Raw genomic sequence first — 72,089 nt, forward strand, 5'->3', positions numbered from 1 at the left:
TCTGTTCCCCCTCCACAACTGCCCCCTGCTCCTGATTACTGGGCACACACTGTGAACACCCAGCCAACAAATCTGCGACATTTAATAGTTTCTCTTTTCATTGTACAGTTTTGTGATGGAGTTTTATGTTAAGTAAAGAATGCTTTCAATAAGCCTGCATGGGGTACATGTCTATTTTAAATAATAATAAAAAAAAGTAATTGGATTTCCACCTCTAGTCCTCCACAATAGCTGCGAAATCCTCTGCTGACGTGAGATCCACAGTAGTCACAGCCCCGCCCCTCTTGTTTCCAACAAATGAGTTTGCCTATTGGTGCACTTTTGTTTCCACGACTCCTAAAAACACTGTAATTCTTCTTGCACTAAACATCAGTTCTGGTGATGCCAGAGGAAGAGTAGATGTTCGTTGCTACCTCCTCTCAACCCTTCTTTACCCCAGAGACCTTGAATTTCCATAAATGACCACATAAACAGACATAAGCAGGTCAATTTCCTCTGCTAAGAAGTGTCTGACATGTCCAGGAAGCTGTGCCATTGAAATAGCAATCTGCCAAAGTCAGAGCTCATCTGGCTCGAGCTGTGCACAGCATACTTTCCCTGTCGTTACGATAGCAAAAACATACTGACACGTCCTAAATCAAGCTGCAAAATCCGCGATTAATGGCAAACGGCTTAAAATTACCTAAAATAGGGCTCATTGGGGTTACATTTCTTTAGAAACGTTACATTTTCTGTGGCATAGGGTTCGCATAGGGTCAGCTATGTGCATGGTGCTTGTAGGCTACAGTGTAGATTTGACGCAGAAGCCTAAATCAGCTTTCGGCCATTTCTCAACATGCGTTCATGAGTGTTATTGTGTCTTTATACTGTAATCTTGCTTGACGTTGACTTCAACTGGCAAAAATTGAGCATTGGTTGGTGAATTGCTCATGTGAATGAATGAAAATACCCAGCATTCATTGAGAATTCATCACTGAACTGATAGCAGAAGATGCTATTCAGACCCACATTTTTTTTAATTCTCATATTTTAAATAAACAGTGTACCAGGATTTGATTTTAAAACACCAGGGTATATAAAAATATAAAAGTGTAGTAAATATACTTCTAAAACAGTATAACACTACATAATACAGCCTGCGTACTTACTGAGTAAATACTGTGTACTTAGAGAGTAAGAACAGTAAAAATCAGATGAGGTGTGGGTTTATTAACCATTAATATAAAACCTTGTGGTTTCTGTGTATTAATAAATATTTTTTCTTAGTCTTGACATTAAAAACTATACGTTTTCTTTCTACTCTACTCCACCCTGACTGTTTTTAGCTGCTCCACCCTTGACAGTTTTAAAAGCATAAATCAAATTCTCATCTTCTTTTTCAAACTCATAAAATTATTAGGATAATAATGATTTCCTGGAGTGTGGCTGTAATGAAGCCTTCATAACTACCATGAACAAAGAGCAAAATTATTATATATATATATATATATATATATATATATATATATATATATATTTTTTTTTTTTTTTTTTTTTTAAATGAAAATTGCCCCACAAATCTCCTGTGCTTTATTTGTACCTACATTTAAGTACGAGTAGGACCCCATAATTATTTTGTATACAGAGAACAGTTACAACATAAGTGTTGGAAAAGTACAAGGTAAGTTTTAGAAAGTTTCCTACCAGAGACTGTAAAAAAAGATGGACGCCGCATCGCTGTTGACATTCATTCAATGAAAATGAAGCCAAAATCTTCCGCCATGTTGCCGATCCTGATACCTGAGTCTGCGCAGTAGAGACCAGAGGAGGGAGAAAGACTGTGGAGAGACAGCCTACTCATTTAAATAACCCCGCCCCTGAGAGCTGCCTCGAAGTCACAGGCTGCAGAGCGGCGGAGCTGAAGGTCTGTTATTGGTCCCGCCCATAACCAGCCCTTTTACAATAACCACACCTTTTTTGAATAGAGCTTTTAAAAAACGAATTCTGTGGGAATATAAAAATGTAACAATATAAGCAGAGGTTACACTAACTGCTGCATTTAAATAATGGAGGTAGAATTACAGTATATTAGAAAGAAAACGTGACTGAAAGTTGTCTGTTCTGCCATTGAAACCTATGGTGATGGGTGGAGTTACACAGCTTTCTGAAACCGAACAGCAGGGTGAGTCCAACCTGTGGTGCTTTCACTTTTGAGAGACTATGCTCTGTCCAGCTATACACAGTCTATGTTACCTACTGTAGTTGTTACACTTTTGTTCCTGGTTGTACTTTATTTATACCTACAGTTACAGTACCTGTAGGACCCGGTAAGTATTAAGAATGTACTGGTTCATGCAGAGAAGTTACATTGTAAGTAAAGGGAACTTACCCTCTAAAACACGGGCTGTATTTTAAAGCATTACCAAAACAATTATCTTGTTACACTATGTTTAAAATGTCCTAAATGGACCATTAGTTGCTTAGAAGTTACTCTAGGTTTCTTTGTCACCTTGCAGACTATTACAGGCCTTGATCTTGGCATGGTCTTTGTTGATGGATCAGTTCTGGGGAGGATATTAATGGTCTTGAGTTTCCTCCATTTGTACACAATCAGTCTGACTGTGGATTGATGGAGTGTGAACAGGTTAGAGATGGTTTTGCAACCTTTTCCAGCCTGCTGAGCATCAGCAGCTCTTCCTCTGAGCTTCTCAGAAATCTATTTTGTTCGTATCATGAAACACTTCCATAAAAGTGTGTGTGTGTTGTAAAGCTATGAAAGCTTTGATAGATCCCTGTGACCACTCACACTTGATTTTCAGCTCATTCATTGAAAACGCTTATTATATGACTCTTATTTGACCTTTAGTGAAACTATAGAAATGTCTTTTCTTTAGTGACGTTGTGTTTTGTAGCATTTCGAAGTGTTTTTTAAAAGCAATAAACCACATTGAGATGTTGTCTTGGTGATATTTCTATACTTCATGAAGTAACAACACCCCTGATCCCTATAAAACATCACCATGACACACGGCCCTCTGTCCATTACGGCATTAAAACTGCCCTAAAAACGACAGGTTCAGCTGAATGCCCTGCTGAAATAACATTAGCTGCTTATCTGTTCCATCAGCTCCATGATGCCATACAGGTGCGCCTGCTGTTCCTGCTGATTACACCTGTTCATTAAGCTGAGTAGTAGCCGGCGGTCATCTGCGTGGACATCCAGGGGGGGAAAAAGATAAAGAATAAAGGCACAGAGTCACAAACTGGACCTGTGCTTTGCATAAAAGCCTGAACAGGGGACTCCAGGTGAGAGCTGTGATTAATATGAATAGTTTCCGTTAAATCTACTTCAGTCAGGCCTTGTTTACAGAAGGAAACAGTTTGAAAACAGCACTTTTAATTTGAGATAGTTTGGCCAAAAGAAAGTTTTTGTGCCTCAACATCCAGCAAAATTCATGCAGTCCCTCAGAGCAAGTCTTTAAGTTCTAATCCACGGCCATAGTGACATGCACTCCTCTTTTTGTTTTGTTTTTTAATCCCTTATTTCACCCTTTCCACACTTTCAATCTTTCTGCACATGCCCAAGCCATAGAGGTTCTGTGTTGTGACAGCCACCAAACTTCATGTTGCATTTTGTTTCGTGCGGAAATGCAATTATTCTAGCTGTGCAGCTGTAATTTGAGGTAAAATGCTACGTAATGATGCTTAAACATAGAGTTGATGTGATTCAAGGGTTGAACATGAGTGAGAACCCATTCTGTTAAATTCTGAACACATTATAACCTGTAAACTCTAATGCTTCTGCAGCAGAGCTCTCCAGGCAGTTGGAACAAAATCCTGATGGGGGTTTTATTTATCCGGACCAGAATTTGCCACCTCTCTGACCTTGTGTTTGTGTGTTGGAGAGTTTTCAGTCATACTGGATCCTATTCACCTTCAGGAGAACAACAATACAAATGCCGCACCGGCTGCCCAGACAATTAGGAGAGTGTGAAACCAGGCCTGCCTGGAAAAACACCCAGCTAACGTCCCTGAGAGCCGAGAAAAACAACGCTGTCTGCAAGTTCCTGTCACAGGTTACAACAGCTGAATTTAAAGTGCACTTTTCAATGAATTTTAAATGAATGTGAATACAGTTACCTTGGGCATTGAGTAGTGAGTTGAGTAGTGGGTAGCTTTTATCCTAAAGAAATGCTATGATTAAATATTTACACTGCTCTGGACACTACACACAGTGTCCTGCAATAATCAATTCCATGCTGCTGGAACATTACTGCAGATTTGGCGGTAGGAATAGGAGCATCCCACACATTTTAAAACAGGGGAAGCTCTTGAGACAGCAGCAGTATGTGGAAAAGCATTGTCCTGTTAAAAATAGCCAGTACCAAAGTGTACGTTTAGAAACATTTAGAGGCACCAGTTACATAATATTGGGTTGTCAAAGGGTGATTTCACACCTGAAAGTCCAGATCATGGTCCGAACCAAGGTTCATGTGTTAGCTACATTGTATATATTTGGTTCGCTTATTTTAGTTTTTTCACACTGCAGGGAGCGCACCAAAGAGCTTTGTGTGATACTCCTACATCCTTTCATCATCAATTACGTATCGATGCGTTTTCCTTAACTTGACGATAATTGGTTTTAGAAGGACATGCGTCTGACGTTGGCGTGTTGACAATTCAGCGGGTGGTTCATTTGGCGGGAAGCCTTTCCAGGATCAGGATAAAATGAATGAACAGATTCATTTCGTCTCCATAGTAGAGCTGCTGCTATTGTGTTTTTTATACCAGCAGCAGCAACTTCAGGCACAGTACTCTAGGTTAGTTCAAATTAGCCAGATGAATGTGCTCGTCCTGAAGCAACTGTATCCACGGCTCATTTCTCCTGCTTTTCCGGTTATTTTTCTTCTTCTTCTGCCGTTGTTGAGGAACGCCTGCTCAGCTTCCTGTAATTGGTCCGAAAGTTCGAACCATCCAGAAAAGCGCTTTCACACTGCAGGCGAACCGTACCATGGTTAAAAAAATCCGGACCAAGACCACCTCTCTTGGTCGGACCAACATTTGGTCCTTTGGTCCGAACCATGGTTTGCGGCCCCTTTCACACCTGCTACTTTGGTTTGGACCAAACTGAAAAGTCCGAAAGTCCGGACCAAACAAGGCAGGTGTGAAAGCACCCTAAGTGTATATAGCGCACCTCCAATATGACAAATGCTGTGCTGAGGAAGGTTAAGTTAAAGGTGATGGATTGGCCAAGCACATCTCCAGACCTAAACCCTATTGAGCATCTGTGGGGCATCCTCAAATAGAAGGTAAAGGAGGACAAGATCTCTAACATCCACCAGCTCTGTGATCTCCATGATGTTGTCATGGAGGAGTGGAAGAGCATTCCGGTGGCAGCCTGTGAAATTTTAGTGAACTCCATGCCCATGATAGTTAAGGCAGTGCTGGAAAATAATGGTGGCAAAACTAAATATTGACACTTTTGCCACAATTTGGCCAGTGTACTCTTTTGTACTTTTGTTGCCACTGGTTTAGATGTTAATGGCTTTGTTGATTTATTATGAGAGCACAGCAAATTCACACTATACACTGACAACTGTACATACACAAACAACATCACTTTTGTGAGATTCTGTTTCTTGCATCCAGAAACTGAGAGAAAGCAAACCAATTATACTTCTGCATATATGATCTAGTGTTTATTACAGCAGTATTAGTAATTGTTAGTAAAATTGTAAGTAGTATTATTGTTCATTAATAACTACTGTCTGAGTCTATTCTGAAGATCCATACACTTGACAGTGTGATACTGCGCCATCTAGTGATGAAGATATCAGTAGGTTGAAAAATCTATCTCAGTGCAGACATGAACAATAAAACCAAAAATCTAAACTAAAACTATAATCAATATTGATTACAGTAGGCCTAAAATGAATCTGAAAAATGTTCACACACACTCTAAATAATAAAATGTGTGTCAGATCCTGAGAGCTTCATTGTATAGGCTTAAAATTACTGAATTAACTCTAAGCTCACATATTTTGTTAGCTCAAAATAGATTTTCTCTGTCGATAAACAGAAACACAAAGATCTGGAGATTAAACTTCCATGACTTTTCCAAAACTTTTTAAATAATTTTTATTTTTCCAAAATGTATCCAGGCCTGGACATTGCTGATTTCCCAACAGCACATACTTATATTTAACACACTTTTTGTAAGGGCTGGTGCCCGACCGAGGCATCCTCCGGGGCATCGGAGGGCGCGCCAGGCCAGCCCCGAGGGTTGATTGGCTAATTACCAACACCTGCTTTGAACACCTTATAAGCAGCGCCAATCAGCCACTCGGCGCTGGATCTTTGAAGCTCGTGAGAGCGAATCTATGCCGGTTTTCCGAGCGAGCCCCGGCTCTCTATCTCTTCCCTTTGTTGTCTCCCTTCAAGTTTGGTGGAGCTGTGTAGAGCAGTGAGCTCCACGGCCGCCATCTATCTGTCTCTAGTTTGGTGGAGCAGAGCTGTGTGCTCTGTTCTGCCGGCCCTCTCGAGTCTGTGTGTGTCTGTGTGTGTTTCTCACCGCGAGGCACGCGGCTTGTTTACCTTCCCTCTCCCGCGCTGTTCCTCCCCTCTCTGGTGGAGCAGCGTTTAATTCCATAAGCACCTCAGTTTAGTTTTGTTTTCGTTGGAAGCCCCTTTTGTTTAGTTAATCCTTCACCTCGTCTCATAAGAGGTAGCCGCTTCCAGGCAAGCCTTAGTTTACGTTTTCTCCCCCTCTCTTTCACTCACGTTCGGCGAGGTTTGTTTTCACTCTCGTTTTTGCTCTCCGCCCGTTTTCGTTGCTCCACCCCTTTCGGCGGAGGCCCTTTAAAGAGTGATTAAAGCAGCCGCATCCCAATCCGCTCGCTGGTTCAGCGGTTAGAGCATTGGGCCGCGACAGCCTGAGTTCGATCCCCGCGTGGAGCGGGGTTTAATAATAATAATAATAATTATATATATATATATATATATATATATATATATATATATATATAATATTATTATATAATATTATTATATATCCTATTAATATATATATTAACGATTATATATTAATTCTTCTACTTCTTCTTCTTCTTATTATTATTACTATCCTTTTTTTCTTGGGTTTACCTGCTTCGAGATCTACTGCTCTGCACTTGGATTCTACAACCTTCTGGGCTGGAGAGCTATCGCTCCCCACCCATTACAGAAAGATCCAGCCAAAACATGGATCCAGCAGAGCAGTTAGGTCTCGAGCAGGTGAAGGCCGCCCTGGGGAACCAGGGGGCAGCTATTGGGAGGCATGAACAGACCCTGTGGCAGATTCTAGACCAGCTGCAGGGGCTGGCTAATATGTTGGCACATAATCCGCCACATCCCACACAGCCAGCCCCCTGGAGTCCCCAGGGAGAGTATGTTGTGGGTGAGCCACACAAAGCGCACCGGGTCGAGCCCCCGCTACCGGCCCCTATGCGCTACAGTGGTGAACCAGGAGGCTGTAGGGGATTTCTCCTACAGTGCTCACTCGCTTTCGAGCTACTGCCTTCCCGCTTTCAGTCGGAGCGTGCCAAGGTGGCATACATTGTCTCCCTCCTCTCTGGAAGGGCGTTAGCATGGGCTACCCCAGTGTGGGAGCACCAGCCAGGAGTTTGCTCCACTGCTGCGCTGTTTGCGACCGCCCTTTCGCGGACATTTGATCTTCTGGTCCGAGGAGAGGAGGCAGGGACCCGCCTCCTTAACCTGCGTCAGGGTAGGAGGTCGGTGTCTGAGTATGTCATCGAGTTTCGTACGCTCTCGGCTGAAAGCGGGTGGAACTCCAGCACTCTGGCCAGTGCATACCATCACGGGATGAGCTTGCTCATCGCGACTCTCCAACATCGCTGGACGACCTCATTGAGCTCACCCAGAGGCTGAACAACCGCCTTAGTGAGAGGCGTAAGGAGTGGGCTATAGAGACGGTCCCTCTGGCTTCTCATGGTCATTCCTCGGGTGATGGACAAGCCGGGAGGAACAAGAAACCACCTGACCATGGGGGCCAACCTATGCAATTGGGACACACCCGCCTGCCAAGGCAGGAGCGAGATGCCCGTATGCGGGAGGGGAGGTGTCTCTATTGTGGGGTATCGGGTCACCAGCGCGCCGCCTGCCCTGAGTTAGCAGCTAAAGGCTGATGTTCATTAGGGGAGGTGAGACCCCTAATGAACCAACCAGGGTCCCCTCGAACGCAGGGGGTGTTCCTCAACGCCACACTTGTGTGGGGGGCTTCTGAGGTTCGCCTTCCTGCCTTCCTGGACTCAGGGGCAGCAGGGAACTTCTTGGATGCTGCCCTGGCCAAAAAGCTTGCCCTGCCGCTGGTCCCCCTACCCGAGCCCCTGCCTGTTGCGGCAATAGACGGACGGTCACTGGAGCCAGGGGTGGTGTCCTTCCAAACACGCCCCCTCACGCTGCGAGTCGGGTCCCATTCTGAACAGATTGCGCTGTACATCATAAGCGCCCCCGACTTGCAGCTGATTTTGAGTTTCCCCTGGCTTCAGCGACACAACCCCCATGTGGACTGGCTGACCCGTTCGGTGTTGGCATGGGGGCCGGCCTGTCGGTCCTCCTGCCTCCAGCCTCCCAGAGCTCCCAGAGGTAAGGTCCCTGGCTCCGGAGGGCCTGATCTGTCTCAGGTGCCTACGGAATACCTGGACCTCCGGGTGGTGTTCAACAAGAAGAAGGCCCAGATACTGCCCCCCCACCGCTCCTGCGATATCGCCATCGACCTTCTCCCTGGAGCTAGCCCCCCCAGGGGAAGGTTGTTCTCCCTTTCGGGCCCAGAACGCAGAGCGATGGAGGAGTATATCCAGGAGGCCCTAGCTCTGGGGTTTATCCGCCCCTCTACCTCCCCAGCCGGCGCAGGCTTCTTCTTTGTGGGGAAGAAAAACGGTGGGTTGAGGCCCTGTATTGACTACAGAGGCCTCAACAAAATCACCATAAAGAATCGGTACCCCTTACCCCTCATGTCATCTGCCTTTGAGGCACTGCAGCAGGCCACCGTCTTTACGAAGCTGGACCTGCGCAGTGCCTACAACCTGGTCAGGGTCAGGGCAGGTGACGAGTGGAAGACGGCGTTCATCACCCCGTCCAGGCACTATGAGTACCTGGTCATGCCGTTCGGGTTGATGAACGCCCCCGCCGTCTTCCAGGGGTACATTAACGAGGTGCTTCGGGAGGCCTTGGACCGGTACGTGTTCGTTTACCTAGACGACATTCTCATCTACAGCCGGTCCGTAGACGAACATGTCACCCATGTCCGACGGGTTCTCCAGCTCCTCCTGGAGAACCACCTCTTCGTCAAACTTGAGAAGTCCCAGTTCCATGCGCAGACCATGTCCTTCCTGGGTTTTGTTGTGTCTCACAACACACTGCGCATGGACCCCACCAAGATCAAGGCAGTGGAGAACTGGCCCCAGCCCACCTCGGTGCGCCTGGTCCAGCGTTTCCTGGGCTTTGCTAATTTCTTCCGTCGATTCGTGAAGAATTTTAGCTCCGTGGCCGCCCCGCTAACCGCCCTGACGAGGAAGGCGTCAGGACGGTTTAGCTGGTCCACAGAGGCCCAGGAGGCATTTGATGCCATCAAACACCTGTTGACCAGAGCCCCAGTTCTCCAACTGCCTAATCCAGGACTTCCGTTTGTCGTTGAGGTGGATGCCTCCGAAGTAGGCGTAGGGGCAGTCCTGTCCCAGCGATCGGGGCCTGGGGGCAGACTGCACCCTTGCGCCTACTACTCCCACCGTCTTTCCTCTGCGGAGCAGCGGTATGATGTGGGAGACCGGGAGCTCGCCCTGGAAGAGTGGAGGCATTGGCTTGAGGGGGCGGAACACCCCTTTCTGGTCTGGACAGACCACAAGAACCTGGAATACATTCAGCAGGCCAGGCGTCTGAACCCACGCCAGGCCAGATGGGGTTGTTCTTCACCCGGTTTGACTTTACCTTGTCGTACCAAGAACGTCAAACCGGACGCCCTCTCTCGCCAGTGGGAGCCCCTCCCTCTCCATGTGGAGCCGTCCACCATTGTTCCCCAGGCCAGGATCTTGGCGCCCCTCAGGTGGGGTCTGATGGACGCTGTTAGACGTGCCCAGGAGGCCAATCCCTCCGGGTCGGGATTACGTGCCCTCCTCCCTCAGAAGGCGGGTGCTCGCCTGGGGCCACGCTTCCCCTCAGACAGCGCACCCGGGGATTACATGCACGTTGGAGTTCCTGCAGCGCCGTTTCTGGTGGCCCCGCATGGAGCAGGACGTGCGCTCCTACGTGGCCGCTTGTGCGGTGTGTGCACGATGTAAGGACCCCAGAACCAAGCCCACGGGTCTGTTGCACCCTCTGGCTGTTCCCTTGCATCCCTGGTCACACCTGTCCCTTGACTTTATCACAGGGCTGCCCCCATCTCGGGGCAAAACTGTGATACTGGTCATTGTGGACAGGTTCTCCAAAGCTGGACGCTTCGTGGCATTACCCAAGTTGCCGTCCGCGCAGGGAACAGCAGAGGTGCTGCTTGACCAGGTGGTCCGGATTCACGGGCCACCATCAGACATAGTCTCAGACCGTGGAGCTCACTTCACCAGCCGGTTCTGGGGTGCTTTCTGTCGCCTGTGGGGGGCTGAGGTCAGCCTCTCTTTGGGGTTTCATCCCCAATCCAACGGCCAGACAGAGAGGGTCAACCAGGATCTGGAAAGGACCCTCCGCTGTCTGGCATCCTCCGCCCCGTCTACCTGGTCTGACCAGCTGAAGTGGGCAGAGTATGCCCACAACACACTCTGGCACTCATCTTTGGGCATGTCACCCTTTGAGTGCCAGTTTGGGTATGCTCCGCCTGCTTTCCCCGGACAGGAGACAGTTACGGGGGTGTCCTCGGCCGACCAGATTGTAAGACGTTGCCAAAGAGCCTGGAGGAAGGCGCGGGCTGCCCTCTTGTCTGCCAGGGCAACCCAGAAACGCCATGCAGACAGGAAGCGGCGGCCCGCCCCCTCATATCGGGTTAGCCAACGGGTCTGGCTGTCGGCCAAGGACCTCCAGTTGCGGGGATCCCCGCGTAAACTGGTACGTGGGGCCATTTAAAATCCTTCGCCGAATCAATCCGGTGTCATACCGGCTCGCCCTGCCACCTGCCCTTAGAAGGGTCCACCCGACCTTTCTCGTGTCCCGCCTTAAGCCCTACCTCTGTTCGTTGGGTCCGGCTGCTCCCCCGGGTCCCCGTACCATTGGTGGTGCACCGGCCTACACCGTCCGCCGGCTCCTGGACTCCCGAAGGGTACGCGGGGGTCTCCAGTATCTGGTGGACTGGGAGGGGTACGGGCCGGAGGAGCGGTCCTGGGTACCGGCTCGCCACATCTTGGACCCGGAACTGGTCAGGGCTTTTCGGCGGGATCGTGCGGCGGGTTTAGGGCCGTCAGGTGCCGCCCCTCGGGGGGGGGGGGTCCTGTAAGGGCTGGTGCCCGACCGAGGCATCCTCCAGGGCATCGGAGGGCACGCCAGGCCAGCCCCTGCTTTGAACACCTGCTTTGAACATCTTATAAGCAGCGCCAATCAGCCACTCGGCGCTGGATCTTTGAAGCTCGTGAGAGCGAATCTATGCCGGTTTTCCGAGCGAGCCCCGGCTCTCTATCTCTTCCCTTTGTTGTCTCCCTTCGAGTTTGGTGGAGCTGTGTAGAGCAGTGAGCTCCACGGCCGCCATCTATCTGTCTCTAGTTTGGTGGAGCAGAGCGGTGTGCTCTGTTCTGCCGGCCCTCTCGAGTCTGTGTGTGTCTGTGTGTGTGTGTGTGTGTGTGTGTGTGTGTGTGTTTCTCACCACGAGGCACGCGGCTTGTTTACCTTCCCTCTCCCGCGCTGTTCCTCCCCTCTCTGGTGGAGCAGCGTTTAAATCCATAAGCACCTCAGTTTAGTTTTGTTTTCGTTCGAAGCCCCTTTTGTTTAGTTAATCCTTCACCTCGTCTCATAAGAGGTAGCCGCTTCCAGGCAAGCCTTAGTTTACGTTTTCTCCCCCTCTCTTTCACTCACGCTCGGCGCTAGGTTTGTTTTCACTCTCGTTTTCGCTCTCCGCCCGTTTTCGTTGCTCCGCCCCTTTCGGGGGAGGCCCTTTAAAGAGTGATTAAAGCGGCCGCGTCCCAATCCGCTCGCTGGTTCAGCGGTTAGAGCATTGGGCCGCGACCGCGACAGCCTGAGTTCGATCCCCGCGTGGAGCGGGGTTTAATAATAATAATAATTATATATATATACACTGCTCAAAAAAATAAAGGGAACACTCAAATAACACATCCTAGATCTGAATGAATGAAATATTCTCATTGAATACTTTGTTCTGTACAAAGTTGAATGTGCTGACAACAAAATCACACAAAAATCATCAATGGAAATGAAATTTATTAACCAATGGAGGCCTGGATTTGGAGCCACACACAAAATTAAAGTGAAAAAACACACTACAGGCAGATCCAACTTTAATGTAATGTCCTTAAAACAAGTCAAAATGAGGCTCAGTATTGTGTGTGGCCTCCACGTGCCTGTATGACCTCCCTACAACGCCTGGGCATGCTCCTGATGAGGTGGCGGATGGTCTCCTGAGGGATCTCCTCCTAGACCTGGACTAAAGCATCCGCCAACTCCTGGACAGTCTGTGGTGCAACGTGACGTTGGTGGATGGAGCGAGACATGATGTCCCAGATGTGCTCAATCAGATTCAGGTCTGGGGAACGGGCGGGCCAGTCCATAGCTTCAATGCCTTCATCTTGCAGGAACTGCTGACACACTCCAGCCACATGAGGTCTAGCATTGTCCTGCATTAGGAGGAACCCAGGGCCAACCGCACCAGCATATGGTCTCACAAGGGGTCTGAGGATCTCATCTCGGTACCTAATGGCAGTCAGGCTACCTCTGGTGAGCACATGGAGGGCTGTGCGGCCCTCCAAAGAAATGCCACCCCACACCATTACTGACCCACTGCCAAACCGGTCATGCTGAAGGATGTTGCAGGCAGCAGACCGCTCTCCACGGCGTCTCCAGACTCTGTCACGTCTGTCATGTGCTCAGTGTGAACCTGCTTTCATCTGTGAAGAGCACAAGGCGCCAGTGGCGAATTTGCCAATCCTGGTGTTCTCTGGCAAATGCCAAGCGTCCTGCACGGTGTTGGGCTGTGAGCACAACCCCCATCTGTGGACGTCGGGCCCTCATACCATCCTCATGGAGTCGGTTTCTAACCGTTTGTGCAGACACATGCACGTTTGTGGCCTGCTGGAGGTCATTTTGCAGGGCTCTGGCAGTGCTCCTCCTGTTCCTTCTTGCACAAAGGCGGAGGTAGCGGTCCTGCTGCTGGGTTGTTGCCCTCCTATGGCCTCCTCCAAGTCTCCTGGTGTACTGGCCTGTCTCCTGGACACTACGCTGACAGACACAGCAAACCTTCTTGCCACAGCTCGCATTGATGTGCCATTCTGGATGAGCTGCACTACCTGAGCCACTTGTGTGGGTTGTAGAGTCCGTCTCATGCTACCACGAGTGTGAAAGCACCACCCACATTCCAAACTGACCAAAACATCAGCCAGACAGCATAGGTTCTGAGAAGTGGTCTGTGGTCCCCACCTGCAGAACCACTCCTTTATTGAGTGTGTCTTGCTAATTGCCAATAATTTCCACCTGTTGTCTATTCTATTTGCACAACAGCAGGTGAAATTGATTGTCAATCAGTGTTGCTTCCTAAGTGGACAGTTTAATTTCACAGAAGTTTGATTTACTTGGAGTTTTATTGTGTTATTTGAGTGTTCCCTTTATTTTTTTGAGCAGTGTATATATATATATATATATATAATATTATTATATATCCTATTAATATATATATTAACGATTATATATTAATTCTTCTTCTTATTATTATTATTATTATTATCCTTTTTTTCTTGGGTGTACCTGCTTCGAGATCTACTGCTCTGCACTTGGATTCTACAACCTTCTGGGCTGGAGAGCTATCGCTCCCCACCCATTACACTTTTATGTTCAAATTCATTTTACCAATATGATCTTTAATTTCAAATATGAATTTTAGAATTTCTTAGTAGGTTATTTGTCAGTTTGTTCAAAATTCAGTTTTATCAGGTTGTGTAAAAGTCACCCTCAATGCATGTGAAATTTCACTTATTCATACAAAGGCAGCAAAAGACCTCAACAAATAGGGTTTGTTTAACCTGTAAACTGAAAGTTTTATTTTTGCCTTAAAGTCACTGATTCATTGAACTTTGATCAGAGATTGATTTGGGTTAAATTAAATAAAACCTTAATTCAGGCCTTCACTTGATGATATATGTAAATGTGTACACTATTAAAGTTTAATACGTTTATTGGGGAAAACTGTGCAATAGAAAGGTTACGGTTGGGCATGAAAGCAAACAGGATACATGGAACCTGTTGGAGCCAAAAGATCACAAATTCATCTTCAGCGGCCGGAGCCTGAGAGAGCACAATTGGTCATGCTCTCTCTGGATGGGTAGATGGCACTCTCTCTTTCTCTTCATCAATTCCACTGGTGGCACAAGCATCTGTTAGCTAATGTAGTTTGTCATGTTTCTCATGGCATTTTCACACCTGTAGTTTGTTTCCCTGGTCCAAACCAGTTGATGGTTCATTTATGTGGAGCATTTTCTACCTTGGTTTGGTTTGTTTTCACACAGGGGTAAACCTAATCACACCAAATTGCGAACCAATAAACGATGCAAGTGTGTTGACTCTTTTGATTGGTCAGAGCTGTCTGGCACAAGAGCAAGAAATTAAATATACAGTATATCTAAAAGGTTCTGTGTTCTAGACCAGGGCATACAATATGCAGTTCAGAGTTGGTTGGTCAAAAGCAGTGAACGCTGCACATACGTTGTTCAGTGTGAAACGGCTTAGTATGGAGCAGCAGCAAAGACAGCATTGCTTCATAGCTATGGTAATTATCTAGGGAATAAATCAGATTGAACTGCACCTGAACAGCCGTTTAGCTTGAGTTTTTACACCTGCTAAAACAAACCACAGTCTGTTTTTAAAACCAACTCAAATACTGCTGGTGTGAAAACACCTTAAAAGTGCACTGTTGGCTACCTAGTGATGCTACATTGATGGCAGGTTGGGTTTACTTTTTGGGAAAAGAAAAAGTAGCTGTTTCCTTGTTCTTTACTCTAGAAAGTGGTGGATGGGTCGCCTAAAAAAGAGATAAATCTGGGAAAAATCATATTGAATTATTTTATACCACACAGCAGGGAGGTAAAGTAAAAAAGTAATCCACTGAATGATTTATTACTATGAACTAGAGAGACAGATGGTGTTCTACACTGGATTTATTATTTCCATTTGAACTGATTCTTATTTATTAAATGGGTGTTTTGTGTCTGCCTTCGCCCTGACACAGCGACACACTCGAATTAGCCTTGGTGAGGTAAACCTGCCAGAGTTAAAGCACATCAATTATTTCCACAGCTGAGAGTCAAACACCGGGAGCTTTTATTGCACGCTTTTGTGATTGCAGTGCAATTTCCCGCCGTGCGACTCCTCACTTTGACTGATTTGTTTTCATTTGTTTCTGAGTGTTGCGCTATAAAATAATTACTCCAGCATACGGCAGGGAGGAGAGAACGCCGCGCTTTTCTCTCCGACAGACAGCGACGAGAAGCGTAGAGTGTGTTCGTGTGTGTACGCGACTGATTAGAGGCCCAATCAGACAGGAATTTAGCGATAAATGACTCAAATCAGCAGCAAATTGGAGCTTCTTCAATCTTTTATATCAATAAAGAGGAGGAAAAACATCTAAATTTGCTCGCGTGGAAATGATTTGAAAATTAGTCATTCTAAAGATGTCACGAGTTTGACTAATCTCACTGATAAATAAATACACACACACACACACACACACACACACACACACACACACACACACACACACACACACAATTCCACAGGAAGTCACTGTTTGTAGCTTTGACTCCAGTCTGTCTGTTCAAAAGCATCTCCAATGTTTCCACTCCACTAATAGTACTGTAGTGTAGAGGCTGTATGTGTGTGTGTGTGTGTGTGTGTTTTGTGTGTGTGTGTGTGTGTAAGCTGTTTGACCATAGCTAGTTACACAGGGTCCTTGAATGTAGTTACAAAATTCTGAAACTAAAAGTAAATATAAGTAAAAATGAAGAAATGAGTACATGAATAAATCAATTCCTCTCTTTATACCCTTCCTGTTTTAAAACATTACATTTTATCATGAATGTTTCAATAAAACATGATGAGCAGCTAAGCTAGCTAGCACAACAGTTAGCTAGCTAGCATAGCATTTAGGTAGAATAGCAGTTAGCTAACTAGTAGATAAGCTTTTCCAAAAAGCTTGGCTATAAAAAATAGTCCAAAGCTAAAAACCATACACCAGTTTTTTTATTTAAGTCTAAAAAAAATAAACACTGACTATACATGCTAACATGGCTTACTACATAGTTTTAAGCCTTGTTAGCTAGTAAGCTATTTAGCTAGTTAGCTAGCTTTTTCCCCCATACAAATGCTAAAGAAGATGCAAGCTAGCTAGTTAGATAATGCTAGTTGGTAGCTAGCTAGCTAACATTTTTAGCCACAGCCAAGCTTTTTGCCTCAGTAATGTAAAGGTAATTTAGGTAATCCATCAAAATAATAATATTTAACCCTATATTACTGGTAACAGCAGACAAAAAACATTTTTGCACTACCTTATGAAATACATTTTCTTTTTACCTCAGAGCTGCAGACTGTAACTATCTGTGGAGTCTGCCGGAGTTTGTGCATTCTCTGTTACTTGATCTGCCACTCAGTTATAACTCCATGTATATTTAATGTATATTTACTGTCAGCACTTAAAAAAGGAAACTTTCATCAATATTTTCAATATTATCATTGATATTAAGCAGCATACAGCTCTGGAAAAAAACTAAGACACCACTTCAGTTTCTGAATCAGTTTCTCTGATGTTGCTATTTATAGGTATATGTTTGAGTAATTTTTTTTTGTTTGTTTTATTAAATAAACTACAGACAACATTTCTCCCAAATTCCTAATAAAAATATAGTAATTTAGAGTATTTATTCACAGAAAATGAGAAATGGCTGAAATAATAAAAAAGATGCAGAGCTTTTAGACCTCAAATATAATAATGCAAAGAAAACAAGTTTATATTCATAAAGTTTTAGGAATTTAGATATCAATATTTGGTGGAATAACCCTGGTTTTTAATTACAGTTTTCATGCATCTTTTCAGCATGTCCCCCTCCACCAGTCTTACACACTGCTTTTGTATAACTTTATGCCACTCCTGGTGCATAAATTCAAGCAGTTCAGCTTGGTTTGATGGCTTGTGATCATTCATTTACCCCAGGTTTTCAATTTGGTAAAATAAAAGAAACTCATCATTTTTAAGTGGTCTCTTATTTTTTTTCCAGAGCTGTAATACTGATATCACAATAATACCATTAACCAAAATGATGATTCTGATCAATAATCTATAAAGTATCAACATCACCTTGCTATCACACACACACACACACACACACACACACACACTGAAAAATTTACTGAATAATCCAAATTTCCCATTGTCCCACCACAAATGTAGTCAACTAGCTCGAAGAATTGAATGTGTCCTTAGTTTCACCACTAGATGTGTTTCCATTATATACAGTGAGGAAAATAATGATATCTTCACTGCCAATTATCCCACCGTCTAAGAATGGAGAGGTCTGTAATTTTTAGAGAAAGAAATACAAATTGTATGATATTTAAATAATTAATTTGCATTTTACTGCATGAAATAAGTATTTGACCACCTTCCAACCAGCAAGAATTAACCATACAGTGGTGGGAAATAGGTATTTGGTACACTTCTACTGTGAGAGACAGAATCTAAAAAATTGTATGATTTTTAAATCATTAATTTGCATTTTATTGCATGAAATGAGTATTTGATCACCTACCAACAAGCAATAATTCTGCCTCACAGCCAGAATTTGTCCCAGAGTTTTTCTTTAAGAAGCTCCTATTCTACTATTCTCCAATTAATCCATCACACTCCATCCTCTCCACCATGACCAAGACCAAAGAGCTGTTTCAGAACACCAGGGACAAAATTGTAGACCTGCTCAAGGCTGGGAGGGACTAACAGATTGGCAAACAGATTGGTGAGAAGCAACAACTGTTGGTGTAATTATTAGAAAATGGAAAATTATTAGAAGAAACACATGATGACCGTCAATCTTCCTTTGTCTGGGGCTCCATGGAAGATCTCGCCTGGTGAGATAAAGAAGGACTACACAGAAGGACCTGGTCAATGACCTGAAGAGAGCTGGTACCACAAAGAGTGTCAAGGATTACAATTACTAACACATTATGTCACCATGGACTAAAATGCTGCAGGGCGCAATGAGACCAAAATAGAGCCCTTTGGGAATCAATTCCACTCGCCATGTTTGGAGGTAGAAGAAGGATGAATACAACCTCAAGAACATTGTCCCAACCATCAAACATAGGGGTGGAAACATCATACTTTTCTTGCTTTTCTTGATAGGATGACTGCACTGTATTGAAGGGAGTATGGATGCATCACAAAATTTTGACCAACAACCTTTCCTTGGTAAAAGCAATGAAGATGGGTTGAGGCTGGGTCTTCCAACATGACAATGACCCAAAACACACAGCCAGGGCAACTAAGGTGCAATTCAAGGTTCTGGCCTAGCCAGAAATTTTAGAATAGAAAATCTTTGGAGGGAGATGAAACTTAGTGCTGTCCGGCGGCAACGCTAAAATCTGGAGGATCTGGAGTAGATCTGCAGTGTTTCTCACAGTTGAAGTATACCTATGACAAAATAACCAACTTCTCTATCTTTGTAGATGGGAAATCTTGCTAAATCGGCAGTGTATCAAATACTTATTTTCCCTATTGTACATATTGCAGTGGTGGAGCACAGTTATGACAGTACTACATTACATTAAACCATATTGAGACACCATAAAGTCATAGTTGATTACATGCGAGTGACATTTACACAGGCAAATGCGGACAGACGTTTGGTAAACAAAATTTTTTATGGCTAAGCCATCTTAGCTAATGTTACTATCCGAGTCCTGTACAGTTTGTATCTTTCAGCTAAAAAGCATGCAGTTTTTGACCAGCAGCAGAGTCTTTTAGCATTGAGGCTTCAATCCTGCCAAGCCCTGTTTTTAAGCATCATGGTTAACCTGCTCCAACCTGGCCGAGCCCAGGTGCTGTGTCTTTACCATCACAGCACCAAGCCCAGCTGTTAGCATAATGGCTAACCTAGTTTGTGAATAGGTGGTCACATAAATAACACATTTAGTAGAACGCTTATAATCAGACTTGTTCTTGCAGTGTTTGTGAGCAGGTGTTTTCTTAGAATAAAGTAAAACGCTGGTTATTCTTGTTTATTAAGGAGAGGATGTATATTTACTCTTAATGTGAGGGTAAATCTAGAAGTGTGTATTGTAAATATGACTGTGTATATCGGTCAGACCTGCTTCATTATGCTTCTTCTTCACTCTCTTCTTCTGCTGCTGGATCCTCTAATTAGGTTAGCTCAGATAACCTCAAAACATCTGACTCACAGTGGCTAGCAAGAACAGCACTAATATCGATTGGTAACATCCACCATGAGAGGATCTGCAAACCCCTGAGCCGGGGTGCTGAGAGGAGGTCAGCGTCGGGGAAGCAGAAGACGAGGGGAGATGAGGAGTAGGAGAAGATGAAGAGTAGGGATAGAAGAAGATATGTGGAAGAAAGATGATGAGCAGGAGAAGATGAGGATTAGGAGTTGTACATGAGGTGTAGGAGAAGATAAGGAGTATGAGTAGGAGAGGATGAGGAGTAAGAGAGGTCAAGAATGAGGAGTAATAAAAGATAATGTGTAGGAGAGGTAAGAAGAAGTAGGAAAATATGAGGAGTAGGAGAGGTTAAAGTGTAAAAGTAAAAAAAGGTAGGGAGTAGAAGAAAATGAGGAGTAGCCAAAGATGTAGATGATAAAGGTATGAGTAATGAGGAGTAATGGTGGTGCTACTAATGATAATGGTAAATGATGATTAAGATGACTGTAATGGCAGTGATGATGTTCATCAGGATGATGTTAATGGTAATGTAGATGGTAATATTTAGGTGATAATGAGAATAATGATGCTGATATTAATGATAATGATAATTAGGATGATAAGGATGATAAGGATGATGATGATAATGGTGATGATATTTTATAATCAAGATTATGATGATGATCTAGATTGTTATGAAGTTGATGATGGTTGTAATGCTTCTGTTTTGACAAGTGCTATAAATATTATTTTTATTACTGGTGTTACAAGGATAATGATGAAAGTGATGCTAACAAGTATGATAATGGTGATGGTAATGGTGATAATTAGAATGATAATTATGGTGTTGAATAATGACTAAAGATAATGACGATCAAAATAAAGATGGTGATGATTATGGTTGTGTTGAGGTCCCTCTCTATTTTTCTCTCTCTCTGTCTCTTTCTCTCTCACATGTACACACACACACACACTCTCTGCCTCTCCCACCTCTATGTATGTGTGTATGTGAGTGCGCGTATATGCTGGGAGTAGAAGATGAGGAGTAAAAGAGATAAAGAGAGAAGGAAGAGAAAGAAAAGATAACGAGTAGGAGAGGTAAAGAGGAGTAGGAGAGGTAAAAGTTAAGGAGTAAGAGAAGGTATGAAGTAGGAGAATATAAAGAGTAGGGCAGGTATAAGATGAGGAAAAGGAGAAGATAAGGAGTATAACTAGGAGAAGATAAGGAGTATGGTTAGGAGAAGACAAGGAGTAGGAGAGGTAGAAGATGAGGTGTAGGAGAAGATAATGAATATAAGAAGGGGAGGATACGGTGTATGGGTAGGAGTAATGAGGAGTAATGGTGGTGATGCTAATGATAATGGTAAATGATGATTGTAATGGCATTGATAATGTTCATCAGGATGATGTTAATGGTAATGTGGATGAAATACTCAGGGTGATAATGAGAAGATTAATGCTGCTGATATTAATTATAATCAAGATGATGATGATGTAGGTAGTTTTGTAGAAGATGATGGTTGGTGATGATTCTGTTTTGAAAAGTAATAAATACATAAATAAATAAATAGTTATTGTAAGTATTATTATTATAACTGGTATTACGAGGATAATATGAAAATTATGCTAACGAGTATGATGATGGTGATGGTGATAATCAGAATGATGATAATGCTGTTGAATAATGATGAGTAATGGTAATGATGATCAAAATAAAGGTGATGGTAATTACGGTGATGATTATGGTGTTGTTAAGGTCCCTCTCTCTCTTTCTCTCTCTTTCTCACACACACACACACACACACACTGCCTCTCCCACCTCTTTGTGTGTGTGTGTATGTACGTGTGTGTGCAAGCATGCTGGGAATATGATTAGGAGAAGATGAGGAGTAGGAGAAGATAAGTATGATAAGGAGAAGATGGAGACAGATAGAAAATGAGGTGAAAGACAAGATAATCAATATAAGAAGGATGTTCATCAGGATGATGTTAATGGTAATGTGGATGGTAATACTCAGGGTGATAATGAGAATAATAATGATGCTGATATTAATGATAATGATATTTAAGGTGATGAGGATGATTCAGAGGACGATAATAGTGATGATAATTATAATCAAGATGATGATGATGATCTAGGTAGTTTTGAAGCAGATGATGGTTGGTGATGTTTCTGTTGTGGAAAGTGATATATTAATAAATAAATAAATAAATAAATAAATAAATAAATAAATAAATAAATAAATAAATAGTCGTTTCAAGTATAATTACTGATATTTCAAGGATAATTATAAAAGTGATGCCGAAAAGTATGATAATGGCGATGGTAATGGTGATAATTAGATGGTTAATTATGGTGTTGAAAAAGGACTAAAGATAATGATGATCAAAATAAAGATGATTGTGATTATGGTGATGATTATGGTGGTGTCGAGGTCCCTCTCTCTGTTTCTCTCTCTCTCTCACACACACACACACACACACACTACCTCTCCCACATTTATCTGTGTGTGTATGTGTGTGTGCACATGCTGGGAGTATGAGTAGGAGAAGATGAGGAGTAAAAGAGATAAAAAGAGAGAATGAAGAGAAGGAAAAGATGGTGAGTATAGGAGATGTAAAGAGGATTAGAAGAGGTAAAATTGAGAAGTAAGAGAAGGTAAGGAGTAGGAGAAGATAAAGAGTAGGACAGGTATAGGATGAGGAGTAGCAGAAGATAGGGAGTATAATTGGGAGAAGATGAAGAGTAGGAAAGGTATAAGATGAGGAGTATGATTAGAAGAAGAAGGAGAGAGGTAGAAAATGAGGTGTAGGAGAAGATAATCAATATGGGAAGAGGAGGATACGGTGTATGAGTAGGAATCATGAGAAGGAATGGGGGTGAGGCTAACGATATTATTATCATTACTGGTGTTTTAAGGATAATGATGAAAGTGAGTATGATAACTAAACAAGTATGATAATGGTGATGGTAATGGTGATGATCAGAATGATGATTATGGTGTTGAATAATGACTAAAGATAATGATGATCAAAATAAAGGTGATAGTGATTGTGATTATTATGATGGCGTTGGGGTCCCTCTCTCTCTTTGGTGGTGGTGATGCTAATGATAATGTTAAATGATGATTGTAATGGCAGTGATAATGTATATCGGGATGATGTTAATGGTAATGTGGATGATATGAATGATAAGGTGATAAGGATGACACACACACACACACACACACACCCACACATACACACACACACACACCCTCTCTTTCCCTCCCTCTCCCACCTCTGTGTTTGTGTGTGTGTGTATGTGCGCGCGCGCGTGTGCTGAGACTATAACTAGAGCGCGCGAGCCGATCGCGCGCGCAAACGGAGCCCTTCCATCGCCGCGGACGCACGAGGTCCACCTTTTTCTCCTTTTACCGCTCTTCTTCTTTCAGCATACATATACATATATACGTATACACTGATATATATATATATGCGTGTGCGCGCGACACCGGCGGCATGCTGATGGAAGAGACACGCGCAGAAGGAGCTCGTGCGTTTGGCCGCGCTGGCACGAGCAGATGAACGCGCTGAGCGGTGTTTTTCAGCGCGCGCTCTCGGTCAGCTGAAAGGGGGGCTGGGACCGCGCGAGGGGCTGAACCATGAACTCCTCGGACGGAAACGGCACCTCCGGTACTCAGCTCGCGCTGGAGATTGGAGCTGAGAACGTGATCACGCTGCTGGTGTTCGCGCTGATCTTCGCTCTGGGGGTGCTGGGCAATGCTGTGGTCATCACGGTGCTGGCCCGCAGCCGGCCCGGCAGGGCGCGCAGCACCACCAACATCTTCATCCTGAACCTGAGCGTGGCCGACCTGTCCTACCTGCTCTTCTGCGTGCCCTTTCAGGCCACCGTCTACGTGCTGCCCACCTGGGTGCTGGGCGCCTTCGCCTGCAAGTTCGTCCACTACTTCTTCACCGTCTCCATGCTGGTCAGCATCTTCACGCTGTCGGCCATGTCCGTGGACCGATATGTGGCCATCGTGCGTGCCCGCAGCTCCTCGTCTGTCCGCGTGGCACGCAATGCCCTGCTGGCTGTGGTGGCGATCTGGTTGCTGTCCCTCGCCATGGCGGCACCTGTCGCTTATCACCAGCGCATCATCGAGCGGGAGGACAATGCCACGTATTGCTGGGAGCTGTGGCCACAGGCGCACCACAGGAAGATCTACGTGGTGTGCACCTTCGTGTTCGGATATGTGCTGCCGCTGCTGCTCATTTCCTTCTGCTACGCCAGGGTGAGTGCAGCACCTGTGCTCACCTTTATGGACCTGTACATACCTATAGATACACTGATGCACACACCTGAACACACCTGTATGCACCTGTATGGACCTATAGATACACCTCTTGCAATACACATACACAGACTGTATGTAGGCTACTGACGCATTCACCTGAACACAACTACATGCACCTGCACACACCTGTATGCACCTGCACACACAACTCTGTATGTTATGCACACCTGGATGCATCTGCACACACCTGTACTGATCTGTAGACACACCTCTCGCAACAGACAAAAATAGACTATATGTAGGCTACTGATGCACACCTGGATGCACCTGTATGGACCTATAGATACAGATTGTATGTAGATTTCTGGCACACCTGAACAGACCTGAATGCACCTGCACACACCTGTACTGATCTGTAGACACACCTCTAACAATTAACATAAACTGTATGTAGGCTACTGATGCACACCTGGATGCACCTGCACACACCTGTACTGATCTATAGACAAGTGAATATGCAACACCTGTGTGTACCTGCACATATACAGTTGCAAGAAAAAGTATGTGAACCCTTTGAGATTACATGGTTTTCCTCATAAATTGGTCATTAAATGTGTTCTAATCTTCATATAAGTCACAACAATAGACAAAAACACAGTCTGCTTAAACTATGGTTTTATTGAACCCAACATGTTAACATTCACAGTTAGGGGGAAAAAGTATGTAAACCTTTGGGTTTAATAACTGGTTGACCCTCCTTTGGCAGCAATTTTCTTATATTCTTGGGATATTTCTTGAGGTCATGATACCACAGCATCTTTTGCTAGTATTGACCCACACACTTCACTGGGCAGAGAAGTAGAAAAGAGGGGGAGCGAACTCAGAGTATTTGGGATGGAGTTCGGGGCAGCTTCGCTGTAAAGCGTGAAGCCAAAGCCCCCCCTCACATGAAGAGAAACTTGAGAAGAGAATAAAATTAAAGAAGGAGGAAGACGGGGAGGAGGTGGGTGCGAGGTTTGTTCAATGAGCAGGTAGAGAGGAAGTGAAGGTTTAAATAGGGAAGGAAGTGGGAGGAGTGAGGGCGTGGTTCACTCCCAAAATTTAGTTATGATACATAACTCCACTAATTGGGTTGAGGTCAGGACTCTCCAAAAGGTGTATTTTCTTCTGTTGAAGCCATTCGGTTGTTGATTTTTGATTTACTTCTATGTTTTGGGTCATTGTCCTTTTGCATTATCCATCCTCTGTTGAGCTTCAGTTGGCAGACAGATGGTCTTAAGTTTTCCTGCAAAATGTCTTGGTAAACTTGGTAATTAATCCAGACCCTGAGGCAGCAAAGCAGACCCAGAGCATGAGCATGATTTTCTCCACACATAGTGTTGTGTTTTCCTTCCAAACGACTCAGTTTTGGTTTTATCTGTCCAGAATATATTTAACCAGTAGTGCTGTGGAACATCCAGGTGCTCTTTTGCAAACTTTAAACGAGCAGCAATGTTTTTTCTTGGACAGCAGTGGCTTCCTCTGTGGTATCCTCTCATGAACTCAATTCTTGTTTAATGTTTTCCTTATTGTAGATTTGTCTACAAAAATGTTAACATGTGTCATAGATTTTTTTAAGTCTTCAGCTGACACTCTAGGATTCGTCCTCACCTCATTGATCATTCTGTGCTGTGCTCTTACAGTCATCTTTACAGGACGACCACGCCTAGGGAGAGTAGCAACAGAGTGCTGAACTTTCTCCATTTGTAGACCTTCTGTCTTACCGTGGACACATGAACATCAAGACCTTTAGAGATACATTTGTAACCCTTTCCAGCTTCATGCAAGTCAACAATTCTTGAACGTAGGTATTTTGTGTGAGGCATGATTCACATCAAGCAATGCTTCTTAAGAACAGCAAAGTCAAAACTGATGTGTCTCAGTCTCATCTCATCACATCCTGGCTCCAATTAGTTCTTAGAAAGTCATTAGACTAGGGGTTCACATACTTTTTCCCCCTCACTGTCAATGTTAACATGATGTGTTCAATAAAATCATGCAAACATATCATTTTTTGTGTAGTATTAGTTTAAGCAGACAGTGTTTGTCTATTGTTGTTATTTAGATGAAGATCAGAACACATTTAGTGACCAATTCATGCAGAAATAAAAGTAATCCCAAAGGGTTCACATACTTTTTCTTGCAACTGTACCTGCATCAGTGGCGATTGCTCTAAGACTGCAAGAGAAGCTCAGCTTCCTCTAAAATGTAAAAAAAAAAAAAAGTAATTAAATATATACTGTTGTGTGTACATGTCACTGATTAAATATGCGCTACAACGCGCTGAACTTAGTTCAGAATCAGCTTCTTATCACTGGTAACGCCGCGGCTTTCCTCTCACTCATTCCCGCAGCTTCAAAGCGCTGCTTTAAACAGTGCACAGACTTCAATAGCGAAGCAAAGCGTGAGGCGAAACGAGACGAGTCATTGGATAAACACTGGGCTTTGTCCCGCCCATCGGACGCTCAGCGTCTCTGGGGGTCTATGGAGCAGTGGGCTGGCCTCGGCCGGCCCGGACTCTCAGCTTCTGCATGATGATTGGATGATCTGTCTGAGGCGGAGTCCCTTTTTGATTGACAGCGTAATGAGCGAATCAGCGATCTTTTAGTGTAAAAATCCATTTGATAGTCTTCCTTATGAAGAAAAATTTAAGAGTTAAACAGGAAGGCAGATCAACTGCTCAGATTAATTTGGTGTAAAAGGTGGGGAAAAGTATCAGGTATTTTCAGCTGTTCTGGTATGATAAAGTGAGCTGGCTGACTGGAAGTGCTGTAACAAATAAAATGTACTGATGGCCATTCTTCTTGATGAAACTATCTCAGGACACATATTAACAGTGGCCAGTAGTAAGTATTGTGTTATCATTAAAAATAATTTAAATAATTTAAATTAATAAAGGGATTATTTAAGGAAATTAAAACTGTCCAAAAAGGAAATAAATATACCTGCATTTTTTCCTTTACCAACTTTAAAGATTTTGCGTAATGTTTTTTTTACTGTTCATTTTATGTTTATTCATGTCACAGCGTCTTTTTTATGTAATTGTTCAATGTAAAGAATGGGTACCTTTTTGTTGTGTAGTGAAAACTTGAAAATAATGCCTTTTGTTTACAAAAAAAAAAATCTCAGGGAGAGTAGAATTTACGTATAAATAAAACTACATATGTTAAGATGCAGGCCAAAATTGAGCTTCCCCTCCTTGAAAGACCAGCATCCGCCACTGACCTGCATGTACCTGTACACACCTGCAAACACACCTGCAAACACACCTCTACTAATAATCAAATGCCTACATGAAGATGCACACACCTGCACACAGTGTATTTTGCAGCTACACTCAGCACATTAATGATTACTCTAAAGCAAAGTAGCCAGTGTTGCACAGCCGGTACAGGTTCACCCTTTACTGTACAGCTTATCAACCCCCTCTACCCCACCCCCTCTGTACAGCTACCACCAAGGAAACGCCTGCGACCTCATATTTTTGTTGTGAAGAATGGGAATGGGTGTTGCCAGATTGATAATGCTTTTACCATGTCTTTTACTGATTCCAATGAAGTTGACATGGTGTTAAAGCTCTGTCCAATTAAGAACTGTTGGTTTTCTGTTTGCAGGTTTTGAATCACCTGCGCAAAAAGCTCAAGAACATGTCCAAAAAATCGGAGGCTTCAAAAAGAAAGGTACGTCCCTGACTCCCCTCATACAGATGCAGTTTTGAGTGTGTTTGTCTTGTACAGCGGTTGTACATTCGCTGCTGAGAAAAAGAGCTCAAGCCCAGTTTTAGCTGGTTGCCAAATCCATAAGAACTTGACAGAGTCAGGGTTGTTAAAAAGCTGGTCATCCTAGTTAATCAGATCTTGACCAGCATAGTGTATGTTACTGTACCTCATAAAACTTTGTTACGATGTAAAGTAGTCAGTGTACAGCTTGTATAACTTTGATTGAACTCAAAGGAACTCAACGCACAGCCATTAATGCCTAAATTGCTGGCAACAAAAGTGAGTACACCCCTAAGTGAAAATGGCCCAATTGTGTTCAAAGTTTCTATATTGTGTATGCCCACCATTATTTTACTCTTCCACTCCTCCATGACGACATCATTGAGCTAGTGGATGTTAGAGACCTTGTGCTCCTTCACCGTCCATGTGAGGATGCCCCAGAGGTGCTCAATTTGGGTTAGGTCAAGAGACTGAGACTACGTTCACATTACCAGGCTGAAGTGTCACAAATCAGATTTTTTGCTCAATGTGTCTTAGATCTGATTTTTTCATGACTGTGTGAATGCGCCAAATCCGTTTTTTTCAAATCAGATTTTAGTCACTTAAATCGGATACATATCCAATCCATGGAAATGCAACATGAATCTGAAATCAGAATTCTTTTTGGTTTTAAGCATGCGCCACGTGCTTCTCTCATACACACACATCTCTTAATGCAGCTGTGCAGCTAAAGCTGCAAAAAACAGCAAAAGCAAACCACCTGGCCTTTTTTCACCTTTGTACTTTCAGACCAGCCGTTTATTCGCCACTTGTGCAAAATATTATATTTTCAAATATGATGTTTTTTTGTTGGTGGTGAAAAAGGAGACGTTTATACTTGTATCAGTGTGCACATGAGAGACGTTTCAGGGACAGATTCTATCATATTACACACATATACAGGTCACTTTCATTTTTTTATGTGAACCATCAAGATAGCCAAATCCAATCTAAGCAAAAAATCAGATTTGAACAATGTGGCTTGTAATGTGAACGTAGCCATACTTGGCCAGTCCATCAACTTTACCTTTACCTTCCTCAGCAAGGCAGTTGTCATTTTGGGGGTGTGTTTGGGGTCGTTATCATGTTGGAAAACTACTATGAGGTTCAGAGTTTAGAAATTCAGCTCCCCAGTGCTGCCAGCACTCAAACAGTCCCAGACCATGAAGCTCCCACCACCATGCTTGACTGTGAGCAAGAGACAGTAGTCTTGGTACTCCTCACCAGGAAGCCACCACACATGCTGGACACCATCTGAGCCAAACAAGTTTTTCTTTGTCTTGGTCAGACCAAAGGACATGGTTCCATTACATCATGCTCTTGGACTGCATGTCTTCAACAAACTTGTGCATTAGCTTCAGAAGAGGCTTTCTTCTTCTAGGACAGTGTCATGCAGATAGCGTTGAAGCAGTGTGTGGAATATCATATGGTCTGAGAACTTCAGGCTGACCTTCCACTCTGAAGCTCTGCAGCAATGCTGGCAGCACTCATACATCTATACGTCTGGACTCAAATTCTTTGTTCGGACCTGAAGAGGCCGGTTCTGAGTCGAACCCGTCTTGGGAAAATGGTGTATGACCTTGCCAATCTCAGTTTTAGGATGTTAGCAGACTTCTTATAGCCTTGGTCATCTTTGTGGAGAACAAAAATTCTGTTTTTTACATCCTCTGAAAGTGCCATGTTGAATATCCAGTGAACAGTATAAGAGAAATCTTCAGTGTTGTCCCATGAACATATAGAATAAAATCTTTACAAAAATGTGAGGGGTGTGCTCACTTTTGTGAGATACTGCATGTTTGTTAGATTTTGTTCATGCTTTCTCATGCTGGTCAACCAATTTGGTAATGCTAAATCATGTTTTTCAGCCAGCCTGGTGATGCTGGTCATGCTGGCTAACCAACTTGGTTAAGCTGGTTAACCAGCTGGTTGTGGTGGTCCCCAAGCTTGGTAATACTGGTCGACCAGTGTTGTCAGGTTCAAGAATTTAAGAACATACTCTATGCTTTGTTCAAAATCGAAGTTGTTCAACCAACTTTAACCCAATGCAACTATGCAATGGGTCCACCAGATCCAGCAGGACTCCCTATGTACCAAAAAAACGAAGACCCTATAAGGGTTAATTGACAGGAATCTATCAGTCTGCTCTTTACAACACATGTTTATCAAAGTGCATCATGGTTTAAACAAATTAGATTTCTGATCAGCTCAGTTGTCCCCAAGCTTGGTAATACTGGTCGACCAGTGTTGTCAGATTCAAGAACTCAAGAACGTACTCTGTGCTGGTCAAAATCAAAGCTGTTCAACCAGCTTCAACCCAGTGCAACCATTCAGTGGGTGCACAAGACCCAGCAGGACTCCCTATGTAACAAAAACAACTAAGACCCTATAAGGGCTAATTGACAGGAATCTATCAAAGACTGCTCTTCACAATACGTTTGTTAAAGTGCATCATGGTTTAAACAAAGGAGATTTCTGATCAGCTAAGTTTTAATTAGCTCAGTGGTCCTCAAGCTTGGTAATACTGGTCGACAAGTGTTGTCAGGTTCAAGATCTCAAGAACATACTCTGTGCTGGTCAAAATCAAAAATGGTCAACCGGTGTAACCAGTGTGATCAGTTGAAATCAGCAGGGTTGACCCTGGTGTAGCTGAAGTGCTGGTGCTACAGTCAGCAAAAGCACCTGCTTTCGTAAGAATAAGCGATGCTCATTTAATAACCATCACTGCTGAGCCTTGGTTCTGGCTACAGGGCTGTAGCCCGAGTCTGTTTTCATTAGCCCCAGGTCTTCTCTGATTCCAAAATTCACATTATTACTCAAACCATAGGAGACACATCACCTCAGACAAATGAGATAATAGTATTAGACGTTCTCATTATTCATCGAGAAAAAGATTCAATATTACATCTGTAAGTTTTAGGACTAGTGGTGATTGAGGTCAGTCACTCAGTTTATGGTTCACGTCACTCACTCTACTTACTCAGCCCTATATACGATTTAAATCTCACTCCATTTTTACATTGAACAATTTTGCATCCCCCCCGTTCCCACCTTCTCTTTTCCTCATCTTTCTTTCTCTTCTTAAAGAGAGATTCAGACACATACACCCAACTTTAAGCAGCATGGTGACTTGGCAGTGGTTAGCTTGTTCACCTACCAACCATTGCTGGGGTCCTGGGTTCAAGTCCCTATCTGGGTGAAGCTCCGTGTTTTTCCTGTGCCTTCAGGTGGAGGGTCGTTTCCTAGAGATTCTCACACATTTCACCCTCTGTCTTACGGAAACCAATTCACAGTCACACAGATTGTGCACAAATGGAGAAAATGAGTGGGGCTAAAATGCTGTAGGCTGAATGGGCAGAATCAATTTGATCTATACTTAATGAATGGGCTAATCTTTAATATACTGTAGGCTGAATGGGTAAGTTAAATGACCCTCACAGTAAGATTTGATATGATTCGCAGGGCTCTAAGTGGTCCAGTGGGCTAAGAAGCTGCTACTATGATCAGGAGATTGCATTCAAATCCTGGTCATTCAGCTTGCCATCAGCTGCTGAAGCTCTGAGGGAGCACAATTGGCCTTGCTCTCTCTCTGGGTAGTAGATGGGTTGACATGAATCTAGTTTTGAGTTCAAAAACTGAGCCCTGTGTCTCGGCACAGTCTGGGCACGCCCGAAACAGCCATTAGCAACTTCTTCTGGGAATTTTAAGTTTTAAAAAGTTTATGGCACAGCTTCCATCCAGCCAGAAATAATAAAAAAGGTTACTCAGCACTAAACTGACATGCATGTAAACTGAAAGACAGACAGATGGACGGAAGTGATGTTTTATTCATGTGGAAACGATGCTCACGGAGCGCCGCCTGCCTCTTTCACTCTCCTGATAAGACTGAAAGCCTCGGCTGAGAGTCGTGGAGATGTACACCTGTCCTGCCGGAATCTTCTGCAGGTTAGGGCAGGGCAGTTAGTGTCACTGTAGCCCACTGACCCCGGCGGGCATGTTACCAGCCCCCTCTGAGAAAACATAAGCTGCACAAAAATGATCCTTCACCTTCAGCTCTTTCTGAAGCTTAACGGTGCGTCGGCCATGCAAATTAAAAGTTAAAACATTAGAAATCTTCATGGAACACAGAAACCAGCACTGAATAAAAAGCAAGAGTATAGCTCCTTAAATCCTTCTGCTGTAGGCTGAATGGGTGTGAATAGACTGCTGTAGGCTAAATGGGTGTGGCTAGACTGCTGTAGGCTGAATGGGTGTGGCTAGACTGCTGTAGGCTAAATGGGTGTGGCTAGACTGCTGTAGGCTGAATGGGTGTGAATAGACTGCTGTAGGCTAAATGGGTGTGGCTAGACTGCTGTAGGCTGAATGGGTGTGGCTAGACTGCTGTAGGCTGAATGGGTGTGGCTAAACTGCTGTATGGGTAGGGCTAGACTGCTGTAGGCTGTTTGGGTGTGGCTAAATTGCAGTGTGGGTTTGGCTAGACTGCTGTAGGCTGAATGGGAGAGGCTGGACTGCAGATACATACTAAATCAGTTCATTAGTTCATGGGAAACTGAGAAGAGCAGAAAGAGTGTGATAAAGTTTTAAAGCATGCACACTCCCTCATTCCAAATATGAAAACTAAACAGCAAAATAAGCAGTTTTTTGATGCCTAGCCCCACCCATTTTACCTACAGCAGTTTAGCGTACCACGCACATTCAGCCTACAGCAGTCTAGATACACTAGTTTAGTCGTTTACATTAGGCATATATCAATGAAGCCCCACCCATTCAGTATGTATCAGTTTTCAGCTGCTCATTTAGTTTACAGAAGTTTAGCTCCACCCATTCAGTTTCAGCAAGTTAGCCCCGCTACTTACTACATCACCCATTTAGCCTACAAGAGGTTACCTATTGCATTATGGGCTGTTGTGTCTATTTGGCTTTAGGCTGAATGGGTGTGGCTAGACTGCTTTAAACTAAATGGACGAAGCAGCCCATACTGCAGTAGGTAAACTGCTAGACGGCTAGACTTCTGTAAACTATATGGTTGTTGCAGCCCATGCTGCAGTAGGTCAATTGCTGTAGGCTCAATGGATGTGGCAAAATTGCTGTATGGGTGGGGCCAGACTGCTGTACGCTAAATGGGTGGGGCAAGTCTACTTTAAACTAAATAGACACAGCAGCCCATAATGCAATAGGTAACATGTTGTAGGCTAAATGGGCAAGGATAAACTGTGGTTGCCTAAATGGGTGTGGCTAAACTGTTGACAGCTTAATGTATGTGGCTAAACTGCTGTAGGTTAAATGGGTTCGAATAAAGTGATAAAGTAAGTAGCGGGGCTAACTTGCTGTAAACAGAATGGGTGGAGCTACAGTATAAATTGATGTATACTGAATGGGCGGGGCTTCATTGATATATGCCTAATGTAAACGACTAAACAAGTGTATCTAAACTGCTGTAGGCTGAGTGGGTGTGGTAGGCTAAACTGCTGTAGGTTGGGGCAGAACTCATGACGACTGAATAGGCAGGGTTAAACTGCTCCAGACTGTAGCTAGACTGCTGTAGGTAAAATGGGCGTGGTACGCTAAACTGCTGTAGGTAAAATGGGTGGGGCTAGGCATCAAAAAACTGCTTAGTTTGCTGTTTAGTTTTCATATTTGGAAGGAGGGACTGTGCTTGCTTTAAAACTTTATCACACTCTTTCTGCTCTTCTCAGTTTCCCATGAACTGATCTATTTTGTGTCTGACCTTGTGTGTGTATATGTGTGTGTATATATATATATATTATATTTTATTATATTCTCACTCTCACTGCAGTCCACACTGTTTATTTGTTTTTATGTTTATTATTATACTGTCTTTGTTTTTATATATAATATTAAAGAGAAGATAAAATGAGAGTTTACTTTTCTGAGAAGCCCCTGTCCTTGGATACCTTGACTCTCAAGGCTGATCCTTGAATATTAGCAGCCCGATATGTGTGTGTATGTGTGGGGTGTGTGTGTGTGTTTATTTCCAAATATTGACAGATAATGATTAGGATAATCATTAGATTAATTAGATAAGGATTTTACTGTCAGCTTTTCAGAACTCTCACTGCGTCAGACACTTTGTGGAAACAGACTCCACTGGGAACGGTCAGTTTATATACAGTGGATTCAGCCAATATTCAGATTGCTTCACTTTTTTTTGCATTGTGCTGTATTGAGAACTTGATTCAAAATTAATCTATAATGTAGGGCAGGGGTGTCCAAACTTTTGTTGGGGGCCAGAAGGAGAAATATATTTGAAGTCATGGGCCACACTCTGTAATAAAACAAATAATGAAATATACCACTTTAAATAATACTTTTTTCCTGATTACTATCATTCACACACCATTTTACTTGACTTACTATCTTTATCTTAGACATTGTTGAGTAAACTAAGATTTTTCAAATTGATGTTTCATTTCATGATGTCTCTTAATATTAAACTCCTTAATTACGGCAACTTTTAGACTCGTTGGCCCGTTTTTCTGCGCTAGAAATGCGCACCCTCTCCGCTTTTAGACTCTTTGGCCCGTTTTTCTGAGCTAGAAATGCACACTCTCCGCTTTTAGACTCTTTGCCCCATTTTTCTGCGCTAGAAATGCGCACTCTCTCCGCTTTTAGACTCTTTGCCCCGTTTTTCTGTGCTAGAAATGCGCACCCTCTACGCTTTTAGACTCTTTGCCCCGTTTTCCTGCGCTAGAAATGCGCACCTTCTACGCTTTTACACTCTTTGCCAATTTTTTCTGCGCTGGAAAAGCGCACCCTCTACGCTTTTAGACTCTTTACCCCGTTTTTCTGCGCTAGACATGCGCACTCTCTCCCCTTTTAGACTCTTTCCCCGTTTTTCTGCGCTAGAAATGCGCACCCTCTACGCTTTTAGACTCTTTGCCCCGTTTTCTGACACCTAGCGTTCAAACTTTGAATCTCACATTATAAAAACTTGCTTAACAGCGGGCCAACTTTCATTATATTTCTGAAATACTTAGTTTGGACACCCCTGATGTAGGGGCACAGTATTTTCCTGCAAATTAAACAACAAAATGGATCCAGATAATGTAGTAAATGTACAATTATCATCAAAAAATATTTATTGAGCTTGAACACATACAGGAGTAGGGAGTAACAGATGCATAACACAGCATTCCAGACATCTCGGCATGGAGTTGTAATAATCTGATTAAATTGCACCCACGCCATGACACCAGGCTTCTGGATGTGGGACGCATGACAACAAAACGTTCATATTAGCCCTGATGAATGTGCCTTATAATAGCAAAGACACACTGAATCTAGCTGCATAGTATGCAGTTGATGGCTTCCCTATAGATCACTACAATAGGGACCTGGATGTCAAATGTCCAGCTAGCATTACAGTTTTAGTATTTTAATACTGACTTCTTTTCAAAGTTTAGAAACATTTGTTCGGGAGCTCCATTCTGATTTTTTAGCTTCACAAAATAGGTTTTTCATTTTTCTATAACATAATAGGTCTAAAATTAACCAGCTAATATGCTTTTTTGTTGCTGTGAATCTATTACATAGTTACAACAATTTTACAATCAATGTAAGACATCGGCTTGCACCCATAATGATTAAGTGATTACCAACCTCCTGCAACGTTATGCAGGAGAATCCTTTTCCTTTAATTATCCTTGTGATGGGACTAAAACTCATTAAGAGTCAATCTGTTTCTATACAGGGCTTGAAGTTTAAAAAACTGTGTGTGGATCTCTGCAACCACATTGTGGCAATATATAGATCCCCATATAGATCTTGGCAAGGATATAAAATAATATCTAATATTTGAGGCTTTCTAAAGCCAAAATAGCCTCAATAATTGGGAAATGGAAGCTTTTTTATATATAATTTTATTTCTATTTTTTCCCATTCTCTCCCCAATTTTGCACAGGCAATTACCCAATTCACTCATTAAGACTCCCCCTATCACTAGTGATGCCCCAACACACCAGGAGGGTGAAGACTAGCACATGTTCCTCTGATACATGTGAAGTCATCCACCGCTTCTTTTCTAACTGCTGCTGATGCAGCATTGCTGAGTAGCATCACAGCACACTTGGAAGAAAGTGCAGCGACTCGGTTCTGATACATCAGCTCACAGACGCCCTGTGCTGCAGACATCACCCTTTTGGTGATGTGGGGAGAGAGCTCCATCTACCCACCCGGAGGAAGCAAGTCTAATTTTGCTCCCTCTGATTGCAAAGCTGCATGAGCGGGGGTTTGAACCTGCGACCACTCGGCGCCCCAGGAAATCGAAGCTTAACTTGACATTTGGACCTTTCTTAAGTTGCCTTTCTGCTGTAAATCAAGAAGATAAGGTAAAGATCCCAATGGAGGAACCTGGGTTTGTACCTAAGTCTGGAAATAAGAGATTCTCCAAATTCTCACAAAGCACTTCAGCATCCGCTGACCAAACACAGCTCCCTGTCCTTTTACCAGTGGTGTGCAGTGAGGTCCTTCTAACCCTTCAGAGAAGGGATGACAACAGGTGCATGTAAATCATTACATAATAATTTATCAGGAAATATATATTATAGTTATTGTAAGCTATAAGCATATATTTTATAAATGAACTAAAATAAAAAACAGCAACTAATTCAAAGCAGTAGTCTGTGTCTTTCAGTTGCTACAGGACTCTTATCTGACTGACAGCGGTTTTAAACAATCAAAGCTTTTAAAAATGGCTTCTGCCCCCTTGTGTCTGCGTGACCCTTTTCCTGATTTCTTAAAGGGTGTAGTAATGAGTCTATTAGCAGAGTCGCAGGACAATATAACCAATCAGATTCATGATTTTCACTCCGGGGGCGGGGCCATGGCTGTGTAACCCCTACTCGGCGCTGTGCTGAAGGGGCTACGCGTTGCTTAGTGTAAAACGGAGCTCATACTGGATTAGTTCAATAGTTAGCTAACTATCATGGAATTGTCATGGAATTTAAAGGCTGTCCTTCAATTTGAAACTAATTCACAATAATAGGCCGTCTGACTGGTGTGTTTTTGTGTCTACTTAATGTTTTGGCTGCCCTGGCGTCTTGTAGGCATACAAATGAGTGATATTTGTTGGCCGGCTGTACTTGCAGGAAAATTAAGAATTGATTTTGTAGTTTGTAGCTGTATTTTTGGGCATTACGCTCATATAACTAAGTCAAGACAGAGAATATCTATTTCTAAAATCTATGTGTAGGTTGGCGGGTTGGGGGGGGGGGGTTGTTGCAGAAGGGGTAGCCACTATATTAACTGCACGCCACTGCCTTTTACTATGACAGAGTTAGTTGCTGTCATTCCCGGTTGCTTTCAAATCACACGCAGTCTGGTAAAAAATTCATGGTGCTATCAGACAGGAATAAAGTCACTGAGGCTATGTGGAAACAATAACTTTACCTCACATCCCTAGCAAAAACTAATCCCGACTGAAAAGGGCTAAAGTATGATAAGAAAAGATCCTCTGGTCGTTGGGCAGATCAGCTAACACTATATTTAGCAAAACGTAATACATATTACCTGGCGATGACCATTCTCACAGTGAAACGTGGTGGTGGTAGCATCATGCTATAAGTGTACTTCTCAGTGGCAAGTAATATAATGGCTAAGGTTAAAAGTAGCCACTACAGAAAATCACCTTTCAAGAGGATAAAGACCCAACGCATGCAGCCAAAACAACCCTGGAATAGCTTCCAGCAAGAATGTCCTTGAATGTCTCAGCCAATACCTCATCAAACATGTGTGTAGGGGTCTGAAGAGGACAGTTTACAGACACTTGCCATCTAGTCTAATTGTGCTTGAGATGATTTGCCAAGAAGAATGGGACAACCTTTGCAAATCCAGGAAGATGTGCAGAGGTAAATGCTGCCAACAAAGTCATGATTAAAAGTGTGAAAACTGAAAAAAAAAGAGACCACTTAAGTTTCTGAATCAGTTTCTCTGATTTTGCTATTTATAGGTATATATTTGGGTAAAATTAACATTGTTGTTTTACTCTATAAACTACGGACATCATTTCTCCCAAATTCCAAATAAAAATATTGTCATTTAGAGCATTTATTTGCAGAAAATGAGAAATGGCTGAAATAACAAAAAAGATGCAGAGCTTTCAGACCTCAAATAATGCAAAGAAAACAAGTTCATATTGATAACGTTTTAAGAGTGCAGAAATCAATATTTGGTGGAGTAACCCTGGTTTTTAATAACAGTTTTCAGGCATCTTGGCATGTTCTCCTCCACCAGTCTTACACACTGCTTTTGGATAACTTTAAGCCTTTACTCCTGGTGCAAAAATCAAGCAGTTCAGCTTGGTTTGATGGTTGTGATCATCCATCTTCCTCTTGGTTATATTCCAGAGGTTTTATTCATTTAGTCATTTGGTAAAAACAAAGAAACTCATAATTATTAGGTGTCACTCCACAGCAAAGGTAGCAAACCATATGATTCTAAACAGAACCTGGATTCCTCACTACAGACAATACGATCCCAGTCTGTAATAAAAAATTGTGGTTTCTGGCAGATGTGTGGTTTAGATGGCAGGTAATTCATTAAACTGACCTGGAGCTTACAGGGGTTGGACAATGAAACGGAAACACCTGGTTTTAGACCACAATAATTTATTGTCCCGACAGACAGTTCTGGTGGAAACAGGAGAGTTGAGGTGCACATTGAATTCTGCCGTGATTTGTTCAGCCGTGGTTTTATGTTTTTTGGATACAATCCGGGTTAGCACCCGAACATCCCTTTCAGACAGCTTCCTCTTACAGCGTCCACAGTTAATCCTGTTGGATGTGGTTCCATCTTCTTGGTGGTATGCTGACATTACCCTAGATACCGTGGCTCTTGATACATCACAAAGACTTGCTGTTTTGGTCACAGATGTGCCAGCAAGACGTGCACCAACAATTTGTCCTCTTTTAAACTCTGGTTTGTCACCCATAATGTTGTGTACATTGCAATATTTTGAGCAAAACTGTGCTCTTACTCTGCTAAATGAACCTTCACACTCTGCTCTTACTGGTGCAATGTGCAATTAATGAAAATTGGCCACCAGGCTGCTCCAATTTAGCCATAAAACCTAAAATGACAGGTATTCTGATTTCATTGTCCTACCCCTGTAGATCGCCCGCCAAAAATACAGCCTGTCCCGGCCAGAGCCCGTTCTGCCCAAACCCAACCTGCCCCACCCCATAAACTGATTTTGTAAGCCCGAGCTTAACTTAAACACAACATTTTTTAAGTAAGTAGCATGCTAAAACTGAGCTTTTTAAAAACATTTTCGGTGCTGTTTAAATGAGTGAAATCTGTTCAGAATGATGTTAATTAACATTGCAACACTGAAGAAGCGTAAACCTATTATTTAGAAACAATGTTTATTAAAAACAGATCTCCAGATCTACTCTAAAATAATTAACAATGCTTAAGGATATGAAACACTTTCTGAACAAACATTTTTTTTTTATTTTAAACATATAGCCTTAGTGCGAAACACATAAAACAACAATAAGGCTACACACTCCACACTCATTAAACCGAAATAGACCAAGAATAATAACATTTACAATGTCTTTGGTCTATTCTAAAATAATTAACAATGTTTAGGGATATAAAACACTTTCTGAACAAACACTTTTTTATTTTAAGCATATTGCCTAAGTGCAAAACACATGAAACAACAATAAGGCCATGCACGAACAAGCAGACCTGACGTGTACGCAGTGCACAGCTGTGTGATTATAATATTTTACCTTTTTTTGATTGTTTGAGTTGTTACTTTACTATATTGTGATTATCATGGCAAAGCTTTATATAAAATAAAAATAGCATTACAAAACACAGCTTGATGGGTCGGGTTCGGGCAGAGAATCTAAGCTCTTTACTGACCATCCCGATGCTCTAGGTCTAATGATGCGCTCCATCTCAAAGATATTGCAGAAAATGAAAAAACACCTTTTCAACCATCTCTTTCCAACACGTTAATCTGTTTGGGTGAATCATAACATGAGCTGCTTCTGTACTGTTCCATAGAACAGGGAACAAACACCAATATAAACACAGGGAGACATGACTCATTTATATCCTGGCTCAGGAACAGTTTGAGGGAGCATTTTGGGAACAGTTTGGTAAACAGGGTCAGGTTCAGTTTGAGAAACTGGCTGCAGTTTATTTATTTACAGTCCCAACTTTTCACGGGTAGATATTGTACATTAGCCTTTTAGCTCCAGTGCTCCTGAAAAATCTCATGGAAAATCTAAATTTCAGGTAAACTAAAACGCTGAAAGGTCAGAGAAGCAGCTGATAAGGACTGCAGGCAGTGTCTTCAGGCGGTGTTTGTCTTTGAGGCATTACCTGGATTGATTCTGCTGAAATGACACGAGCGCTGAGGCAGAGCCGAGCCGGAGTAGCCTCTTATCAGAGTAATGACGGCCCAGGGGAGCGCAGGGGAGCAAACGAATAAAATAAATAAATAAATAAATTAGATCAAACTCAGCTGATTACAGGCTGCCTGATCAGATGGGCATTACTTACTCCAGTCCTGCAGTGAGAGCAGAGCTGTCAGAGGCAGCTGTTCCCCCGAACGACTTCACAAACACAACTCTGGGTCAAAGTGCTTAGACACGGAGAACAGCTTCACAGCTCTACAAGTGTGCAATTTAAACTTTTTGTCATAAAATTCTGACAAAGTTTGAAATTTAACTGCCAAATGCACACACAAGGTACAAAGGTACAAGGTTTTTGCATGACAGCAATGGTATGAATAGAAGATTTCTTTGGGTTCTAATTGGATTTGTAAAGTTCAGATCAACAGAAAAAGGGTTATAAAATTCAGAACCATAATAATGGGGTTTTTTTAAGGTTATTTTTGGGCAACAATAAGGGGGTTATAAAGTTTGTGACCACAATAAGATAATTGTTTTTAAGATTTGGACCACAGCAAATTGTATTTGTAAAGTCTTAGGCTAAGTAAGAACAGTTAGAATGATTTAGGGCTACAGTAATATAGATTTTTTAATTAAGGTAGTTTTTTAAGTTATGATATACAGTAATCGGGGCTTGTGAGGCTTGGGATTGAATCAGCAGTTTTTTAAGCTTTAAGCCTGTCAGGAAATACCCAGGCAGGGAGACGAGGAGGCGGACACAAGTGCAGGTAGGGACGAAACGAATAATTTAATATATATAAATATATATATATATATATATATATATATATATATATATATATATATATATATATATATATATATATATATATATATATATAACAAAGATAAACAAATAACAAAGAACACGTAATAATAAAGTAAACTAAAACAAACGAGAGGAACTAGTGAACATAAACTAAACAAACAAGAAGTACTAAATATATATATATATATATATATATATATATATATATATATATATATATATATATATAAACAGGGAGTAAATAAACAAAGAAACAAACAAAGCTAAGAACATAAACAAGGAATAAACAAGAAACTAGAAACTACCAAAAATAACCAAGAAATAACCAAAACTAAACAGGGCAGGGATATATATACAAGGGAATAAACTAATAAACACAAAGCAGGGGTATCTACAAGGAGCCAAGGAAGACGGAAATAAACAAGAAACTAGAAACATGAACAAGTGATAAACATAGAAACTACGACGTGAAGAACAGAGGCTATGAAACACTGAGAAACTATGAAACACAGAGAGAGACGAAACAACAGGGGAAGGTGCAAAGACCGACGGAGACAAAGTGGCAGAGGAGGGCTATTTAAAGAAACAGGAAACACACTATAATTAGAAACACCTGGGGAAGGGGCGGAGCTACAAATGAGACACAGGTGGAAAAGTACTGAGACGGGAGACACAGGGGAGCACAGGTCACATGGGGAAGACACACAGAGACACGAGACGAGGCCAAGACGTGACAAAGCCAGGGCAAGGGAGTTTGTAAAGTTCTGGGCCACAGTAATAAGCTTTGTAAAATTCTGAGCCATGCTAAAGGGGGCTTCATAGTAAAGTTCTGGGACACAGCAATGGGCTTTGTAAAGTTCTGGGCCACAATATTGGGCTTTGTAAAGTTATGGGCTATTCCAGGGGGGGTTTGTAAATTTCTGAGCCAAGGCCTTTGTAGGTCTTTGTAGAGTTCTGGACCACAAAAAAGGGGATTTGTAAAGTTTTAGGCCACGCTAAGGGGATTTGTCAAGTTCTGGGCCACAGCATTGGGCTTTGTAAAGTTTTGGGGCAAAGTAAAAACTTAAAGTTATGGCAACAGTAATGAAGGGCTGTAAAGTTTTGGGGAAAAATAAAGAGGGCTACATATTACTGGACTGAGGTAAGAGAATTTTAAATGTTTTGTAAAGTTTGGGGCCACGCTAAGGGGGGTTTGTAAAGTTCTTGGCCACAGCATTGGACTTTGTAAAGTTTTGGGCCACGCTAAGTGGGTTTGTAAAGTTCTAGGTCACAGCAGTGGGGTTTGTAAAGTTCTGTGCCACAGCAGTGGGGTTTGTAAAGTTATGGGCCACCCTAATAGGGGTTTATAAAGTTGTGGGCCACAGCATTGGGGATTGCAAAGTTCTGGGACAAAGTACAAACTTTAAGTTATGGTCACAGTAAAGAGGGTTTTTAATGTTTTGGGGCAAAATAAAGAGGGCTACATATGACTGGGCTGAGGTAAGGGAATTTTTTTAATGATTTGTAAAGTTCTGGGCCACGCTAAGAGGGGTTTGTAAAGTTCTGGACCATGCTAAGAGGGGTTTGTAAAGTTCTGGGCCACAGCATTGGACTTTGTAAAGTTCTGGACCATGCTAAGCGGGATTTGTAAAGTTCTGGGCCACAGCATTGGACTTTGTAAAGTTCTGGACCATGCTAAGAGGGGTTTGTAAAGTTCTGGACCACGCTAATAGGGGTTTGTAAAGTTCTGGGCCACAGTATTGGACTTTGTAAAGTTCTGGACCACGCTAAGAGGGGTTTGTAAAGTTCTGGGCCACAGCATTGGACTTTGTAAAGTTCTGGACCATGCTAAGAGGGTTTTGTAAAGTTCTGGACCACAGCATTGGACTTTGTAAAGTTCTGGACCATGCTAAGAGGGGTTTGTAAAGTTCTGGGCCACATCATTGGACTTTGTAAAGTTCTGGACCATGCTAAGAGGGGTTTGTAAAGTTCTGGACCACAGCATTGGACTTTGTAAAGTTCTGGACCACGCTAAGAGGGGTTTGTAAAGTTCTGGACCACAGCATTGGACTTTGTAAAGTTCTGGACCATGCTAAGAGGGGTTTGTAAAGTTCTGGGCCACATCATTGGACTTTGTAAAGTTCTGGACCATGCTAAGAGGGGTTTGTAAAGTTCTCGGCCACAGCATTGGAGATTGCAAAGTTCTGGGACAAAGTACAGACTTAAAGTTATGGACACAGTAAGGGGGGTTGTAAAGTTTTGGGGCAAAACAAGGAAGGCTATATTTTACTGGACTGAAGTCTGTAAGGGGGTTTTGTAAAGTTCCGGGTCACAGTAAAGGGGGTTGATACGTTCTGGGTCTGAGTAAGGGAGTATTTTAAGGTCTTGAGGTTTTCTTAAAGATTTGGGCAACTGTTTAGATGCTTTTAAATTTTAGTCTACAGTAAAAGTGGAAAGTAAAGTTTTGTGCCACAGTAAAGAGGGCTACAAAGTTCTGGGATAAAGTAAGTGGATTTGTAAAGTTTCAGGAACAGGAAGAATGGTTTGGAAAGTTGCAGACAACAATAAGGAGGTATATAAGGTTTTGAAATCACAGGAACAAGGATTAAAAACTAAACCTGAAGTCTTCAAACAGCATAGGTCTGTGAAGCTGCAGCAGCGTGAAGTGCAGGGCCTGGTTTGCTGCGTGATTGACATTTTTCATCTTGAAGTTGGTAATCTTCAGAAGACTCTGAAGTTGAGTTATTAGCAGTAATGGGGCTTTTGAGTTGGCTTGAGTGCTTTAATCTTGTTCCGCCGCCTGTATTCCACAGCCCTTTTTCTAGAGAGATCTGTCCTCGCAGAACCTGATGTACTGTACAGTATGACGTCACAACATCAGCGTATTCATGTAGCCATCTGTTGCTGCTTCCAATATGGAAATGTGAATCTGTGGATCCTCATCTTCACTGTTGTGATGAAGAGGACAGAGACGGAAACATTGTGTATTACCCAAAACTATATTTAATCATTTAGCACCTGAGTTTACTACACATCCCAACATCCCGGTTCTGTCTTTGTTGATGTACATCACTGTGTTTTGTGTCAAAATAACACTGAAGAGACAAGCTTCAGGTATGCCAGTAGAGCCCAAAACTGCAAAATTCCCAACACAGTAATATCTCAAAAATGTTCATTAATCAGAACAGAAGCTTTTTTATTTTTTATTTGCCCCCCATCAGACTCCCTTGATGCAGTTCTAAGAAAGATCCACAACTTCTGCTATTATGGTTTAAACCTAAACTATATGCAGTACCAGTCAAACGTTTGGACACACCATAAATTCAGTGTTTTCTACATTATTTTAAAAGCAAAATGTTTATTTACTAAAGAAAAACAGTGTTAAACAAACTTTGAGCAAAGACCAACAGTGTTTTAAACAATTTAATGGCAAAGACCATCAAAAATATTATGATCAAACTGGCTCTCATCAGGAATGCTCCAGGAAAGGAAGAACAAGAGTTATCTCCTATTCTAGTTTTATATCTTATGTTCTAGTGTAAAGGAGTGTTTATCCAGGTGTTTTTGGACTAAAGTATCTTATTCTAGTGTATATGAGTGTTTATTGAGGTTTTGTATGGACTGATATCTAATATTCTAGTGTACTGGAGTGTCTTTTTAGGTTGTTTATGGACTGATATCTAATATTCTAGTGTACTGGAGTGTCTTTTGAGGTTGTTAATGGACTAATATCTAATATTCTAGTGTATAGGAGTGTCTTTTGAGGTTGTTTATGGACTAATATCGCTTTTTCTAGTGTATGAGTGTTTATTGAAGTTTTTTATCCACTAATATCTAATATACTAGTGTATAGGAGTGTTTATTGAGGAATATTGAGGTGTTTTATATACTGTCTTCTGTTCTAGTTTGTTGAAGTGTTTATTTGGGGTGTTTATGGACTAATATCTCATATTCTAGTGTATAGGAGTGTCTTTTGAGGTTGTTTATGGACTAATATCGATTTTTTTTTACTGTCTTCTGCTCTAGTTTGTTAAAGTATTTATTCAGGGTGTTTATGGGCTAGTATCACATATTGTAGTGTACAAGAGTGTTTTTTGACGTCATTTATGAACTAATATCTCATATTCTAGTCTATAGGACTGTTTTTTGAGGGTGTTTATTAACTAATCTCTCCTATTCTAGTGTATAGGTGTGTTTAGGGAAGTTGTTTATGGGCTATTATCTCATATTCTAGTGTATATGAGTGTTCAATAAGGTGTTTATGGGCTAATATCTCCTGTTCTACTTTATAGGACTGTTTGTTGAGGTTGTTCATGGACTAATATCTAATATTCTGGTTTATATGAGTGTTTATTGGGATGTTTATGAACTAATATCTCCTATTCTATTGTATAGGAGTTTTTTTTTTTAGTTTTCTTAAGCCATTTACTAATTTGAGCTCTCTATGTGTCTGGCTGAGCGCACTGAAGACTGCTCATCTCTTTAGTTAATTATGAGCACCATGCGCCTCCAGAACTGGAAGCTAATTAAAGCTCTAAAAACAAATTAGCGTGAAAACCAGACCAATCTACCAGCACTGATTTACAGCGGGCAAAGCACAAACATTTCCAAATAATTAAAACTGAGATCTAATCGATCATTTAATCAGACTAATTTAGGGAGTAGAACATACAATCTTTTTCTCAGCAGTAAATATCTCTGAACTGAATATCAATATAGAAAGGCAGTTTAGTTTGATTACATAAATGAGTTAATTCATTTAATCAGACTGAATAAGTGGAATCATTTATAATGATACAGCAGCATGCCAAAGTTTGGGCACCCCTGGCAAAAAATGTATCTTACTGTGAAAGCAAGTTGTTCAAATTTTCAAAATAACCAAAAAGAAAAAAGTCTGAAGCAATAACCTTGGGCACCGTGCATGGTTAGTACCTAGTAGCATGCCTAAATATTTCTGTAGCCAAACAAGGGTCTTTTTTTTTTTTTTGTCTTTTTTGAGGGATTTTCATCCATTCAGGGAAAAGTCTTTCTGGTCTGTGAGATTTCATTGGGCCATTGAGCTGCACCGAGTTGATTTAAACTCTTTTCCAGGGTTTATATAGCTCCATACTCTTTGGAGTTTAATCCATTAAACATTTAACGCTTTGCCAGAGTTTCTTTTTCAGCTTAGTAGTGATTGTTAAACTCCGTAGATTGTTAAGCTTACTCTAAAAAGAGTTCAAAATTAATACAAATAAATTAAAATTGATAGAAGGCGGAGAGATGCAGTTAGTTTTTACTGTATTTATGTTAAACAGAGAATATAAAACATTATCAGAGTGTGATTATATAATGACTCTGGCAGATCTGAAAACCTAACTAACTAAAAACTAACTAAACCTAACTAAAGGGAGAGAGCCAGAAGGTAACAAAGACACGGAGGCTCCCTTAAACACCGGCATCCACCCCCTCCACCGTCCACAAACCTGAGTGATCGTGTGTAGTGGGAGAACAACAGCACCAGCATCTCAGTTTACCCACAATTCCCTCTGTCCATAAACCCCTGGATCTGTAGCCTTAACTACAAGGAAAAACATTAGTTACCAAAAGCTGAGCTAAACAAGTAAGTTTTCAGTCTAGACTTAAAGATTGAGACTGTGTCTGAGTCCCGAACATAATCGGGGAGATTATTCCAGAGTTGAGGCGCTTTATAAGAGAAAGCTCTTCCTCCTGCAGAGCTCTTCTGAATTCTGGGAACTACTAGGAAACCAGCACTCTGAGATCTAAGTAATCGTGGTGGTTCATAATAGGAGATGAGGTCTCGCAAATACTCAGGACATTTTTTAACTTTATACGTTAACAGGAGAATTTTATATGAGAATTAAAAGAAGATAAGCCCATTCATATGACCAACAATTGCTTATTCAGTGAAGGTTAGCTTGTGTTTTTGGTTCTTTAACCCGGATGAAATGTCTCTGCTTCCACATTGTGTGGAATGTTCCAAACAGGTGTTTTTTGAGCATTACTCAATTTTCCAGTCTTCTGTTGCCCGTGTCCCAAATTCTTGGGAAGATTTACAGCATTTATCTGATGATTTTCTTTTTTAGAGCGATTTACAAGGTTATTCCTGTTAGAGAGGAGGGCCAAGGTATGTATGCGTTAGGAGTCTTGCTCAAGAACTCTTATTGGTGTAGCCCCAGTCTCCCACATGGTAGCTCACTGGCAGGTGGTGGTGTTATCCACTGCACCACACCAATTGTAACGTGTTGCATCAGATTCGAAATGAGTGAACATTTGCAAAAAACAATAACGTTTATTATTACATTTGAAACATTAAATAAAAACGTGTCTTTATAGAGTATTGAACTGAATATATGTTGAATAGAATTTTCACATCATCGTATTCTGTTTTTATTTATGTTTTTCACAACATCCCAACTTTATTGCAATTTGAATTGTAGAAACACAATTCAAACATTTGAGCATTTATGGGTACAAGAAACATACATAAATTAGATAAATTAGATTATAGAGTCACTGTTTGTATATCGTATATCGTCACTGTCCAATGGAAAAAAGGTCTCCAAAACAACCACTTTACAGGAGAGAAAAAATCCTTCTAGACTTTTAATTGAATGTTTTAATGGTAGATGTAAAAATAGTTCATTTTGGTAATTTTTAAGTTTTTCTATTGGTCTGTTCATCAAAAAATGGCACACTGTAAGGGAGAGTTTGCCTGTTCAAATTATGTAGTAACTATAAATCAACAAAAATGGAGATAGCGTTGGATAGTGACGATATACAGTATATATTGTGTGTGTTTTTTTTTCTCTGGTCTCTAACTCTCTTTCGCCTCATTTCTCCACAGACAGCGCAGACGGTGCTGGTGGTGGTGGTGGTGTTCTGTCTCTCCTGGCTTCCCCACCATGTGGTTCACCTCTGGGTGGAGTTCGGGTCCTTCCCCCTGAACCAGGCCTCCTTCATTTTCCGGGTGGCGGCCCACTGCCTGGCCTACAGCAATTCCTCCGTCAACCCCATCATCTACGCCTTCCTCTCTGAAAACTTCAGGAAGGCCTACAAGCAGGTGTTCAAGTGCCAAATCACCAGCGAGTCGCCACTAAACGACATCAAGGAGGTCCGCAGTAAAGCAGAGACCCCTCTCTCCACTAACTGCACTAATGTGTGATGGGCTGGACGGTTCTGAAGCAGACTGGAGGAAAAGCCTGCTCTGGCCAGGGCTGAAACTATTTCTATCAGTGTAAACGCTGAGCTTGAGCCTGCTGTTATTGTGACGCTGTTGACATAACTGTATTTTCTTCATGCCGTTTTCTGAATCTATTAGTTTATTTGGGGTTCAGTTCACGCTAGGAATGAATGTAATTAGCATACCTAAAAACACATACCCTGCTGAAAAGTCCAGCTCAAAACCAGGTTTCAGATGGTTTAAGCTTGTCTTTGTTGTCAAAGTGGTTGAAAAGATGGTGATTTAGGCTAAAACAAAGATACATTAAGGTTAAGCTGGTATGTTGAATTTAACTGGGGTCATGCTAGGCAACCAGCTGGGTGATACTGGGCCTATTACTCTACCAGCTTCTTCACAGTGGTGGTGATTGAAACCTCAAGCACATCTGAAACTCTAGATCCTACCTCTTAGAAAAAAAGAGTTATGACTCCAAGTTATTATAAATACACTACTTGATTTTTTTAAATCTGAAATATGTTAATACTGAGTCACGAAGCCAAGCCATATGGACTTTATTTATCTTTATTTAATCCAAGGAGAGGCAGAAATAACCTCAATGAACAGTTGGTACCCTATCTTACACCCTGTACAAGGCAAGTTGTGATGCTCATTGCTATGTTACACCTCGCAAACACAGATTTTTAAGTCAGCTAAACAAGAAATATTAAATTGCACCATAAACTATAGCAAATTAATTGCCTCAACTAACATTATTAACGTTGCAGTTTGTATAATTTTGTTTCTAAACTAAAAGCAGAAGCATTTCTGAGTGAAGAAGGGATAAAATATTGTGTTTAATGGTACCAGTGTGCTAAACGACCATCCCTGCTTATCCTAATATATTCATTCTAAAAACTGGGCTGTCGGGTTGCTTTTTGCGAGGGTTCTTCTTCTGGCCACGTCACCCGTCTTTATGTACTTACGTCACACTTACCGCCTCTAAAAGAGGATCCGGCTCAGTTTTACTGAAGATGAGCAGCTGGTGAAGTTTCTGACTGATTGCTCTCTCTCTCTGACTAAACATAACCTGGAATCGGATTCATCCGCTCTGAAAGGAAACCGTATCACACCCGCCCAGTTTAAATTGATTCTTTCACATGCTTAGTGCTCAATTGTTTTAAGTAATTTAACTGGTATTAAAAGTGCTAGACCAAGCTCTGGAAGCCCAGCATAATTCTGAGTTCTAACTCTTGGGTTCTTTTGCTTCTCCCTGGTTTAGAATATTTATCTATAGCTCTGAAGACACTGTATGTTTATTTTATTTATTGGAATGCAGCCAATAGTGTGCATGCCTCTTGTGTTTACCGTGCTTTTATTTACGATAGCTCGCCTCAGAGGGAAACGAGACATGCTAATGAAGTAGCTCTCATTTCAGCAAGCGCACTTGTCCGTGTTAACGGCAGTTTTTTTAAATTGTTTTCATTTATTATGAGTAAATTACGCCGGCTGCTGGTGGCCGTTTCCTGAGAGGACTTGCTTCATGAAAATGAATGGGCTGGTTCTGTTTGCCACTTACAGCAGGAACAGTAGCGGTGGCCTGTTAGATCTGCCCCCAAATGACCCACATTTTCTTCAGAGCCCAGACCAGAGACTGGAATCGCCCTCTTTTAGCTTCCTGTCTGCTTCGCCCTAATGAAATTGGATGTAACAGACTGGAAAATGGCTAACTGCATTAGTGGATCCTGTGGAGAAGAGAGGACGAGAGCCATGGTGATCTCAGAACGGTAGCCCAAAAACTGTGTAAGACTGGAAGGGCTGTGTTCTCATTACTAGCCTCAGGAAGTGACCCACATTCTCAGATCTTAACTAAAAATGACCAGTCAAAAGGTTGGACATGCCTTAAATGCAGTGTTTTTGCATCATTTTAAAATGTTCTGTATTTAAGAATAGTCCTAAAGTAATCCAAATAATGAAGAAGAAGAATATATGGAATTATCTAGTAAATAAAAAGTGTTAAACAAACCAGAATATGTTTTAAATATTTAAGATTCTTCAAAGTATCACCTCTTGCTTTGATTTTTGCACATCTTGGCATTAGCGTGAGGTAAAGTCACCTGGAATTCAGGCTTTCAGTTAACAGCTGTGCTAAACGTGTTAAGAATTGTTTATTTTTTTACTTAGATTTCTTGTCTCTTAATGTGTTTAAGAACATCAGTTGTAAAGTTAAGTTGTGAAGAGCTACAATTTGTATATAGTGAATAGCCCTATTTGAGTACCGTATTTTTCTCACTATAAGGTGCACTGTATTATAAGGCGCATTATTAATGAACATCTATTTTCTTGTCTATTTTCATACACACATTTTCAGCGCACCGGATTAGAAGGCGCATTTTAAGAGACACTATAAGGACCTTCTAATTTAGCAGCTCTCACCACTGGGTGGTGGTGGAGGGTAGCTAACTAAATTAAGTAAAGCTAAGCTAAGTAAACAAAATAAAAAAAAACAAGCACTGGATATTATCTCTATTACATCTACACGGATTTCTCTCCTGAAAACTGTTTATTTGGGTGAGTAAAGCACTTCCGTTTACTTACAGTAAGCTTAGATTCCTGAATTTCTCCAACTCTAGGCTGGAGCGTTAGCATTAGCAGCTAACCGCTCCAGCAGCGCTAGCCTAGAGCAGGCTACAGGCTGATAATACTTCCCTATGGATGGGGAAATAGCAAGTGTGGTTAGCAGCTAATGCTAATGCTACTTCAGCAGTACTAGCCAGGTTAGGGACAGCCTACAGTCCAATAATACTCACCTCTGAACAGGGAAATGTGGTTAGCGGCTAATGCTAATGCTACTCCAGCCCTGGTGCTGGAGAACTAAACTGAATCTCCTAAATAACACTGCAATTTGGGCTTTACTGCCCTTTACAACCTGACTGGTAAAATTCATAAATAAGACACACTGGATTCAATTAAAATATTTTAAGTGTGCCTTACAGTGTGAAAAATACAGTTATGTTCTAATCTATATTATAGCAGGAACTACTTTAAGAAATAAAGGTCAATCATTCCCAAAAAATGCAAGTTTAATCAGCTTAACCCCAGATCTGAGCCACCTAAATGCTTCACAGAGTATTTTGGTTTGTTTAACACTTTTAAGCTGCTACATGATTCCTTATGTGTTCTTTCATAGTCTGGATGACTTCTATCCATTTACAATATATAGTAGTTTAAAATATATATCATATATAAAATCTTTTATTATTGACCAACAGTTTGAAACCAAAATTGAGTGAAAATCTGATAATAAGAGCCATGAACTTTAATCAAAAAAGATTTGATCCACACTACAGCAAAGGCATATTTACACCAAGCATTTTCTTTCTGAATGAAAAAAAAAACAGATGTGATTTTTAACATATTTGAACTTTAACACCAACTCTGATGCATTTTTGCCTTCTGTGTTCTGTAAACAGGTTTTGAAACTGCATAGCTATCATAATGTTCCTATTTCTTTTTCTCTGCTCACTGTCTGCTTTTGCTCTCTTTCATTCCCTTCCTCCGCTCTCCACACCAGTCATTATAAAGACAATTTGCGCTGATGATTTCTCAGCTGTTTGTTACTGAATGATGAAGGTCAATTGTTTTACAGCATTTACTATAGAACAGCAAAACAGAGCATCATATAATACGTAATATAACTGGTGTGTGTGTTCATACTGTATATATGTATATGAAGTGTTTTATAAAGGTGTTGAGCTTCAAATTCCTGAACTGAAAACTCTCTTATCTGAATCTTATTAAAGCGTTTGCTGCAAATGAACTGACGGCTAATTGCAGCTTAATTTAAGTGGCCATTAGGTGTTTTTTTTCTGTGATCAAGCCAGTGGCTGGCAATTATTTGGTTGCTCATTACTACATTATAATTAAATAGATAACAGAGTAAATGAAACATTTTCCAAAGAATGTGTATGTCTTTGTATCAAAGTCGGATGTAAAGGAGTCCAGATTGTGTTTTAGGTCAGCAATTCACACTTAACCGCTAATAATCAGAGTTAATGAGTTAAGCTAGTTAAGGTCTATTAGAACAGAATGCTTGTCTTTATTTACAAATATTAACGAAAGGAAAGTCAGCACATTAGAGGTTGAATGCTTAGATTAGATTGTCTATGAAAAGTATTCACCCCTTTAAAGTTTTCCCCTTTTTATAAAAAGTCATAAATGGAATTAATGGAATTAATCATCAAAATAATTCACATTTTTTAATGAGAATGAACAAAAAAAAACTTCTTTAAAGATTTTCACATTTCACTTGAATGTGGTAGTATTTTTGACTTAAATCTTGAGGATGAAATATTGTAATTAATGGTATCAGTGTCTTGAAATAACCATCCCTGCAACATCTTACACATTCATTCAATAAGAAGAAAATGAGAAATGGCTGAAATAAGAAAAAAGATGCAAAGCTTTCAGACCTCAAATAATGCAAAGAAAACAAGTTCATATTCATAAAGTTTTAATAGTTAAAAAAAATCAATATTTGGTGGAATAACTCTGGTTTATAACCACAGTTTTCATGCATCTTGGCATGTTCTCCTCCACCAGTCTTACACACTGCTTTTGGATAACTTTATGCCTTTACTCCTGGTGCAAAAATTCAAGCAGTTCAGATTGGTTTGATGGCTTGTGATCATCCATCTTCCTCTTGATTATATTCCAGAGTTTTTCAATTTGGTTAAATCAAAGAAACTCATTATTACATACAGAGCTGTATATTTTGGTTGAATTGGCCTTTTCTGTGTTCTGAGTTTTTTTTTTTTTGTTTTTTTTTTTGTAAGCGCTTGTTTAAAGGTCAAATTATATTGACTATGATTTAATTGATCAAAGACATAAATGAGCAGAACATCCTGAAGCTGTTTGATATTGCTTATTTCCCTCTAACTATTGCTTAATTATGAAGTAATTAGTATCCACCTAATTAGCAGCTACTGGCTTAAAGGTTTAAATCACTGTAAAAGTGGCCACTTAAATTGTTGCGCAAAACATTATGTATGTATATTATAAATAAATGCTTAATAAACATTTATAAATGCTTTTAAAAATGTTTTTCCAAAGTTTTGTTCTAATAGGTTGCTCTGTGTTGCACCTAATTTAATAAGCAGTCCAGGTTAAGACACATACCATATTTTTTGCACTAGCCTATAAGGTGCACTATCAATATATATATAAGGCGCATAGAATTATAAGGCGCACTATGCAAAACTAGTAAAGAACAGGGGTGTCGCCATTATTTCCATCTATTTCAGCAGGTCTCACCGCTGGGTGGTGGTGCGGGGGTTGGTTAACTAAGTTAAGTAAAGCTAAGCTAAATAAACAAAACTGTAATTCTTAACAAACCTATTCTTTTTAAAGTCAAACAAGTGCTGGGTGTTAATCTACACAGATTTATCTCCTAAAACTGTTTATTTGGGTGAGTAAAGCACTTCCATTTATTTACAGAAAGCTTGGATTTAAAAATTTCTCCAGCACTAATGCTGAAGCATTAGCTTTGCCACTCAATAACGTTAAAAGAGCTGCACTTTGAAAGAGCTACCGATTACTGTGGTTAGCGGTTAATGCTAATACTGCAGGAGAACTAAACTAAAACTTTACTTTACTTTCAGCAGAGTGCCTTTACTGCTTCTTAATACCTGACTGGTAGAATTCTTACATAAAGCGCACCAGATTATAAGGTGCACTAATGATTTTTGGGGAAATTAAAGGATTATTGCACCTTACAGTGCATAAAATAAAGTAGGTTTATACGTTGAAGTGCTGTAGACATTAAGTAGGTGGGGACAAAGTGCTTTGACTGACTCGGTGGGAATAAACTGCTGTTTAAACTCCAGCCAGGAGAGAGGCCAATCCCAATCTTAAGATGGTAAAACATTTAACTTTCAACATGTCATCCAAAGGACTGTTGGAGACTCCAAGCTCAACTAGAAGAAGGTTTTCTGATCTGATATGGCAAAATTAAGACTAGACGTTAAGCAGACACCAAACAGAGCTTCACAACAGACACACCATCCCTACTATGAAGCATGGTGGAGGGAGCATCAAATCAACTCCTTCAGTGTAGTGATAGGTTGAGACACATGAGTTTTATACGTTAAACTGTTGTATGCTGAGTGGGTGTTGTAATCTCAGGCCATAAAGGGGCCAAATCCCATGCTTGGAGGACCTAACCACTATGATACATATTCTTGAGATGGTAATAAGTAAACATATGGGTGGATTATGTGTCTGTGTGTTTCTGAGCTGGGTTTAGTCCCACGGGTTTGTCCTCCAGAACATTTAGTGCAACTAATGAGGCGTGTCTTCAGGCTTATACAATAATACAGTCAGTTACAGGAGCAGCTCCAGGGTTTTTTCAAGGACTTGCAGCTCTGTTGCTAAAATGTAGACAGATCTGTTGGGAAAAATGGCATCTTTCTTCACTACAGCTGGTACAGCTTGTTTTGGTTCCAGTACTTAAACAGTTCTGTCTACAAGTAAAAAACCTTACCCTTTATTAAAGAACTTTTGACAAATTATTTTTAGAAACTGTAAAAGTTATCGCAAGACAGCATGTCTTAACTATCACTAAAATCTTCAACAAAAAAAGTTCAACAAGGCTTGGTAAAGATCATGGACTGAGCTAGCAAGGGGCTTATGGGACTTAGCCCCTAATGCTTGTGTCAAAGCCTCCAATTATTTTCACACTTATTTAATCAGCCTATTATAAATCATGTAGATCCTTCAATGTGGCTTCTTGTTCAATGCACTTCTCAAATTATTGTAAGTGTCTGAAGACTGAAGTTTTAAACCTAATAATTAAATAATAATCATGCATTAAAAAAAATCTACATCATCTATCATACACTAAGATATTGATTACTGTATTATTTTCAGTACAATGTGTGCTTAAGTTGAGACTTTTGACAATCTGCTGCCCTGAGGTCAAAACACTTGGTCTGGAGGAATTCATAAGCTACTCAGTTATACGCAGTGTGTAAGACTGGTGGAGGAGATCATGTCAAGATGCATGAAAACTGTGATTACATAGTCAAACATGTACCTATAAATAATTAAATCAGAGAAACTGATTCAGAAACTGAAGTGCTCTTTTAATTTTTTCAGAGCTGTATGTTCTACTGTTAATGGGTTTAATTAGGTTAATAAGTCATAATGTTTAACCTCCTTAAATTAAGCAGTAAGCAGTGAGTTGATGCTGTGATCTGTTAGCGAATGCTACAGAAGCTAATAAACACTGTGTATATCCTGTGGCTGTGCCACAGGTCAGAAACAAGCAGCTAGACAGTTAGAGACTAATTAGCATACTGTGCATGCTAGCGAGCACTTATCAAAAATGAAATACATCCAAGCAGAAAATCAGTGAGACACCAGGCTTTGATTAGTAAATACTCTTTCCACAAACAGATGCCACCAAAGGTCAAACTCAGACCAGATAAGAAATCTTCACTGAATGTTAATCCTGAGTCTTCAGTGGTGAATCTTCAGTGGTGCATTTAAGTGTGGGTGGCTTGTTGGGAGTGGCACACAAATGGCACATTGTAGTTTTTGAAAAAAAAAAAAAAAAGGAAGCATCGGAAGAATCATTAGTTTCAGTTTCAGGAAGCCTCCCACAAGGCACCCCTGGACCACAAAAAACTAGGGCTGTCAACGTAAAACATTTAATTAATTAATTTGTAATCAGGAATACGTTATTACGTTATTATTGACCCAAACTGCTTCCATTTTCTGCCCCCGCCCAATGCACTTGTTTTTTTCTGGAGCTTGTGGTCCTCCCGCGCCAGACAGCTCTGTCCAATCAAAGGAGACAATTTGCTGGCGTGGTCCGTGCGCATTTCAGGACAGTAGGTGGGCGCCACGGTACACTTAAAAATCTCTGCGCGACAGTAGGTGAGCTCTGTGTTACAGTTAAAAAGCTCCTACTGCCTCTCCCTATTAGGCTACAGAGGGGTGTGCATGCTAAAATCTAGTGTAGCATCTCCTCTGCTAGTTACATAATTATAGCCTAACGTTCCACTCTTGACCTTGTGGCTGTGTTACATTGATGAGTGTTTTCCAGTTTTAACAATGTCTTCCTTTTAGAAATTAATTCAGAATTAGTTAACCGTGCTAGAAATTAGCAATTTATTATTGTGGCACTGTCACTATGTTGCAAAAAGATTTAATACAGTAAGGAACCTACGTTTATTGTTTTAAATGTTCTATTTGTTTAAATTGTCCTTTTATCTTTTTATCTTCTCACATAATTTAAACAAAATTTATTGGCCATTTGAATTGAAAAATCGTTCCAGAATCGAATCGTGACCCCAAAAATCGGAATTGAATCGAATCACCAGACACTGAAAGATTCGCACCCCTAATAATTACATTTGACATTTCTTACATTCATTCTTTTATTTACATTTAAATATAAACGATACGATTTTTTATTCTTAAAAAGAACAAGTGTGGTTAATCACAGTTAATCACAGAATTCTCTCAGAATTTCATAACAAGTCACTGTCTGGGTGCCCAGGTCACCTTAGAGCCGATAAACATCTGAGGTAATTACACATAACACTAATTACAAATAACATTAAGTAAATGTGCAATTGTCACAGCTGCCACCTTCTGGCACTTCTGTTTCTGCTGCACATATGTTTACTAGTGATCTCCCAGCACCGGACTCAATTGCCCAGAATTCACCACACCACAATCACCTGAATATTGATTTCACCTGTTTCACTCACCATATATACCCCTTCACTTCACACACCCTGTCGAGAATTTAATGTTTTTATTTATTTTTGATTATGACCTTTTTTGTATTTACGACTCTAATTTTTGACTTGCCCTTTGGTACTGCCTTCCTTTCCTTTGACCTGGAGTGTCTCACACACCTTGGTTTGTTCACTACCTTACATTTTTGTTTTTTGGCTTGAAAACTGCCTTGTTTTTGGTCATGATTTTCAATGTTTCCTCTGTGCTTGTCTCTTCCCTTTCTGACCCTGACAGCAACATAATGATGTTCTGATTTTAATGGTTTAATGTCCATTTAAAATGTCTAGAGTAATCACAGTTTTGGGATCCCAATGGCAGCAATTCTGTAATAATGGAAGTAATAATGAAAATGAAAGAAGTATCCCAGTACTGGGCTCAGAATCAGGCTGCCTTTACTCTCTAAAACTTTAATTCAACTTTAATATGTCTGCCCGTGAAAAGTCATCCAGGAATTAACCTGACATTCTGTCTGCAGCAGGGTGAGAAAGGATTGAATAGTTCCTCTGACTGACCTCACAGATGGAAGCCAACATGAGTGGAGTCAGAGAAGAGTGTGTAAGTAAGTGAGCAAGGTCGTAACCAATTATCTTCAGGCAGGAATGTAACCCAGACTCTTTTGATGGGTCCTGTCATGGGCAGCTGTATTCCCATTCCACACTGCAGTCCAGAATGCCACTGCAGCCATGGCAGCTGCTTCGGAAACATACCTCTTAGTCTCCTCAGACCGCTAAACCTCTGTTGTTGTTAAAAATGTTTTAAAGTGAACAGTATTAGTCAGACCTGTTCAGTTTTCACACGGCTATTTGTTGATGGGGTTGCAGTGCTATTTGATGATGATGGGCAGTTGTTGTGCTATTTGTTGACAGGGGAAATCATGGCACTATTTGTTGATGGGGGAGGTCTATTTGTTGATGGCAGGAGGTTGTGGTACTATTTGTTGACAGGGAAATGATGTCACTATTTGTTGACAGGGGATATCTATTTCTTGATGGCAGGAGGTTGTGGTATTTGTTGACAGGGGAAATCACCACTGTTTGTTGACGGGGGAGGTATATTTCTTGATGGCAGGAGGTTGTGGAACTATTTGTTGACAGGGGAGATCACGGCACTATTTGTTGACGGGGGAGGTCTGTTTCTTGATGGCAGGAGGTTGTGGTACTGTTTGTTGACAGGGGAAATCACGGCACTATTTGTTGACGGGGAGGTCTGTTTCTTGATGGCAGGAGGTTGTTGTGCTACTTGTTGACAGGGGAAATCACGGCACTATTTGTTGACGGGGAGGTCTATTTGTTGATGGCAGGAGGTTGTGGTACTATTTGTTGACAGGGGAAATCACAGCACTATTTGTTGACGGGGAGGTCTATTTCTTGATGGCAGGAGGTTTTGGTACTGTTTGTTGACAGGGGAGATCACGGCACTATTTGTTGATGGGGGAGGTCTGTTTCTTGATGGCAGGAGGTTGTGGTACTGTTTGTTGACAGGGGAGATCACGGCACTATTTGTTGATGGGGGGGTCTATTTCTTGATGGCAGGAGGTTGTGGTACTGTTTGTTGACAGGGGAAATCACGGCACTATTTGTTGACGGGTAGGTATATTTCTTGATGGCAGGAGGTTGTGGTACTATTTGTTGACAGGGGAAACCATGGCACTATTTGTTGATGGGGGAGGTCTGTTTCTTGATGTCAGGAGGTTGTGGTACTGTTTGTTGACAGGGGAGATCACGGCACTATTTGTTGATGGGGGGTCTATTTCTTGATGGCAGGAGGTTGTGGTACTGTTTGTTGACAGGGGAGATCACGACACTATTTGTTGATGGGGGGTCTATTTCTTGATGGCAGGAGGTTCTGGTACTGTTTGTTGACAGGGGAAATCACGGAACTATTTGTTGACGGGGAGATCTATTTCTTGATGGCAGGAGGTTTTGGTACTGTTTGTTGACAGGGGAGATCACGGCACTATTTGTTGACGGGGTAGGTATATTTCTTGATGGCAGGAGGTTGTGATACTATTTGTTGACAGGGGAAACCATGGCACTATTTGTTGATGGGGGAGGTCTGTTTATTGATGTCAGGACGTTGTGGTACTGTTTGTTGACAGGGGAGATCACGGCACTATTTGTTGATGGGGGGGTCTATTTCTTGATGGCAGGAGGTTGTGGTACTGTTTGTTGACAGGGGAAATCACGGCACTATTTGTTGATGGGGGAGGTCTGTTTCTTGATGGCAGGAGGTTGTGGTACTGTTTGTTGACGGGAGATCTCGGCACTATTTGTTGACGGGGAGGTCTGTTTTTTGATGGCAGGAGGTTGCGGTACTGTTTGTTGATGGGGAAATCACGGAACTATTTGTTGACGGGGGAGGTCTGTTTCTTGATGGCAGGAGGTTGTGGTACTGTTTGTTGACAGGGGAGATTACGACACTATTTGTTGATGGGGGGGTCTATTTCTTGATGGCAGGAGGTTCTGGTACTGTTTGTTGACAGGGGAAATCACGGAACTATTTGTTGACGGGGAGATCTATTTCTTGATGGCAGGAGGTTTTGGTACTGTTTGTTGACAGGGGAGATCACGGCACTATTTGTTGACGGGGTAGGTATATTTCTTGATGGCAGGAGGTTGTGGTACTATTTGTTGACAGGGGAAACCATGGCACTATTTGTTGATGGGGAGGTCTGTTTCTTGATGTCAGGAGGTTGTGGTACTGTTTGTTGACAGGGGAGATCACGGCACTATTTGTTGATGGGGGGGTCTATTTTTTGATGGCAGGAGGTTGTGGTACTGTTTGTTGACAGGGGAAATCACGGCACTATTTGTTGACGGGGGAGGTCTGTTTCTTGATGGCAGGAGGTTGTGGTACTGTTTGTTGACAGGGGAGATCTCGGCACTACTTGTTGACGGGGAGGTCTGTTTTTTGATGGCAGGAGGTTGCGGTACTGTTTGTTGAAGGGGAAATCACGGAACTATTTGTTGACGGGGGAGGTCTGTTTCTTGATGGCAGGAGGTTGTGGTACTGTTTGTTGACAGGGGAGATCACGACACTATTTGTTGATGGGGGGGTCTATTTCTTGATGGCAGGAGGTTCTGGTACTGTTTGTTGACAGGGGAAATCACGGAACTATTTGTTGACGGGGGAGGTCTGTTTCTTGATGGCAGGAGGTTGTGGTACTGTTTGTTGACAGGGGAAATCACGGCACTATTTGTTGACGGGGAGGTCTGTTTCTTGATGGCAGGAGGTTGTTGTGCTACTTGTTGACAGGGGAAATCACGGCACTATTTGTTGACAGGGGAAATCACGGTACTGTTTGTTGATGGGGAGGTCTATTTGTTGATGGCAGGAGGTTGTGGTACTATTTGTTGACAGGGGAAATCACGGCACTATTTGTTGACGGGGAGGTCTATTTCTTGATGGCAGGAGGTTTTGGTACTGTTTGTTGACAGGGGAGATCACGGCACTATTTGTTGACGGGGTAGGTATATTTCTTGATGGCAGGAGGTTGTGGTACTATTTGTTGACAGGGGAAACCATGGCACTATTTGTTGATGGGGGAGGTCTATTTCTTGATGGCAGGAGGTTGTGGCATTATTTTTGACAGGAGAAATCACGGTACTATTTGTTGATGGGGAGGTCTATTTCTTGATGGCAGGAGGTTGTGGCATTATTTTTGACAGGGGAAATCACGGCGCTATTTGTTGACGGGGGAGGTCTGTTTCTTGATGGCAGGAGGTTTTGGTACTATTTGTTGACAGGGAAAATCACGGCCCTATTTGTTGACGGGGAGGTCTGTTTCTTGATGTCAGGGGGTTGTGGTACTATTTGTTGACAGGGGAAATCACGGCACTATTTGTTGATGGCAGGAGGTTGTGGCATTGTTTGTTGACTGTGAAGATTGCGTGAAGATACCATTTTCTATTTGAAAAGGGAAGCCATAGATGAGCACTTTATCCAATTATTCATGATCAAGAGGGCACAGTATATTAATTTATTGCAAGAAGTGCCACCCTAGTGAGTGTTCAGTCACATTTTGTCCTACATGAAGGGCAGCCAGTATGGCATGTTGGCTCTTTTTTATTGCCAATCTAGGGGGCACTTGAGAATAAATTGATTTTTAGCATTTTGAATCACTGTTTTAATTTTAATGTGTTCACTCTGGTATAGTTTCACTCTTGTTATATAGTTTACCTTATTAAAAATTACACATCCTGAACAGAACTGCATTAACACTAAGTGCATGTGAATAATTCGAGTAGTGCTTATTATGTCTGTCATTCATCTTGCTTGATGAAATGAAATGTTATCAGCTGCATGTAACTTAGTTTGGTTAGCCTCCCACAAAAAAACCTAAGCCATGTAAAACGTTGACTGCAGGCTAGCTGGCTGTCAGTTTTTTTTTGCTATACCTAAACGTGGCACAGTAGGTGGCTGTCAGATTATTTAGGATCACTAAATGTCCTAAACTCGATGAAATCGGATTTTAGAGAAGTTGATAGTGATCATGTCTTGTAATACTGTGAAGGCTACATCTCAAGCTCACCTTCAGGGTGTCCCACGGCTAGTGTTGTGCGTGAACGAGTTCAAAACAACGCGTTCATTGAACACACTCATATTTTCATGAACGTTGAACTGCAACACATGCAACACATTTTTAATAAAGAACTTGAACGTGAATTAGTTCATATTATGTGTCATGAACGGCAGACATCCCTGTTAATGATGAATTTGTTTTCCATTGAAAACTGAGTGACATCTGCTTTTTCTTTTGAAACACAACGAGAGAAAGTTCCTCCCTGCTGTATTCTCGCTGGTGCCTCTTAAATTATGTATCACCAGACAGAAATGGTTTTGACATTGTGTGCGCAAAAGAGGGCGGAGGGCTGGAGAGAGTATGGAGGGCTGGATAGAGCGCAGAGGGCTGGATAGAGAGCGGAGGACTGGATAGAGAGCAGAGGGCTGGATCCAGAGCGGAGGGCTGGAGAGAGAGCGGAGGGCTGGAGAGAGAGCGGAGGGCTGGATAGAGCGCGGAGAGCTGGATAGAGAGAGGAGGGCTGGATAGAGAGCGGAGGGCTGGATCCAGACCGAAGAGCTAGATAGAGCGCGGAGAGCTGGATAGAGAGCGGAGGGCTGCATAGAGAGCGGAGGGCTGGAGAGCGCGGAGGGCTGGATAGAGAGCGGAGGGCTGGATCCAGAGCAGAGGGCTGGATAGAGCGCGGAGGGCTGGATAGAGGGCAGAGGGCTGAATAGAGAGCAGAGGGCTGGATAGAGAGCGGAGGGCTAGATAGAGAGCGGAGGGCTGGATAGAGAGCAGAGGGCTGGATAGAGAGCGGAGGGCTGGAGAGAGAGCGGAGGGCTGGATAGAGAGCAGAGGGCTGGATAGAGAGCGGAGGGCTGGATAGAGAGCGGAGGGCTGGATAGAGAGCGGAGGGCTGGATAGAGAGCGGAGGGCTGGATAGAGGGCAGAGGGCTGAATAGAGAGCAGAGGGCTGGATAGAGGGCAGAGGGCTGGATAGAGAGCGGAGGGCTGGATAGAGAGCGGAGGGCTGGATAGAGAGCAGAGGGCTGGATAGAGAGCGGAGGGCTGGATAGAGAGCGGAGGGCTAGACAGAGAGCAGAGGGCTGGATAGAGAGCGGAGGGCTGGATAGAGAGCGGAGGGCTGGAGAGAGAGCGGAGGGCTGGATAGAGAGCAGAGGGCTGGATAGAGAGCGGATGGCTGGATAGAGAGCGGAGGGCTGGAGAGAGAGCGGAGGGCTGGATAGAGAGTGGAGTGCTGGATAGAGAGCGGAGGGCTGGATAGAGAGCGGAGGGCTGGATTGAGAGCGGAGGGCTGGATAGAGAGCGGAGGGCTGGATAGAGAGCGGAGTGCTGGATAGAGAGCGGAGGGCTGGATAGAGAGCGGAGGGCTGGATAGAGAGCGGAGGGCTGGATAGAGAGCAGAGGGCTGGATAGAGCGAGAGAGAGAGAGAGAGAGAGAGAGAGAGAGAAAGAGAGAGAGAGAGAGATTCATCACCTGCGAAGAAACCCACAATTGCAGTGTCATGAGCAAATGTCTACAATGAGCAGTTTAAAAGAAGGTATAGTGATTTCTAGCTTGTAGTGTGAAAAAAGTATTTATTTGAATATCTCACGAAAAAAGTAAAATGAACTGAACTTTGAACTAGTTCAGAATTAAAATTGTGAACTTTGAACGTGAACTGTTCACTTTAAGCATGTATTTTTTTTTCTAGTGAAGCGTGCTGTGTGTCCCCAACTACGCCCGCACCCCACCCTCTCGAGGTGTCTGAATCTGAATGATTGACTCTGAAAACATTGTTTTACGAAACTTCAATCAAAATTATGAATTATAAAGAAATTCTTGTTGAAATATGAAATCATATTTGCCTATATTATTTTTTCCCTCCCCTCAGAAGGGCAATATTAGCCAAGGATGGCAAAAGGCCAGTTGCCCAAGCACATTGGGCCATAGCGTCTGCACGTCACTGTAGTTTGAAAATCTAAGCTCTACTACAGTCCCACTGTGAATAAGATGAATGGATTGAATTACTTAACTGGATATATATAATGAAACATTAGTTACACAATGACATGTGATGACAATGATTTGGGGAAAGTTTGCAAAAACACTTTTGGTTTGTTGCAGTAGAGTTATTGTAAAACTTTTTACCAGTAAGATTTAGCAAAACTGTACAGACTTGAGAAGATGCCATTTGGACAGCAGCTTTTGAAAAGTTCACATTTCGATGTTCAGCTTCCACAGAGATAATCTGACAAACAAGTTTTTTTTTTTACCAAAAGTACACTTTTACAGTTTTCACACCCGTCAAAGAACGCTCACTCTTCAATCAGACCCTCATGAGTGTCTGTTTTCAGAGCTGCTGTTGGGACCCGCAAAAGAGAAAAAGTTCCGTCAGCATTTTCTCAAATCAGCTAAAGTCTTGTAGATGTAACCCGAGGGAAGCGTGGGAGAAGAAAACTCAGAGACAGACACCATCAGCCTGCTTTCACATATATTATATTATAAATAACTGAGTAATGGGCTGCACCTGAGAGAACCCTACTCTGTCGATTCAGTAAAATACCGTAAGTGGTTGAAGTGTGATTGATTTTTCTTCAAGGAAACAAACATTATTGAGTACGTCTAGTACATCTTTTTTCATAGGTTTCAGGCTCCATCCATTTGTATACTGGGCTTGTCTTTCACCCTTGTTTTACTTTCCATTTGAGTGTGAGGCAGTCCAACCCATACAAGAGTTGGTCACCCCTAGTAGTGATACAAGGGCACTAACAGCTCAGAGAACTATGAAAGACACACTGGTCAAACTGGTCACATGAGTTGTCTCTTATGACAGAGCTTCCAAATGACTTTTTCAATAGGATAATGCTAGTCCACACATTCTAACATTTCCTCATCAAAACCGGTCATCAGAGTTATTAACAGTTTATCATCAATTATTTACAGTATGGGACCAACTTAGACTACAGCTTTGGCAACCTATAAGTGTGCAGGATCTACAGGCCCAGCTGCAACCATACAGATACCATACGCAAGCTGTATTTCTCCATGCCCAACATTATATTGTCTTTTCCAATGTACATTTTTTTCCCAAATAAACTTTTTTGCCTTTTCTCTAATAATGTAATTAGCGCAAACTGATAGTAGACCTAAAGTGTAATTTGACGGATATTACCTACTCAAACTGTTTGAGTTTGCTCCGGAGAAGGATATGGATACGCAAATGTGAGTCAAGTCTCAATTTCAAACTCACTTCGATTTACATTAACCTGGAAAGGGTTACAAAGTGATTTCAAAGACATTAGAAATTCATCAGCCTACAGTAAGGCAAACAATCTTCTACTTATGGGGACAACTTGGGGCTGTGGCTACAACTGCAAAAAAGTGGGTGCCCAGTCAAAAAAACCCAAAGAGCACAACAGAGACTCATTAATGAAACAACCCCAGCTCAACCAACTATTAATCACTATTAATTCACTTACTTTTTCCACTACTATTATGAGTGTTAAAATAGTCTTTAAAAAATAGTCTTTAAAATAGTCACTGTATAAAGTTTCTTTTTCTTTTTCTTTTTTTTTTTAGTTTCCAGCAACTCCTTCTTAGTGCATTCGTTTTTTTGTCGGTGAGAGAATGAATCCCAATATTTAATCCCAGGCATACAAACAAATCACACAGAAAACAAAGCTACATTTACTGCAGCCAAATATAACCTGCCTCATGCCAGCACAGCTTTAAAAGGCCATGGCTGAATCACTTCAGCTCCAATAAATCCCCTGCCTCTCACCGCACTTCTCCATCTTGTTTCCATCTCAGAGCTGCTTTCTCGCATTGAGCCTGAGAAATATACACTTGCTGTCAAGGCCACTGACCCTGTGTACCTGCTTCATCACTTGTTCCAGAGAACTGCCTCCATCAACCAGTTTAAATCAAGGGGATGTCCAACAGATACTCTGATACTATTTCTAGCACTTCGTTTGAAATACTGTTACACCTTAGCCCGTGTCTGTTCAGTGTCTTTCCTTTTTTGGTTCCTTCCTGCTCCTGTTCTCTGTTATCTTGTTTTGTTTACCCGTCATGTTTCCCAGCCATGTGCTACTGTGTTTTGGTCCTGTCTCTGCCTTAGCCCCGCCTTGTCATCTGTAACCCCTCCTGTCTCATTTGTAACTCCCCCCCCTCATTACCTCCACAGGTGTCCCTAGTGTGTGCCTGTGTATAAATTCCCCATGTGCTCCTTTGTTCTGTGTCGCGCTTTTTGGTTCATGCTGTCCTGTGAAGTCATGTCTAGATGTTCATCTGTGTTATTGTCTACAGAGTTCCAGGTTTGCTTCAGTCTTCTAGTTCTCCTCTGTTTCATAGTGTTTTGTTTGTCTTTTCTTTATATTCTTCCCTAGTGTTTTGTTCTTTGTTTATTTTGCCGTATGGAAAATAAAAACATCTTGCAATTGCATCCGGCCTCCTCCTCTCCGTTACAAATATGAACTCCTCTATATTCATTTCACCACCATTTACAGAATCAGATACACGGTAATTGTACAATGATGAGACAAAATAGGATATCTAATATGCAGACTTAAACAGTTTCTTCCACAAGATGTCTGTTGATGATATCTGTGAGACCTGGCACCAAGGTGATCCAGCAGAGCCTATACAGATAAAACTCATAAGACTTTCTTCTTAGGTTTGGTTCATTTGTACCCTTTGGCTCATTTGTACCCTTAGTGTGGTTTGATTGATTTGATCCAGTCCCAAACAAACTTTGGAGGGGTTCATTGTGGTAAGAAAGTGATCCTGTGTTGATCTGACCCAGCTATCAAACATATTCCTTTTACAGTGTTTGAGCAAAAATGCTGACAAGGCGCAGTTTGATCTGATATATTATCCAGATAACGCTAATTACCACAGCTATGAACAAACACTGCCTCTGTTCTGTTCTCTGCTTGATTGTCAATAAATCTGGCAACCAGGCAGGTCAAGAAAGTCTTGCAATCTGACAGAGACATCCCTGGGAACTCCTTTATGTGTGTGCACAAACATGATCCTGCTGAAAAAGGACAGTTGGAAGCCCTGCAATAAGAGGGAACCCATGCAGCCGCAGGATTTCCTGTTCATATCACTACTAGGGGTGACTGACTGTAGACGGTGAGATGTCTTCCAAGATCATAACACCAGCAGTTGAAGCAGTGATTCACTCCACAGCAAAGACAGGATTGAAGCGTCCACCACAAGGTTATCATTCTTTTATCACACCATCATCAAATCCCGTAGATAACCTGGATTCATTGCTAAATAACATATGGCTCCCGTCTGTAGCAGTCTCGTTTTTTTATTATTCATGAAACCAATGTATATTAAGCTAATGATTAAGCTAATGAAGTCTGGCTGATAGACGTGCAATAAGTCAAAATGACCATACTGACCATCTTTGAGAATGCTGTCAATGCATGTCTAGTGGGCAATGATCTCTCACCAAGAGGTACACTACCCACACCCACCTCTGAGAACTAATAGCCTCCGATATCACCCCTTGGCTCTTCCACTTAGACCTACTCCATTGTTTTGCATGTGCATGCTGAGGGGTAGGGCGTCTAGATTCTTGTTAGGCTGAAGGGGAAGGGGGGAGATTTTTCAGAGGCAAGATGGCGACACAAGCGATCAATTTTCTTGATAGAAATGATGATAACCACTATATTACCATGGCTTAATGTGTTGTTTCAATGTTTTGAGGCCATTTTCCTTATATATATATGCGCTGCCACTATGAACGGGAGGTTACTGGTTCGAATACCATTCATGTAGCTTTGCCATCAGCTACCATCGGCACCTTGCTCCCTCCAGGTGGGTAGATGCTGCTCGCTCCCCATCACGCTGAAAGGTGGCACCAGGTGGCACGAGGCGTCTGTGAGCAGATGTATAGGAACCGAGTCGCTGCGCTTTACTCCGAGAGCGCTAGCCACTCACGCAATGATGCATCAGCAGCAGCTTGATTATAGGGGTGACTAACTTTGCATGTGTCGGAGGAGGAATATGCTCATCTGTACCCTCCAAGGTTCGCAGACGCCACTGGTGATGGGGATTTACAAAGGGGTGGGAATTGAATAGCCAAAAATTGCTAGTAAGTTGTCTCAGTAGCTTACTAGCTTACCAACTTTTCCATTCAACCTTTAATGGTGCAACAGAGGCTGCAGTATTTAAGGTGGAACAGAAAATAAAAAAAATAGAAGCTAATAAAAGCTGGTTTCAGCTCCTCATCACAGAGACTTTAAGGAATGGACAATAATAGTTAATTGCTGCACCACCTGCTACCTAAAATGCCCTAAAGTTTAGCAGGTAAGCAGCAGCTAGTTTGCTGAACTTTAGAGAACCACTTTTATAACTATATCCGTTTCGAGTGTTTGAAGGGTGTCTCAATTCTCTTGGAACTCTGTTCCAGGGGGAAGGGTTACACTCAAAAACAAGGGGTAGGGGAGAAAGAGAAAATGAGAAACCGGATCGGGCCTTAGTGTCTAATCAGAGTGCATTGCTTTTTTGTCAGTAAGGGTAACACTCACATTGTTGATGTAAAACTAATACTGTTGATTTAATAATGGTGAATTGTACTTTTTTTGAGCAAAATACTTCCAAAACTCCTTTATCTGTTCCCCACCAGGTCTAAACTTTTTCAGTGTGTCCTTGGCTGCCAACCTACTCTCCTACCACCTGAAACATCACCAGAGAAGAGATCAGAGAGGAGTTGACAGCACAGAACTATGAGCCAAAGCTCATGTCAAGTAGAACAGAGTCCTTGGCTGACAGAAATTCAATGATTAGCGACAACACAGGAAGTTTCCTGCACACAAGCCAAAGAGAGAATATGGATGTATCCCAGATATATCCATTGTCATTTGCATCATTTGTCATTTTCACATACTGGAGTGACTTTTATCCAGTATGAATCTGCTGCATTTGCTGTTTTTAAATGTTTTTAAATAAATTCTGACTGTAATTACCTCAGAGTGATGAATCTGCTGTGTAGGTAGTTTTCCCATAAGAGAGTAGTACCTGAACACCAGAATCACAGTACTTGCATTAGAAAAGCTAGATAGGAAAAGCACAAGGGATGAGATTACACAACCGAACAATCAAGCGACAGAAACAACAGGGATGGGTACAGACATGGAGGCAAAAACAAGCACAAAGACAAGGACAGGGACCGTGACTATGGGTTTGGTGGCAGGGAAGATGGCAGGAATAGACAGGAACCAAGAATAGGCCAAAATCTTAGCATGGGTCATCCCAGGTCACCACAGGTACCTAGCTACCATTGGATCTCAATTGGAGAACAGTTCTCCCTGACCTGGTGGCCACCACATGATCAGACTCCACTGGGGGAAGACTCTGGCTTTATCCCTGGAAAGTGAAGGTCTTAACACACAAGCACTCTGTGGAGTACTGGCCAGATATGTGGGAGAAAACTCCAATGCCAACTGTTTTTGTAGGACCAGGGCAGGGCAGGGAGCTCTGACATCAAGACTTCATCCTTCTCAAGTCCAGTGACGTTCTAAAGCGCTGCAACTGTGATTGGGTGATCACTGGTTCGAATCCTCTTCATGCAGCTTGACATCAGCTTGACATCAGTTGCCAGAGCCCTGAGACAGCACAACTGGCCTTGCTTTTTCTGGGTGGGTAGATGGCGCTCTTTCCCCTCATCAATCCAAAGGGTTTGGCCCAGAATCGGCCAAAATCTTAGCATGGGTGACCACAGGAACCAGGCTACCATTGAATCTGAATTGGAGAAAGCAAACTAGCTTCACTCTGGAAACAAGTGACCTTTAGGCCACCACTTAATCAGTACCTAGTGGGGGAAGACTTTGAATTTGATGCTCAGGACAAGATCAGTTTGTTAAATCACTTTTTTGGTGCAACAGCATAGGCCATATAGCAGAAGAATTGTTGGCTCAGGTACTTCAGCAGCAAGGATTGCTAGCAGGAAGTAAGTGCAGTGGATGCCTTTTGCACAGGAGCAGGGGAGGGGTTGACTTGAATTAACCATAAAGCAAGACTGACTCATTCGATGCCCAAGACTTGTGAGCCTGTGGGAGCGGCCCGAGGGCTCCTGAACGTGCAAGCTTGGCTTTTCCCATACAGACTACAAGGGCATCTATGTATATATATATATATATATATATATATATATATATATATATATATATATATATATATATATATACGTGGAATTACGTGGAAGCCCCACGTAATTGTTCAAGCGCTACAGGTACTAAAGGGAGTGGATAGGGAGTGGATAAGTTTTGGTAACTGCATTGAGTTGTCGACAGTCAATACATGGGCAAAGACCTCCATCCTTCTTTTTAACAAAGAAAAAGGATGCGGTTACAGAAGAGGTGGAATGACGAATGTACCCCTGTGCTAGAGCCTCCTGCACATATTCCTCCATAGCACATTCCTCAGCCTGGGTTAAAGGGTATATACATGACTTGGAAGGTATCTGATTGTCTATAAGCTCTATAGCACAGTCATAGGACCGATGTGGGGGAAGTTGAGTAGCACGAGACTTGCTAAATAGTGCATTGCTTTTTTGTCAGTAAGGGTAACACTCACATTGTTGATGTAAAACTAATACTGTTGATTTAATAATGGTGAATTGTACTTTTTTTGAGCAAAATACTTCCAAAACTCCTTTATCTGTTCCCCACCAGGTCTAAACTTTTTCAGTGTGTCCTTGTCTGCCAACCTACTCTCCTACCACCTGAAACATCACCAGAGAAGAGATCAGAGAGGAGTTGACAGCACAGAACTATGAGCCAAAGCTCATGTCAAGTAGAACAGAGTCCTTGGCTGACAGAAATTCAATGATTAGCGACAACACAGGAAGTTTCCTGCACACCAGCCAAAGAGAGAATATGGATGTATCCCAGATATATCCATTGTCATTTGCATCATTTGTCATTTTCACATACTGGAGTGACTTTTATCCAGTATGAATCTGCTGCATTTGCTGTTTTTAAATGTTTTTAAATAGATTCTGACTGTAATTACCTCAGAGTGATGAATCTGCTGTGTAGGTAGTTTTCCCATAAGAGAGTAGTACCTGAACACCAGAATCACAGTACTTGCAATAGAAAAGCTAGATAGGAAAAGCACAAGGGATGAGATTACACAACTGAACAATCAAGCGATAGAAACAACAGGGATGGGTACAGACATGGAGGCAAAAACAAGCACAAAGACAAGGACAGGGACCGTGACTATGGGTTTGGTGGCAGGGAAGATGGCAGGAATAGACAGGAACCAAGAATAGGCCAAAATCTTTGCATGGGTCATCCCAGGTCACCACAGGTACCTAGCTACCATTGGATCTCAATTGGAGAACAGTTCTCCCTGACCTGGTGGCCACCACATGATCAGACTCCACTGGGGGAAGACTCTGGCTTTATCCCTGGAAAGTGAAGGTCTTAACACACAAGCACTCTGTGGAGTACTGGCCAGATATGTGGGAGAAAACTCCAATGCCAACTGTTTTTGTAGGACCAGGGCAGGGCAGGGAGCTCTGACATCAAGACGTCATCCTTCTCAAGTCCAGTGACGTTCTAAAGCGCTGCAACTGTGATTGGGAGATCACTGGTTCGAATCCTCTTCATGCAGCTTGACATCAGCTTGACATCAGTTGCCAGAGCCCTGAGACAGCACAACTGGCCTTGCTTTTTCTGGGTGGGTAGATGGCACTCTTTCGCCTCATCAATCCAAAGGGTTTGGCCCAGAATCGGCCAAAATCTTAGCATGGGTGACCACAGGAACCAGGCTACCATTGAATCTGAATTGGAGAAAGCAAACTAGGTTCACTCTGGAAACAAGTGACCTTTAGGCCACCACTTAATCAGTACCTAGTGGGGGAAGACTTTGAATTTGATGCTCAGGACAAGATCACTTTGTTAAATCACTTTTTTGGTGCAACAGCATAGGCCAAATAGCAGAAGAATTGTTGGCTCAGGTACTTCAGCAGCAAGGATTGCTAGCAGGAAGTAAGTGCAGTGGATGCCTTTTGCACAGGAGCAGGGGAGGGGTTGACTTGAATTAACCATAAAGCAAGACTGACTCATTTGATGCCCGAGACTTGTGAGCCTGTGAGAGCGGCCCGAGGGCTCCTGAACGTGCAAGCTTGGCTTTTCCCATACAGACTACAAGGGCATCTATGTATGTATATATATATATATATATATATATATATATATATATATATATATACGTGGAATTACTTGGAAGCCCCACGTAATTGTTCAAGCGCTACAGGTACTAAAGGGAGTGGATAGGGAGTGGATAAGTTTTGGTAACTGCATTGAGTTGTCGACAGTCAATACATGGGCGAAGACCTCGATCCTTCTTTTTAACAAAGAAAAAGGATGTGGTTACAGAAGAGGTGGAATGACGAATGTACCCCTGTGCTAGAGCCTCCTGCACATATTCCTCCATAGCACGTTCCTCAGCCTGGGTTAAAGGGTATATACATGACTTGATGACTTGGAAGGTATCTGATTGTCTATAAGCTCTATAGCACAGTCATAGGACCGATGTGGGGGAAGTTGAGTAGCACGAGACTTGCTAAACACTTCACTCAGATCAGAGTAATCAGAATATTTGTGATTCCGGGCCAGGACTCTCTACAGTAGTAGATTGGATAGTTAAGTTAGGACCAGTAATACAGTGATCATGACAGTTTGGAGACCAAGAAATAATTTCACAGTTAGACCAAGAAATCAAAGGATTATGTTTTTTCAACCATGGA

The 72,089-nt window shown here is 42.0% G+C and overlaps 1 protein-coding gene across 1 annotated transcript; it reads left to right on the plus strand.

Moving 5' to 3' along the window:
• The first annotated feature begins 22,962 nt into the window (after nucleotides 1-22,962).
• LOC103047815 (galanin receptor type 1) lies at nucleotides 22,963-53,026 on the plus strand. Its single transcript, XM_007231661.4, has 3 exons — nucleotides 22,963-23,867; nucleotides 27,524-27,589; nucleotides 47,688-53,026. Exons 1-3 carry the CDS (start codon nucleotides 23,238-23,240, stop codon nucleotides 48,003-48,005), a joined length of 1,014 nt encoding a protein of 337 aa, XP_007231723.1. The 5' UTR covers nucleotides 22,963-23,237; the 3' UTR covers nucleotides 48,006-53,026.
• Nucleotides 53,027-72,089: the final 19,063 nt, after the last annotated feature.

This window comes from Astyanax mexicanus, chromosome 4, assembly GCF_023375975.1.
Source record: "Astyanax mexicanus isolate ESR-SI-001 chromosome 4, AstMex3_surface, whole genome shotgun sequence".
Taxonomy (NCBI): Eukaryota; Metazoa; Chordata; class Actinopteri; order Characiformes; family Acestrorhamphidae; genus Astyanax; species Astyanax mexicanus.

Coding starts and splice junctions, on each gene's coding strand:
- LOC103047815 (XM_007231661.4), top strand. CDS start 23,238: ATGAACTCCTCGGACGGAAACGGCACCTCCGGTACTCAGCTCGCGCTG. Junction 23,868..27,523: donor TTTCCTTCTGCTACGCCAGG/GTGAGTGCAGCA, acceptor TTCTGTTTGCAG/GTTTTGAATCACCTGCGCAA. Junction 27,590..47,687: donor CGGAGGCTTCAAAAAGAAAG/GTACGTCCCTGA, acceptor ATTTCTCCACAG/ACAGCGCAGACGGTGCTGGT.